Source organism: Metopolophium dirhodum, chromosome 3 (genome assembly GCF_019925205.1).
Source record: "Metopolophium dirhodum isolate CAU chromosome 3, ASM1992520v1, whole genome shotgun sequence".
Classification (NCBI taxonomy): Eukaryota; Metazoa; Arthropoda; class Insecta; order Hemiptera; family Aphididae; genus Metopolophium; species Metopolophium dirhodum.
Genome location: NC_083562.1, coordinates 3,152,793 through 3,213,740, shown reverse-complemented (window position 1 = coordinate 3,213,740; position 60,948 = coordinate 3,152,793). Strand labels below are relative to the sequence as shown.

The window sequence follows — 60,948 nt, the reverse complement described above, 5'->3', positions numbered from 1 at the left end:
TACTCCTTTATAGCTCCTATATTCTCTTCGAACTCTAAACACTTTATAAATAATTTAAAGCCATTGTGCGCGTTTGCTCATCGAAGTTTCGTTGTTACCCGATGAAGAAGAAGTTCAAAATAGTACACGCGCGCAAAAAAAAAAAAGAGTAATCGCGGCGATCATTGCGATTTTCAAGGGTACGTAGTACGGCATAATAATATGTTCCCATATAATATTATATAATAATTATACATCGGTACAGTTAAACTATTATTTTTTACGTGTGTAAAAATGTGTGTGATTAAATAAAAACAAACGCCGTCGGATAGGCCGCGCAATAATCGTTTTTGCAGGCGAGAACCCGAGCGATGACGAACGGGGGAAAAAAATTTCCGTCCGCCCGACGGATGATCGGCACGCTGCAGCGAGCGACGGCGATTGAACCTTTTTGTTTTTTCTGTCGTCTCTCGGCCTACCACCCCTGCACCAACGTATTACCATTGAGTACACTACTGCGCGCTTACAACCGTATACAACAATGACCTTCAGTGGCGTTAATCCTTTATCGCGGCATTGTACTGTTATAACAATCATATTAGAGCGCGTATACCCACACTGGTGGGCCTCCCTCCTCACGCCATTCATGTTGTTGTTTCTTATTATATCATAAAAATTTACTTATTGTATGCATACAAATATTACAGATTGTAATTATATTCTATTTTATCTAATAAAAAAACAATCATATTATTATTATTATTGGCACATATAAGTGGCATGCACGTTGCGGTGCGCCACTGCGTATGGCGGAGTCATATTTTCTCCGACACACGCATATCCCCTGTCCATATAATATAGAACTCGTCCGATTTGCAGAGAAGTGGGCAAAATCACGCGATATTATTGGGTTTTAATTTGCGCGCACATCGCCCGGTCCGAACGACGACACGCCGGTGGTTGTGTGCAGATCATAATTATATTTTAGAGTTTCGACGTGTCACGCGCGCTACACATAATATTATGCGAATTGCACCCAACGCGATTATGTATAGAGTGGCGTTCTATTAATTGGAACGAGTTAAACGCGCGCCGTGGCTCTTGACCCATATATACAATCGGCGCACACAAACATAAGGCGGCGGCGGCCACGGCTCATCTCTCTAGGGCGCGCGCAGACTCCCTAGCGCAGCCGCCGCCGCAGCCGCCGTCAGCGTCCGGCGTAGGCGCACAACGACGACGGCGGCAGCGCTCGGCCGCTTTACGCACAGCTTTAGTGTGTGTGGTGCGCGCGTGTGTGTTTAACGTTGGTGCCGTTGCCGCCGTCTCCGTCGCTCGTTTATATAAATAGAGGCGTCCCGACGTCCGTCGTCGTCGTCGTCGTCGTCGTCGCCGATCGCCGATCGCTTGCTGCTGCTTGGCTATCTGGCGCGCGCGAACGTCTTCCGTAACGCACGGCGGCGGCCCGGTCGTTTTATTATTAACGCGCGGCGTTCGACTCGCGTATAATACTCTATCCGCGTTACCGTCGCGTCGGCATCACAACAATATATATTATAATAATATACAGACGCGTAACGCGTCGTTACCCGTACGTGATTATAATATTTTAGTACATAAAGAATAATAATAATAATATACCTACGTAGTCTCGCGCGCCGCCGCACTACGACTGCGGTACATACGAATAATACCGTTACAGACGTCGTCACGCCGATAACGTTCGCCGGGGACTTACGCCGACCGGTGCAATTGCAGTGTATCATCGTTCGCGCTTTCCCGTCAACGCACCCGACCCGTCGCGTACCCACTCGCCACCCACGCGGCGCCTGTAAACACGCGCGTTGTCCGACGTTCCCGAGCCGCGATAGTGGTCCGTCGCCGGCCGACGGTGGTGTACGATACATCGCGTTATTGGTGCGTGTTGGAGTACCGCCGGCCACGATCTCGAGTCCACGCGGCCGCATCACGCCACTGCGGTAGTTTTCGACGAGGAATATTACTCCAAGCGTTGCCGTCGAGGCGGAATACTTCAAGCATACTGCGGGTGGTGATCGGAACACGCAGCGATCTCGCGTCGTCGTCGTAACGATATATGGAGACGGGTCGACGTCACGCGACGACCGTGCGCCGAGACGGTGATGGTGACGGTGCAGTGATCGCAACCACCACGACCACCACCAACACCATCACCACGTCGGCGGCGGCGACTGCACGGTGCAGCTGGTGACGGCGACGACGACGACGACTGCTGTAAAGGTTCGTCCGGTGCAGTCTCGCGCGGCGGTCATAAAGGCGTTAAATGTCATCGGTTCCGGCGGAGCGGGTTTCGGAATTATGTTGCCGCTGGTGGTCGTCGTGGGACAACGTAGTAGTGGTCCGGCGCTGTGTAAGTAAAACGCAACGGAATTATGTATTATTATTATTATTATTATATCGTAGGTATGCGCTGTGTATAAATAAATCAATGCCAAAAATGTTTGCCAAAAAGAAAAAATAAAGAGAACGAGAGCCGAAACATTGTTCGGCGCCGGGGCCCGGCCAATATGTACCGGCTCGCGCATATTATGTAGTAAAATATATATTATAATAATGCTATATATTGTATATACACGCGTTACATATTATTATTATACAGCGTGGGTCAGAAATAAGTTACCACAATACAAGTCGTATGACTCCTCCTCTCCGTGTGTAACGATGTTCGGTCTTCGACGAGAATATTATAGTATAGTATTATAATTATTGTATGATATTACTGTCGATTTGATGGATAGGTACGATTCGATTACGCGTGTCCGCCGTAATCAGGGGAAACGTCGCGTCGGAAACAATCATTACAACCGACAAATCAATTCAAACGTAATAATATTGTTTGCAACGAAAGCGTCCAGATCGGCTATTATATATTATTATTGTGCCTCGGAATAGTAAAAACGCTGGTTAAACGAATCCACCCAAATTGTCGGTTCGAAGTGGAAAACAAAATAATAACGTCTCTCTGTGCCTCGTACTGTATGTAATATACTTCGAACGCGCGTGTGTGTGCGTGTGTGTGTGTGTGTGTGTGTGTGTGTGTGTGTGTGTGTGTGTGTGTGTGTGTGACGTGTATTGTACGAGACGGGGGGGTCATTCGTCATCGCAACCGAGTGCGCGACACCGAAAAGATTGCTTTCTCGGAAACCGCACGTCTTGTTTCTTCGCCCGAACTTTTCCGCCACCGCAGAAAGTATCGACGTCTAAATTTAGTATAGGTAGTAGTCTGAGTTGGTTAGGTAGCAGTTTGAGCGATTATTTATAAGGACACAAATATTTCAAACGTACACTAGACACACTGCTAATCACTATAATTATTATACTGTCCACCTACTGGCAAAAGCGGTGACTACGAAAATTATTTTGTTTTTTTTTTTCTCGGAAAATTGAACTTTTGTGTTTTCGTAATCAATTTAAGATCTCGAGTACTCCTCTTGACCGGAACAGACGGAAATCTATGCTAGAAATTCAAAAACGCTATTAATTTTGTGATTAATAAACTGATTTTGACAGTTTTCACGTAGTAATGCAGTTACTGCGTTTCACGTTAGCATTACCCACATAACATCATATTATTATAGTGGTAAAGCTTATAAAATGCAGTATTACCAATATCATGATATTATAATAACACTGCTAGTAGACAATGCAGTGACTATACAACAAATTAACACAAATAATAAATATTATATACTTGTTAATAATGAATTTTAAAACTTTTTGTTTAATAAACTGAACTTTTTTTAAAAAAAAAAAAACATAACTTATAATGTGCGCATTATAATGATACGATACTACCTAATATAATATACTAAAATAATGTGTGGGACATTAATAATAATAATGTACAATATTATATCATCATCGCGGTGTAATATAGTATGGTTTTCAAGCGTTCGTTAAAAAACACGTGGTCGAGAAAAATTATTATAAACGATCCGGCTAGTATAAACGTCATTCCGAATTTCCATTTTTAGACGCGGATTAGTCGAGTTCAAGGTCACAATCTCTGCACATCATAGGCCCGACAATAGTTTTCATGTAGTTTCGAGCATACTTTGCCCGCGCCGTCCGTCCGCTTTGTGTTGTATGTAAACCGCGATGTTTGATTCCTTATTTTTGATTTTATAATTTTTCCTCGGCGTTGTCTCGCACCGTTAATTCGAACCGTCTGAAATTTGTCCTGGAATTAGTGAGTCATTCGATATTTAAAATTGCTAAATTGTTTAAATTACCGAATCACTTGTAACGAATTGGTCGTCGGCCAATTTTTAACACGTCGCATTGAGGAAAACGACCGTTCACATGTAGCTGAACTTATAGGAATAATTGTTATTGCAATTTGTAATAACTTTATAAGTTAGGGCCGTTAGGGAACACGTGCTTTTCAACTATTTGTCAAATGTGTTGTCAAGATCAAAATGACTATATAAATTAGCCACGACTATTATTTCTGCTTTTCATTGATATTAATCTTTATATTTTGAAGATTTGTTTAAACAATTTGTCAAAATGTAATGGGACAAATATTTTTTTATTTTTACCCCGGTAAGAAATTGTTTTACTTTTTAATATCATTGCCTATCGTAATGTTATAACTCCTAATTTATTAAATTTAACAAGCTATTAAATTATACAAGGGTATTCGTCGAGCTTATCCATCAACCGTGTTGGAATTACAATAGAATCCATATTATTATTACTACTTAATTTGTTTAATGTTTAAGAGTTAAAAATACTATTATGCAAATGTCCATGGCATAGTCCATGGAGGATATCAGTCTGTAAAGACTACTTGGCTTTAAAAAAAAAAAAATTTCGACAAAATATTAATTTATTGTTTTTGATAAATTGCACATACAAATATAGGTACAATTAAACAAATATACAATTATACGATATACCTACTATTAGATGAACAAAATCAAGACTAGCACTCTCAATCGTTTTTTCAACATAATACACGCCAAGTGTAAATGTGTCCATCTTGTTTATAAAATTTCCGATACTTAGATATAGGTAATCATTATAGCCCATATAGGTGTGGATTACATTATGCGTAAGTTTGAACAGTATCGAACAAAATATATATATAAAAATGGACCTTTTAATTGAAAATAGTATATTGTGTGGCAAGGGCGCGGGAAGTGAGCTTAATGTTTTTTTTTGAAATTGCCTTCCCGCACGAGCCACGCATACAATTTTTTGTCACGCCTCTGCGTTCATCGATCACGGCAAAGGTACTGCAAGGATCTATGCAACAACCCGACTAGAATTCTGATTTCGTATTTCATGAAAGAAACGATTTGGTTTTATTTATTTTAAGCGTCGTGCATATGGAGGTTATAATATGAATGTAACCAAAGGTTTATGTTTTGTAAGGACCGTGATGGCATATATAGATTTCAATATAAACAATAATTGTTATATCAAAATAAAATAAGAGTAAAAAAACGTAATCACTGCAAAGGTAATGCACTCGTGCAGGGATCTATGCATCAATTATATTATTGTTCTACGAACACGAATTCGTGAAATAAAAAATGTTTACACGTCATTATGCGTGGAGACTATAAAATGAATACAAGATGTAACCAAAAGTTTATGTTTCGCCAGGACCGTGGTATAGATTTCGGTGTCTGGTTGTGCTGCAGGGGATACGCGTGTTACGCGCTCTCTGCACTTTTAGGGATTTCCGCTTTACCGCCTTGCACTTTTTGGGATTTCCACTTTACCGCCCACTGGACGGAAAAAGGTCGCTCTCCAACGCTTCAACCGCTATAGAAAACCAAAAAATTTTCGGCGCAGGCGTGACGAAATTTATATTAAATATATTAAATTAAAAATTCTATTTTTTAGTAAATTGTATGCCGACTTTGAATCTAAAACGAAAATCGCGTAAGACCAGTAAAAAAAATCATAACTGTCATAGAACTTCGAAGGTTAAACACATGTGCCGTGATTAGTTAGCTATAATTATAGTTCATCATTTTAAGGAAGCCCATCGTATAATGTTTTCACAAAAAATGACTCAATATTTTTTATTTAAGTTCAGACAATGCGCGAGCGATTGGAGATTGCAGCTGTCAGTATAAGGATTACGGTAATCCGCTATTGTCTATAGCGAAGTCATATTTATTTATTTATTTATTACGGGCAGTGAGCCCAATAAAATTTACAAAAATATATAAATTTAACCTAAGTGGGTGTTACGCTTACCCATCTTTATTATACTATGTTCTACTTTATTTGCAATAAAAAATATATTTTACATGAGATCACACTCGTAATCCATATTACCAAGTGTCGCTTTTCATAAAGTATCAAGAAATAAACGTGATTTGCAGACCGAAGCGATAACACAAAAACATCCGTTTTCAAAAACTATGGTGGCCACTGGTCTGGTAAAGAAGTTTTGTTCTGTATAGACCCTCATAACGTAGTCCTAATTACACCACTGAAAACTTTTGTGTGATTAAATTAAAATGTTTGTAAATTGTAACATTTAAGTAATGGGACACGGAGAGTGAGGTGAGGACTGGTGGCCAGTAAATAACATTTTGTCTTCCAGCCGATTTAATTAAAACTATGTAGCAGCTAGGTACACACTTTTTTGAAGCCATAAAATCAATTATTATATATAATATTGTTTTACAAGATGTTTATTTGGAGCAGTGGGTATAGATTATAGACGTATAGTTGATTTTCTGTAGTTGTTTGTTACTATAAACCTAACCTAACCAAACCAAACCAGTAGTCAGTTTTCAAATTATTTCACATTGTTGTTGAATTTGTATAAGATCACTATAAAAATTTTAGACATGAAATTATAACAATATCCATATCTGAAATGAACACATCATTATTCACTATAGGTACCTATATAACTCACTTTTATATCTGTTCTGGTATTATAATTTATATTTACCTATATCAAAGATGTTTCAGCTGTGTTTACGCAAATTTGCATAGATCTTGTTTATTTTCACAACTTAAATATTTATGAATTTCAATTGAAAACGAAAAAAAAATGTGTATTACTTGTAGAAAATAAAGCGCTAGATATGAATCTAAATAAAGCAGCAAGACTGGCAGTATTGAATTATCATTCGTTGGGCGTTTGTATTATTAACGATTATGAAAAATTCGCTGTAGTCTTGTGATTTAAAAACAATGCTAATGCTATAGGTGTGGATACGATGTAAACAAATTAATATTTTCTATGACACCTAATCATATAGCGTACCTATGTAAATACTAAATACACGTCGTAAGTAATCTCCAATTTATCACGTCTTGTTTATAAATTATAATATTGTATAATCTTGCAACTGTCAGATATAACTGCACATCAAATAGTTATGATATTAAGCGTTGATTAATGAGGTAGATTAATTAATAATTTATTGTTACATTGTTACACTGTATGTGATTTCGTTGTTTTGATAATAAATTATTAAAATTAAAAAAAAAAAAAAAATCGAACAAAATGTCAACACCTAACTTTGTATACCGCGGTGCATCTATATTGTAAAATTATGTATATCAGTTAAAAATATTAAATATAAAAAGATATTATTTACTATTTAGCATTTGTTGACCACAAATTTCTCAAAAATATCTGTTTAAATACAAGTTACAAGTTACTTTGAAAAATGTTTATCTAAACACAAAGTATTTGTTACAAAATGATAAGTACTCAGTTGGTACCCAGTTCTGGGTAGTCTTTGTAGCCAAGCTCTGTCTGTAGTCACGTGGGCGCTGTATTGTCGTGTAAATTGCGTCTGGGGCACAATATAAGTTAATAATATTATAACTTATATAATATATTAATATATATTTGATTAAATCATAGTCTGAGGAAAAATTGCACGGGGACAAAATTTAATGAAAAACATTCAAAGATGCAGCTTATTCGTAAATAACCATCACAATTATATAAACAAAAAATACCTATATAGGCTATAAAGTAGTACCTACCCCTCCCAGTAGCACGCTAATCGATATTTATCCTCGACAAGGAAAATCTATGAATCATAAATATGATTTTGTTAATAAGTAACCATGCAATGTGTCATGACAACGAAAACCTTACATAATTTGGCCTCGCAGAACAGAAAAAAAATTTGTTTCTGTACCAAAAACATATTTTATGTTAATAACAATATTTGTATATGCATCATAATATTTACTGTACCTACATAAATACGTAATATAACTATATTCTATAATATACAATTTTGGTTATTATTATATCTACAAAAATATTCTGATAAGTCAAAAATTACCTCCTCGATTACCACATCACTGTCAAAATGTTCATATGAATTTTTCTATGTATGGTGTTAACTATGCTATAATTTTTATTGAATCAAATTGGAATAAATGCATTTGAGTAATTACTTAGTAATCATACCTTTGTAGTATTTCAGTTTTACATTCCATCAGATTTCAACGTCAATGCAATCACTAAACAGTGGGTTAGTTACAATAATTAGGCACCTATATATACTAGTTATTACTACGACTTGGGTTCGAAATAATTTTTATTTTAATATTACGGATTTCGTTTTAGTTTATGATAATGTAATGTAGTTCATAAATTTAGAAAGTGCATTTTAATTATAATAAATTCTTGTATTTGTATGTTGCTATATGAGTGTCACTTATATAAACACCGCAACGTAAAATATTATCTAATTTTGTGTGATAAAAACACGCAAAAAAGAAATAAAAAGAAATACAAAATATATGTTTTTGTGTTAATATAGAGTTGTAAAGAAATAAAAATGATACATAAACACATAAAAGTTCACTATATGTATATTTAATAATTAACTCATTACAATTATAAAACTACAGATTATAATAATATAATATAATATAGTTTTATATTATCCGCGATAAAACATTATAATGCAAGTGCATTAGATTAACCCGTGTTATTTTTTTAAAATGTCTTTAATTAAATTAAGTATGTAATTAAATTTTAAATGTACCTATTAACAATAGTAAAATGTAAAATAAAGGTAATTCTGGAAATGCTGAATATCTTATAGGAACCTACTTAGCTATTATTTTGGTAATAAGTTTAGGTACTAATAAGTAGATAATAACTAATAAGCAGCTAAGTATTAAGTAATCTGTGGTGTTTGGGGGGTATGCTGCGGATATGCATTTATTATTTGCTGAATTACCGTACATATACCCTGTAAAAATAGTAAAAATAAGCACGTATACGTACATTTTTTTTTAATTTAAGCAATTTTTATTCTGTATTATTATTTATTTTCTTACGACATCAATTATCAATCACCTATAAGTTAGAACCGTGTAACTAACAATATTAATATTGGTCATTACCACGTATAAGTAAAGTACCTACCTACCGACTACCTATATAGCGGTATAACTATTTCGGTTCGTGACCCATGACCGCGATTATTAGTTTATATTTTGATAAAAATATATTCGAGTTAAATATTAAGTTAAATATTACAAAATGTTAAATCTGAGTATCTATCTGACCTGTAAAATAGTTTTTAATACTTAAGTAAATAAATAAAAAAAATTACAAATCAGGATAACAACAATTTATTTTTATAAAGTGTACGAATTTGTGAATGTGTTCCGTAAGAGCTTTTTGAAATAATTGTTCACGAGCGAAGCGAGTTGCTATTTTAAGGATTGAATCGGTTTGGTTGTGCGCATAATATAAAATTACAATATTCATTTCATACTCGCACCTTTGCCTTAAATTCATAAATGAGCGAATACCCTATGGTTTTTTTTTACGAAAACACTAAACACCACTGTAAGTAATTAATGTATGTAAGTACCTATATTATATAATACATTTTTAATTATACAGTAGAACAGTAGGTACTATTAAAGACTTACCTTTAAAGATGGGAGATTAACTTTTTTTTATCAAAAACAAACTTATCACGCATTTGTTTATGTATCTTCAAAACTTTTCAACATTTTGACGTAATTTATTTTTTATTTTAAAGCTAATTTAAGTGTCCTATCAACCAACATACGCAATTAAACTAGAAATATGCAAATTATTTTTATTACATTTAAAAAGCAAACATTTTTTATCAAAAATTAGTATTTTTAAAAGTATTTCTTCAAATAATTTAGTATTTATTACAGATTGATTTTTAAATGTTTACTTTTTTCAATTTAATAAAAGTAACTTGGACATTTCTGGTTTAATTGTGTATGTTGGGTAATAGGACAATTTAATAGCTTTAAAATAAAAAAAAATACGTCAAAATGTTGAGAAGTTTTGAAGATACAAAAACAAAAGCGTGATAGATTTGGTTTTGTTAAAAAAAATTGATTACCCATAACTTAAAAAATAGTAAAAGTTAGACCCACTCTATAAAGGGTATTTTTTCATCATTTTTGGTATACTTTCATATGACGTTGGCCATGTTATTCATATAGACACAATGTATGAGGATATACTACAAGTAATAAATATCCTTATCAAAACATTGCCTGTTTCTACAGCAGAATGTAAACGTGGATTTAGTTTAATGAACATAATATTTTCAAATCTAAGATTCAAATTAACAATAAAAAATATAGGTATCGAACCTTATTTTCATCGATACAAATATAAATAAATATCAATGAGTGGAACCCAACAAAATATGTTAGGAGCAGCACATGTCTGCTGATGATGATCGTTTGAGAAGTGTAGAGCCATAATAAGTGTCAACAGAAAAGATATCATTGTGGAATATTTTATAAATTATGAATGTTTGAATTATTATATTAAAATTGCCATACCTATATACAAATATACAATTATACAATTAAATAGAAACTTATTATAATATAACATATTATATGATTATTTTTAGAATACAACAGATTTTAAATTTTAAATAAATATATGATAATAGATAAATCTAAATTATTTGGTATATGAGGGGTCTGGGGGCAAAGCCCCCTACGTCTCATATTATATTTCCTTCCCAATTTAGATGTATACCCAAAACAATATTTGCAACTACACCACTGGTTAAGAGTAAGTTTCACAGTAAAATGGCAAATGGCTCAAGAAAACTTAGATACCTTACTGACAATATTTATTGGGCAAGAAATTGCAAACTAATTAGATGTGGAGGAAATAATTTGTTGATGAGTTTAATACACTGACACCGATATAGAGAAGATTACCATTATAAATGCATATACGTCTATTGTCTGTTACTCTATTTAATGTCAAATGAGTTGCATGTAAATTAATAATTATTATTTATACTATACCAAGGTACATCTAGTATAGGTACTTTATTTTCATAACTAATGAAACATCGTCTAAAAAATTCAAATTATTAACTAATTTTTAATTATTATAATATAGAGACAATATTTTTTTGGTAACCGGGTAAAACTGAAAAGGAGCTTAAGTCATTTTTTGTCACTTTTTTTCATAATTTTGTCGTATGTGAGTTTTTTTACATTATTTTTTGATTTAAATTCTTCCTCGGGACCAAAGATTTATCTTAATGAATTGCAGTTGGTCAAGTATAGTAACCCCTGCTAAAATAATTCTGCACACCCTGTGAAAAATTCCTGTTATTGCTTATTAACCTTTTTACTTTTTATTGTTCTTTAAAGTTTTATATTACAAATGATAATGAGGTAAAAATGAGTAGGTGTTCCTATTCTATGACCTATATATATTATGTGCAGGTTACGTGCCAAATCCATTTTACTTTTAAACAGTATGGTTACTAATTACTTTAGTGACTAATTATTTCTGAAAAACAACATTTTACACAATAAACTTTAGTAAATTTATATATTATTATATATAATTTTTAAGTACTGCTTACTTTTAAGTAGTTAAAGGGATACACATTTCTAATATTAAACTAATATGTTGTACCGAGGTGAGTGAAGGAATAAAATATCACAATATTAACTATAGGTATACTGCAGAGTCTGTCCGGCTTTTTTTAGATTCCGTAGATTTTACAATGATTGAATGATGTGCGTCAAAAAAGTTGTATTTGACCTCTAAAGACACTATTTACAGCAGTAAAAATATTTAAATTTTCAATGTTAAAGTTAGTTTTGGTTTCAAATAGGATCTAATAAAAAAATCTCGGTATTTTTTAAAATAGTCGGGAAAAACTAATAAAAAATTACGGGAAAATGGAATATATTTTATGTAACACCGATATCGATTTTATTTTATTGTTGTAATTCAAAAATGAATATCTGAAAATGCTTGAAATGTTCATATTAGTATATGAATTTAATTAAAAAAATTATTTTGGTTCTTTTTGCAATTTTTGACTAAATAATTAATACATTTTTCTTTGTCGAAAATCTTCAAAATATAATATATTAAGGTAGTTCACGTGAGTTCCTATTCAGCAATTTAAAAATATCCAAAATACATTTAATGCCATCAAAGGCACAATTTTTTTTACGAACATTAAAAATAGGATGTTTAAATAACAAAATAACAGTTTTAGTTATTTATTTGTAATTAAAAATAATATTTTTACTTTTTAGGGACTTGCAATTCGCAACTAATAACTATTATTGACTAGGTATACACAATGATATTTTCAAAATATTTAGATTAAATTTAAGTTATTTATAGTTTATAGTTTATAGCATGAATCAATATAATATTGTCCAATTCACAATGTTCAACAAACTATGGTACGTCAACTTTGACTTATCAGTTAATAACAGCTAGTAATATTATATATTTATATGAAATAATATTACTATACGATTTATTGCGCAATTTACAACAAGCCATTTGTTTTTGGCAAAAATTTGTTCAACCTATCGTATTACTAATCCAACTAATGTAAATATATAAATACATTTATTATAAATTATCCTTTGAAATATAGGCTGACAGACAGTCTACACTAAGCCACTAAGGTCTACACAGACTCAAAATTGTTTTTCATATACCTACAATGATTACATCGTTATTACAGTAACCAACTCAAAGAGTGACAATGACGATTGCCGAGCGACACTCCGCCGGTCACTGTTTGCGCATCATTGCAGGTTTTACACCTGTTACAAAATATTATACATTTTTTTCGCATTAACATATCTATATTACAGTATTAAAGACATGAAAAATAGAAAAATATTGAACATTATATCACCTACCTATTTAAAGAACTTATGTATTACCATATTCTGGTTGAGCTTGAAAATTCGATAATTGTAAACATTTTTTTTATTATTTACATAAATATAACGAGTATAATAGACCTACTATATAATATTATATAAAAACAATAAATTGACTTATTCATTTAAATTTTAAATCATAGTCATATAGCTTATAGTTATAATGGACATGAATATTATACGAAAAAAAAATCAATGGATTCGTCGTATTTACGACTTAAGAGTTACCCGTACACTTCAGTTTTTTAATCTAGTCGTTTATATTTTACATTTTAAAACAGAAATACATAATAGGTATACCAATACTTATTATTTGAAAATTATAAATTGAACATTACAAGCTCCAAACTGTAAAACGAGAGCAAGTAAATAATCCGCAATTTTGGATACTCCTAATCTTTTCCAGTTCTATTGTTAAATATGTGCATATGGTGTTTATAATAGTTCGACGTAAGGTGATGCTCAAACGTCGCATAACCCAAAAATTCGATCGATGTCTTAAACAAAAAGTCGAAATGAACAATAGTGGTGTACAAACGATAAACGCCCGAACTTCATACCTATCATACACCAGAGGGACTTCCTGGATTATTATTACTTTAGTGATGTCAAAATATCGTGTCTTATAATATTATATATGCTCTTATAATATAGTTACTGTAGTTACAACTTACATTGTACATCATATACAATTTATAACAATAGGTATAACATACTATATAAATAGGTACCTATAATGCATACCTACATAGTTGTACTTTACATTTATTAATATTTACACATCTATAGTAATTATGTTACCTTCGATCGCGTTACATTAACAAATTAGTTTGTATATTATATGAAAACATTATATTTTATACCATTTTGTTAAAACACAAAACGAAAAATGTTCATCAACATTGAAAAAATACCATAGGGGAGAATAAAAAACAACGCCCTTTTATTGCGTGTTGTAATGTTTCGGCAATTTTCTAATATAATGATATAACTATTATATTATTTTATCTAACATATATTATTTTGATAATGAAAGTTTTCTCCCCCAATACATTAGGGAGGTATTAGATCATAAATTTGGCTGGGACAGATTATAAATCATTTAGTCGTTGTTATAATAAAAACAATAAAATAATATCCCAAGCTTTTAAGTGGATTAACAGTATAGGAATATTCATTTAATTTAGTAAAAAGTAATTAAACATTATGACTGTGCGTATTTTACTCTGCAATGCTTCGTCTTGTGAATAATATAAATACTGTAATTATTTATAAATCACGTTGATTTGATACCTATACTCTAATTATGTGCGGTCAGCGGGCAACGGGTAGCCGGTAGGTGACCTGTAAGTTACACCGTTTCGGATCGAGTAAAATTTGCCCAAGAGAAAAGGCTGGATCGAACTGACTATACCTATATCCATGGAGGTGAGCTTGAGTAGTCGGAGTAGTTTGTGCAAAAGTTTTTCATGATAATAATATATCTTGTCAAATACTTTTTCTCGGTTTGTCAATTATTTTTGTCAATTGAAGTGTTGAATCCTTGGAGTGTTGCGGTCTCAATGTAGACGAATTGTTGGGGAAATTATTTTCCTGATATTGATCAATATTATTATCTCATCGGTCTTAGAGCTTATTAATTATATTGGCTACTCAGGTAGACAGGTCCTCATGTAATTCATTTTTTAATTTTAATACGTCTCATATATATGAATTTAAACATTTTTTTTAGGTACTTCCTTACATAATTCTTATCTCATGAAAAACAATTAATATTAGTGAGTTAATTAATAATTAACGATACATATAGGCTACATCATTGCTGTCATCTATCAATATTGATTTAACTGTACACTAAATTATTTGTTAGTACTTATTCAGAGACGATTAAGGATTTCTACCAGAAAAAACTAAAAAGACACTTCTCTATATTGTTTATATTTTTATTTGTAATACTTAATATCGTTGTGAACATTTTAAACACATACCTTACCTATAATACCATATATAATACATACTATATTGAACGTCTATACATCCTCCTAATATTTTGATTATAGTTTTAACAATTTAAATTAGGTATAGTGATGAATGATGATACAACAAGGATTTACAGGGGGGAGGGGTCCCTGGGGTCTCGATCACCCTCCCAGACACCGATATAATGTTGAACAATTTAAATAATACATTGAAATTATTTGCTGAAATACAATTTTTAAATATTATCCTGTCTGTTTTTGAGTACGCTAACGGAAGAAGCCGAAGCACATATGTATATTAATAGTCACATCACATCAGAGGCGGTTCGTGTATAGTTCAAAGGCGGCTGGTATCATACAACCCTATTAATATGTCATGTAAAATGTATCTTCGAGTACTATGAATATAAATCGAGCAACTTATAACTGAAGAGTAAAAAGAAAAATAGCTATAAATGTTAAAATATTTCCTAATGAATAATATAGTCATATAGATATTTAAGTATTCATTTATATTTTATGGTTCGACCTAAAGTATTTTTACATATTAATATTATTAGTATGTATAACACTACTATATAGTACCACAATCGTCAACCTCATTTTTTTCCACTAAAAAATTAATGAACAACTACTACAATCGTACATTATATACATTTTTAAATAACATTTTTTTTATGAAAGAGCAGGTAAAATGTAATATGTTTTTTTAGAATTTTATATCCGGTGACCTATAACCATATTATATTATATGTATATTATTTATCAAGAGATTTAGTCATGGAAATGCATAATATAGAAGGATTTGGCGCACTTGCAATTTTTTTTAAACGCGATATGTTTGATACGATTACAATATTTACATAAACACAAACAATAAGAAACATACCTAATCAGTATTCCTAACCAGTTGTTTTTGGTATAAGGTTCTGGGTTATTCTATTATTATATTTTAATTTCATAATTATACCTTCACCTATTTATATTTAGTTTTAAAATACAGTTATTGTTCCATTAATTATTCAAATATCCCTTTCAATATTAAAAATATTTTTTCTTCTTGACAAAAAAGAACAATAATATATATTCCTTATTTTATAAATTTTCAACCGTACAAAGTTTGCCGTCGGACTTTGGTAAATTTATATTTTCCGAATTATTGTATGAGTTATTATCACTTAATTTTCGAGTCGAGACTAATTATTGTAACACAGAGAAAAAAAATGCCATCAAAATACATTCGGATTCTTTTAGAACAACAAACTTGTAGTAGTTGTTGTCTTTTTTTATCTATGGATTATAGTATTATGCGTGGTTAAATTCCGAATGAAGTGTGGGGGACGACCTGTCATTTCAGCCCATAGGAAATTAAAACATTGCAAAAACTGAAAAACAAATGAATAATTATGCGGATTATAATGGATTTTCTCCATTTTTTGCCATTAATTTAAATAGTAAATCACACAAATATTTACTCTGTAAATTTTTTTTTTTTTTTCGTTAAAGTACCTTTGACATATTATAATTGAATTTCTCTTTTTTTTCTTTTACAAAATATGTTTCACTTCACATGTTTAATTGACAACAAAATTATAACGCCTCACAACTATTCCTTAACATTGACTGCAATTATATTCATAAATAATTTGTAGTATATGTACCCGGGCGTATCAGACTTAACCAAATCTATTTTATACTTGTCTCACCGAAGACACTCACTATAATACCTATGTGTTGTCGACAAGGGCGCCCATTATTTTTCACCCCCCCCCCCCTCCCTAGATAAATGGAAAATGATTGTAATTGTAAATAATAAACTATTTTTATTGATGATATTATAATACATGACATATTACATAGGTACATATCGTTTATCTATGTTATGTATTTATTTTCTGTTATTTTATTAAATCAATTTGGTTGGTTCTTAGTTATTTTTTTATTATACTGTCATCTCCTTACGTTCTGATTGATGGGCGCCCTTGGTTGTCGACGACTTGATATAGGTTGTCTTCTTTATTTAATCTCTCCATTGCTGCAGCGCACTGCATCATTTTCTGTCAGAAACAGTAGGTTCTTACGATTTTTTTTTTTTTTAATATTTGTAAATGACTCTGTATACCTTGCAATTATTGTTATGTAAGGACAATTTGTTTATATTTAGAAAAAAAGAATAAGCATTGATTTATAAAAACATTAAAAACACATTATTAAAACATGAAAAGTTAAAAGCCAGATTTTTAATTACACTGTTTTTCTTTTTTTTTTCAGGTATTGCGGTGTTATTAATAATTTCAAAAAAAGTATTTGGATTAGGTAAATATTATATTATATAAAATATTTTATGCTGCTATTGGATACGATATTATAATTTGCTAAATTTTTTCTTCCTATCAAAACTAAAATTGTAGATTCGGATCCAATCGATGGTAATGTTTCATTAACAACTACTATTAATTATGATATACCGGTTCAAGACATGGCGTCCGAAACTTTGATGGGTAGTTCACCGTGTCAACAGTTTGAAATAGATTTCGAGTTCTACTCTCCGGGTTATCCTCAACCTTATCCCAATAATACAGAATGTATCAGATTGATAGAAGGTGGGTGAACAGGAATTTTATTTAAATAATTTTGAATGAAATAAAATAATAATGGAGATTATTTTCTCCAGCTGGCCCTGGAGAGATTATTGAACTAGACTTTAGGGACTCGTTTACCATTGAACCAAGTATTGGGTGTAAACACGACCACCTGGAAATTCGAGATGGCCCGTACGGATATTCAGTTCCAGCGTATTACTACTGCGGAAATCAGTTCCCGCCGAAGTGAGTATTTTTCATTTTCGAAATTTAAATATCTTGTTTAAACACAAATTACAATACGGATATTATATAGCCTCATTGGACTTGTGCGTAATGTTTTGCACGCGTAAATATACATTATAATATATTATTCGGTATCTATGCTTTTTTTCTAGAATAATTTCGTCGGGCAAATACTTATGGTTGAGATTTCGGTCGGACGAAAATATTGAATATGAAGGATTTCACGCCGTTTACAAATTCATTAAGAAACCCCCACCAGGTAAACAATAATAATTCATACTCCATAAAGTGTTATCAGCATACGTGATAGAAAACTGTAAATGTTTAGATGCCTTTACACTAGGAAATACTCACTGTATAATAATAATCTGTACACAGGAACGGATAACGTTGTACGACATCGCAATATATGACACACTTTTCCGATGTTTGTGATTTTCTCAAGTAGTCGACTATGTTATAATATTATAATATTACGATATAGTAGGACGTACCTTCTATGTATGAAAATCCTTTTTTTTTTGGGACTTAGTGCATAATATTTTTCACAGGGTCTTTAAAAAATTGTTTTCAAATCTTTACGCGCCTTCGACAGATTTGTCAAACCTGTAGTTGATAATATATTAGTCGTATAATGTGTCAAATTAACGAGAAAGATTGTTTGTTCTTAAATATGATATGGTTCATTATTTGACTAGACTCTATATACCAAACAAATGTTATCAATGTTAAAAAAAAATACCACGATTTCTAATTTCTATATTTAAAATTAATGACATAAAATCAAAATCGAAATATTATGTCTTGTGCCTAATTGTTGTTTTGATCATATTTTTCAGACATAGAGAAATCGGAGCTTCCGCCGTGTCGTAAATTTGTGGACGGTTCACAGGGGTACATAAATAGTACGGAGGTTGACGATTTAAAGAATAAAACCCTCATGAACCAAGTGCCTTTGGACTGCATGTGGATAATACAAGTAAAACCGGGCTGGAAGGTAATAATTTTATATTTGAGACACGCGTATATACTAACCCTTAGCAGTTGGCACGAATATTGGGTGTGTTTAGCTGAATAGGTTGAGGAATTGTGCAAAATTTTAATAGAAAAACGCTTCTGTTGTGTCGAAATTATATGAGACGTTGACTAGTCCCGCTTTAACTTTGTAAATACCTCAAGTTTACTCGACATAATGATATCTCTTCTAACCTTAAACTTAAATGTTTTTCTAAGTATAAATTTCCGCCTTAGGTATTATATACAGCCAATAGGAAATATAAAAATTTCGTTTAATCGTATAGGTTTACCAAAGTCGGAAATTCATATTTTGATAAACGCTTTGATCCGCGAGTTTTAGAAAAAAATTCAAACAATCTTAAGGCTTTTTACTGAATTTGAGATTCGACAAGCCAGTCCCGCATTTTTGTCACAGCGGATCGAAGGTCTGAAAACTATATTCTTTGACCGACTATAGAACCACCTTAATTGGATTTTTAAACTTTAACTTTTATTCTGAAATCAGTTGTCAACTGTTGTATGTTTTGGTCCGGAAAATTGTCTTGTTGCGCCTGCAAATATATTACCTAACTAATATAAGTACCTAACTACCATTAGCCGGCAGCAGCTACTTATACCTATTTAATATTATGTTTAGGATCGGCTTGATGACGTGATCGACATAATTATTCACTCGAAACCGTTGTATATTTATTTTAGATTCAGCTTAACTTCAAAGAATTTACTTTAGAAAAACCCAACGATTGCGGATTGAACGTGGTGGAGATTTTCTCAAACCGCACAGACATGGCTTCGCGGCTCAAGGTGTTTTGTGGATCGATAGCCGAAATGGTTCAATCGCAGGGCAACACGTTGCACGTGCGATTCTTGGCAGAGGGGAAGGGAGTGAAATCGAAGTTCTCGGCACTTTACACTGCGTACCGTACCAAGACTAAAGACGAAGGTGAGATGTTATTGTAACATATTCTAACTAGGTATACAGGTAAGTAATAGTAAACTACAGTATAAAGGCAAAAGGTACGCCGATATACCCACCTGCATAGATTCGTATACATCATGCGTTGCATGTTGCAGCATTATGTTGGTGGTAGTTTAAGACCAAAAAGTTTCTGTGAATATTATTATATTATAACAGTAGGTAACTCCTACTTACCTATATGTCTAATTTGTGTATCACTATATGATATAGGTACGTCATACATACACTTAGAAATTCGGGATAGTGGGATGTGATAGTTTTGTAATTTAATACTAGGCTGCACTCGAATAATACTACCCCTTGTACAGTTGTACCAACAATAGGTAGGTAGGTAGGTACCGTTCGAAAATAATTTTTACATAAGGACAATGGGACACAGTTACCTATCAAATGATAATAATATACGCGTAAGTCTGCAAGAGTTTTTAAAAACATTCGGAGAGTTTGGACTTTTTATATCATTGTGACTGTGTTTTTTACCTAGTGATAAGCGGGTTCCTACTATAAAGTACCTTTAGCACTTGGTAAACGCTTCTGCGGATTTTCCGAAAAAAACCCTCTGCCCTCGGTAATTTAGTTATTAGTGATAAAGAAATGCAACTCGTGTTAAGGGGGTCGGACCAGTTGCGTAACTTTAGTACAAAAACATGTCTTACAGGCAAAACTCTCACGCCCTGTAGAAAAGTCGGATTTCGTTAATTTTTTTTTTTTATGTTTATAAGTATAAAACATTTTGTAGGTCGGATCAAAAAGTTCGATTTCGAAAATTAAAATTATAGAATCTGAAATATGCATTTGAATAATGCACGATATTTGTTGTTTTTCATATAAAAAAAAAATGGCCGAAATCCGAGGCGTGAGAGTTTTTCCTGTAAAAGCATTTTTGTTCATCATAATAGTGCTCCGATTATAGTTATCCAAGTCAATCACTGTCTTGTGCATGCGCGTGCGCAAATATCTTTATCTGCGCGTGTAATTATGGCTCACTCACACTAATATCGATTTACATACTCACACACGTGCACGTTCCACCAGCGGTGGATCCAGTGGGAGGGAAAAGGGGAAATTTGCCTCCCCCCGCTGCACGCCCCTCCCAAAATTAAGCCCCGGGTCCGACAGTCCACGCTAGGCCGATACAACTTGTGAATCGAATTGCATGAATTTTACTCCCTATAATAAATATGACCGGCACCGACACCCTTAGAGCGGGTTACTCTAGAGTCCGAACACTGCAGACAAACGCCACCAACGAGCAACGTGGTCTATAGCCGAACACGAATGAATGCAATTATGGCTCACTCACACTAATATCGATTTACATACTCACACACGTGCACGTTCCACCAGCGGTGGATCCGGTGGGAGGGAAAAGGGGAAATTTGCCTCCCCCCCCCCGCTGCACGCCCATGCCAAAATTAAGCCCCGGGTCCGACAGTCCACGCTAGGCCGATACAACTTGTGAATCGAATTGCATGAATTTTACTCCCTATAATAAATATGACCGGCACCGACACCCTTAGAGCGGGTTACTCTAGAGTCCGAACACTGCAGACAAACGCCACCAACGAGCAACGTGGTCTATAGCCGAACACGAATGAATGCATTCGTCAGCGTTCGCCCCAAAGGTGGTATAGCGTCCGTTCGTGTTCGGGTTCTATAATGTAAGCCCACCTAAATAAAATACTTGAATAATTTATTATCATATTATTCTGTGATCACGCCTCTGCGGCTACATCATATTATTAGAACAATATAGGCATAACGGTAGATTGCAATTTAGACATATCTATAAACTGGGCAGACGACATTTCAACAGCTCGAAAATATTGATTATAATGTTTATCGGCAGTCTTTCAATGAGAATCAAAAGAATCCCCCCCCCTCCCACTCCTCCAACATGGGTAAGTCGGACAATTTTGTAAATTTACGGCCCTATGGTCTGATGGATCATACTACACTCTACTTAAAAGGACGCCGCAGACTTGTACAGACGTATTAGTAGTGTACGTTTATGTGTCACGTCATGTCGACCGGGTTTTAACCGATCCGAAATTATATTTTACAGCGTGCGGTAATGATCAGTACGATTGCGAAGACTTGACGTGTATTGCGTCCGAATTACGTTGCAATCAAGTGGAGAATTGTCGTTTTCGATGGGACGAAGACGGGTGCCCGGTTCGTATTGAATCATTAATTGCTCGACTCGTATTTTAAATTTTAATAACATTTGCTTTATAAATGACTGTTGATTTTAAACCGTTTCAGGAAGAAGACAACAGATTGATGCAACTGTTTTCGAGTTTTGATATAATAGTGATTTTGGTAGTGTTTTTTTTAATTCTATGCGGCATGTGTTCAGCATTCATTACCAATATTGTCCGAAAACTTGTGCACGATCACCGAATTATAAAAGTAGGTCGTACAAAATTGTTTAACTAGCAGATAATGTAGATTTCGCCGCAACACAATAATTACCTACCATGCAAATGTGAACGATGAGATACGTGCATAGATCACAGATGGGATATTATGAATATAATATGATGTCCACCATCATAATAATAGTTTCTATTAATAATAATTTTGTGCAACTAGTAGGTATAGTTAACTCGTCGTTGGGTATGTCACTGTAATAAATTGTAAAATTTCAATTCAATGACAAATCATTGTCATCTATAATCTATATTATATTGTACCTAGGTACTACCTATAATAGGAAATAATAATATAATATATGATATACCTTAATGTAATGTCCAAGTTTCCTACAGTAAATATTTTTTTAATTACAACCCCATTACTAAAACAATTAGATGAAAAATTGTTATCTTTGGTTTGAATATACAATTTTGTCAAATGCCAATACTTCAAAATCAAAACTTCAAATGCCTATGTATTTTTGATACTATTTTACGTAAATACCTATACCAAGTTTTTCAATAATTTTAAAAAGTAGTGTGAATTTTAAACTTAAAGTTGATGATTGGTGAATTTATAGTGATCATAAAGTCGAAAACACACAAAAAATAACTCATTGTAAAACAAAATTCATTGCTCTGCTCAGTAGGTACCTTTCTAAAATTTTTGTTTTCATATTTCTTTTGAGAATGGTAATGAATTAGAATACCATGATTGTGTGTAGGCATAGGTGATATACCTTGTACCTACATTATAAACAAACAAGTTTATTATAAGGTATCTAACTATGAGTTTCAATTTAATCTATTTATTGTAATTCAAAACTTTTTTTTATCAGGAACATATGCGCCATTCAAGAGAAGATCATTTAGATCAAATTGGAAGAATAAATGTAACAGACGAACAATCACTTGAAGATTCTGGCCCACAAGGACATGACTATCCACAAAGTGACAACAGTAGTCAAACCACTAACCTAATCCAGAGCAAACATACTAATAACATATCTAGTTCTGATTGTTATGTTCCATCGGGTGACCTTATTCCAGTGTTAATGAAGCATGACCCTCCTCGCCTTTATCCTTCTGTTGAAGACGAAGAAGGTGATGGATTGATGAGTTCCTATCCAATAACGGCTGAAACCAAAGATATTGAGTGTCAAACTAGAGAGAGCCTTTTTGACACTTCCGTTGTACCAAAAACTGCTGGCCACTATAGAGTAAGACCGTCAGAATCACCTTTCAGACAACCATTAGGATTTTCTACTTTTGGATATCGAAAAGATTCAGATAGTTCCGCTGATGCAAAGCCATCAAAATTTAGGGCTGAGGCCGTTATTGAAATGGATAAGTTTTCATCTGAACTAAGTCAAAGGCCTTACAGTATTGAATCAACTAAATCAGCTCCAGACGTCATAGTTATGCACTGACTAATATACAATTGTATACAATATTACTATTATTTTAGTTAATTAAAGTAAGCTTGTTGTTAAGAAAAGCCAAAAATTAAACAAAATGCTCAAATAATGAATTGGACTAAAATAAAATTAATTAATAGTCGTGGGAGATAATGTACATTATATCTGAGTACAATTGATATTTTCAATAAATTAAAAATAAATATTTTTAAAAATTGTTCTGAGATTTAACAATTAAAATATTGTTCAACCTCTAGAAATCTATATTGTCTTATGTTCTGAGTGATAACTGGAAACAATTGTATTAATTTAAACTATTTAAGAATGTCACATAAATTATTCCTATTTAGTAAGTATCAAAATGTTTTTTTTTATCACCAATTTACTTTATTATGTTTATTAAAATTTAAACATTACATAATTACAATCAATGTCCATTTTTTTGTGTTTTTTTTTAGAAATTTAATTGTATAAAATCAATGTATGTATTATTACAGTAGATAGACCTTAGTTAATTTTTTATGGATGTACATATTGCTGTGATAGTGCTCTTAAAAATTTTAGTTTTCTTATATTGGCTGCTTCTCTTTTAATTTCTTCATTATTATTTGCATTTAACTCCAACGCACCAATTGTTTTCAACTATATATGTAAAAAAATAAAAACACTCCATTTTAAATAGACATACGTATAAAATAAAAAATTGTACTTTCAAAATGTATATAGTATTTATAATACAATATATTATAATATGTATATTATATATTATACCAAGGGTCTTTTTTCAAATTTAACACTCACTAACTTGAATACTATAAAAAAATTTTTTAATACTTTTTATATAATTTTAAGTCATGTCATAACATTTTTGAAAAAATATTATATTTTATTGTAATTGTTTTTTTAATTTGAGAATGACAACACATTTTTAATTTAATTTCCTTATAATTTCCAAAGCAGAATATTTAACCAACTATTTGGTATCCAAAAATCAAATTTTTTAACAAATCATTAATAAGCTATAACTTGATAATATTTAAACTTTAGATGAACAGGAGTGGAGTAATACATTAATATTCTATAAAATATTGGTCTATTAATCTGTTTATTTGAACTTTAAATAATTATAAACTAATTAAATTTAAAAATCAAAATTCTATTTTTTAAATTTAAATAATTTAAAAATATTCTGCTTTGGAATATGCAATTAAAAATGTACGTTGTCATTCAGAAAAAGCAAGAAACTTAATCATAATGATAAAAAAATTGCAAAAATATGTTTAGTAGTGACCTAAAATTATGTAAAAAAAATATTTTGTAATGAGTTCTTTGATAAAAGAATCACTCTGCACGAGTACAAAACAAATAACTTGCAATACATAATAATGAATATTCTTTTCTCCTCAACAAATAATAATTCCATTCACATTTTCTGTCCAATTAAAAATAAATATACAGTGGTCCTTCAAATCTCAATGGAACTAAAATAAAATTCAAGATGTAGAAATATTTGAGTTAAAGAAATTTACTTTTAATTTAATTTCAAAGAAAATATGTAAGTATATAAAGAATAGGTTCCTAAACAACTCAAAGTTAAGTGAGACACTATTTACAAGCACATAATTGGAATGTGTTTCTGCCAATAGCTAAATAACACAGTAGATAAAATAAGAAAGACAATAATAATTAATAAGTACATAATATGCATGAAAACTGTATAGCGACAACAGGAGTAGTGTCATTAAACAAGTTAATACTTATCATCCATTAAACGAAGAACTAATATACAAAATATTACTGTCATATTATATTATGATTGCAACCCCGAGAATTACATTATTGCCTGTTTGGATGACGCCAGCCGTACTAAATATATCACTCCGCTCAGAATCCAAAATGATAAATTACTCAACTGTGTGCAGTACAATATGTACTTTGACAGATATATCAAGTTTGAGATCATAGATTTTTGTAGCTAAATTTTGTAGGACGCCTAAAGATTGAATTTGTAATACCATTGATAATTTTTGATTACGTAAAAAACAAAAAATATTATGCAGGTGATTCTATTGAAGTTGTAGAATTTTATATACTTTTGTATACTTTAGGAAGCTAAACTAAATTATTACTATGAAACTTTATGAGTCGTCGGGGAATCATCTATTAAAGTATTCAAATTATAAAACCTTGAATAAGAGTGAGTGGACAGTTAATTGATTAGTATTATTAATATTTACATAAGATCAACTAAATTATTAATGAAAATATAGTAGCTTACAAGCTTTTGTCTATGTTCCTGATGGTTTAATTTAGTATGCCAATATATAAGGAATTCCAACAAACTTATATCCCATATATAATCATAATATTCATCCAAAGCATCACATGAATTTGTCTCAGAAGCGCATTTGAATGCAGTTGCATAATCTATTTCTTCTTGGAACAGACATAATATTGCTGCCTATAAAAAAAAAAATATTACAACTTTGTATTATTTAAAACAAGTTTATACTTAAACGATTATTACCTGCGTAAAATTTTGCATTTGCATGCAACATTTCATCATTCTTTTATAAACATAATCTTCTATCATTGGCTTTAAAACTGGCCGTGCAAAGTAGTCGCTGACTATAACAATGGCTTCCAGATACCATTTCATTGCAGAACTGTAGTGGCCCATCACTACAAGTTAATAATTAGTAATTACACTCTTCAAATTGTTAATAATATATTATGTATTATTAATTGAAAGACAATTAAAAACTACAAGGATTAAAACTTCAGTCATAATAATGTCAATAAAATTGAATCAAATTATTTTTACTTTTATTAATTAGATATCTATTATTATTAATTTGAATCCTAACATTTAGAATCTAGATACGTCTTTGTATGCTTAATGCTTATATTAAAACTTGACTTGATTACATTATATACATTACTAAAACCAAAATACAAGATTGTCAAAAATGAAGGTTTAATAAAAATTGCCCAAGATTAATTTACATCAAAATATAAAATATAATATTAAAATTACCATACTGCAGATCGCCTTTTAGTTTCAATAAAATTATATGATTTGGATGGTACTTGAGTGATTCGGTTAATACAATTCCTAATACTTCCGTTATATTTCTTAGAGGAATACTGATATTGCTAAAAAACAATACATCTTTTAAATAAAGTCAACAAATAACTTGTACAACATATTATAATAGATATTAATATATTAAACAAACTTGGGAACGACTGGCCAAATATTGAGGAAAGGCATTATAAGTTCCATGGCAGATTCATCTCTAAGAACATTTTGAATTTTTGCTAGTAGTGAAAGAACTATTTGAATAGCATTTTGGTCCCTTAAACTCAAAAATACACGCATTATGTCATTTTGGCTTAATACTCGGTTTTGAGTACATTGAGGATCACCATCTAAGGGTCTTTTATTAGTAGCAGAATAACCATAATCAAACACTGGTAGAACTACAATTATTTAACAACATTAATTAGTAATTACACAACTTTATTAAAAACATTTTCAACACTTACTTAAATCCCATACTTCTTTAGCACTTTTTTTAGTACCTTTAAATTTATTAACATCAAGACAAGTATAAGCAATAGCTAATGGTAATTTAAAGCAATTATAATGCCTTTTTGTCAAATATTCCCATTCACCAACATTTAATAGAGTTAATACACATTGTTCAGCTATTTCTTGACGTGGTATTAGATTATCGCTTTGTACAAATTCTAGGCATTGCTTACAGCGTTCTACAAGATCTCCAATGACTATAGAAATAAAAACATTTAAACTTTTAAGTAGCTGAATATAAATAAATTAATATATATTTGTTTTTTTTTAAGGTAACCAAAATATTAATATTAACCAAAATTTTTGAATTCATATTGGAACTGAAGCATTTCAGTATATAATCCTTCCCATGAAATTAATTGTCTAATTTTGGAGTACATAATGTTATTATTAATTTTTGTTTCGGTTTCAGCTTCTCGTAGTAACAGTTTTGCTCTTTCAAAGTCCTAAATAAAAAATTATTTATTACCTATTATTATTATTTTTTTTTATTTGTACATGCCAACACATGCATACACAATACATGAATTAAACATTTATTTAAATTATAATTTGACTTACATTTAACTTTATCATTTCTTTCGATTTAGCAATTAAAATAATGACCAAAAATTTAAATAGTCCATTAGGTAATCCAATTAAAAGACTTTGCAATGGTAATGGAACTTGCCACTGAAAAAAAAAACAATGGTTTGATGATGTTGAAGTTTATTATATTTATTATACAATATATTCAGAACAAATAATAATGAACTAATATATATCACGTTTATTTGCAATCGTTAATGAGCGTTAACTTAAATCGGGAGTTAGGTCCATATGGCATATTAATTCCTTTTTAATTTTATTGGTGAAATCTAATTAACTCTTAATGTACATTAAAAATTGCATAGAAACATGGTTGTAGATGAAAATCATTTTAAAATACTAAAACTAACAACTCACTTCATAATTAATATCTAAAATACTAAACATTGGATCCACATCCATTTTGTGTAATTGTTGTAGTAAGTTACGTAAGTTGCTTGAATCATATTCAATACTTATTTTGTTTTTTAATAAAACTTTTTGTACATTAATATTACCTAAAAACAAAAAATAAAACAAATGGTATGAAAAAAAAAATAGTAAAATTAATGTATAAATAAAAGTACACATACTTATTTGGGTGATTTTTAATCGATCCAAACGTTTAGACATATCAATATTAACAGTTGGTATATCTTCAGGTAACGTTAGTAGTTTATGTATGTCTTCATCGCCAAATAATTCATGTATTTCTTCATGTCCATCTTTTAAAATATCTTTTACCAAGTTCTTAGGGCATTTAAGTAAAACATTACACACAAACATTTTTATGTTTTTTCTAAATTTTTTATCTTTAATTAGCGTACAAAGTTTTATATCCTAGAAATTAAAAATAAAATCTGGTTAATAATGATTATGAATAATATGCTAAAATAGTAAAATATATATTATAATTTATAATTTATATGGTACACATCATATAGTATGTGTTCACTTAAACAAAGAACTCTCGGGTAACTCAGTATTCTGACCAGTGATCAAAGTCTAGTTAAATAATTTTTGAATCAAAGAAGGGTAGTATCTGTACTTCAGAAGAAATTAAGTTTTACCCATCCCTATCCCATCAATTTACACTTGAATAATATAATTAATTTTCCTTATTATTTACATTTTATAAATTCATGTTATTATCGTTATTATTTTTTTAAACAAGCAATATTGAATTCTTTATACTCGGTCCAGGTTAAGAGTGCCAAGTCGCAAGAACGAAAATCGGTCTTTTCCACGCATGTTTCTTAGTACGGAGTGTGCTGAGCGCTGTGACGCTGCTTATACTAATGCTTCTTCTTGTACGGGGAGGGGGGGTGGTGAAACAGTTGTTAACGGCTCAGTATGCATGCACGAATTTGGGCACTCTTAACCTGGACAGAGTAAAGTACAAGATATTTTTTCATGTACGGATGGAACCTGTTACTCCATTTCTCGGCACCTTGGTAATTTCTTTACCGACAAATTAAAAGCATCCCTTAATTTGCAATTCAAACCTCTTTAGTTAGGCCACGGGGTTAAAAAGAGAACCCATTACCTATTTCTCATCTATTGCATCAAAATATAATCGCAAAATTTGCTTTTCAAGCAATACCATAAAAATGACTATAAATTCAAAACTAAGTTCGACCATCAAATTGTGACTGCACAATTGTTTTTAAGCTAAAAAACTACACATTACCAAATTAAAATAATAATATAAAAACTGTGTGGTAACCAAAGTGAATTTCTCTATGCATAAATTTTTCTTTAATTAAGTATAAATACTAATAAGTTATAACAGATACCACGTTTTTAATTAGTAAGTAATAAATTACCTTTAAAAATATTTCAGGACCTCTCAGGTTAAATTTAATTTTTGTAACATAATCTTCAGGAGGTAACAACACAATTTCTCCAGAAGTTATTGATGCTCTTCGAATAGCATTCATTGTATGGATATGAAGTAACATGTCTCTTGATGCAGTGAATTTTCCCAAGGATAACATGGAAGCTAAGTCAAGTTCCAATGAGTCTCTTAAAAACATTGGAATCTCCATAATCTGGTTATCAGTTTCTAAAATTTTGAGGATTCCCTGTTCAGAAATAATATCAAATAATCATACTCAATGATATAAAAACATAAATAAGTAATGAAAATAATACAGTTAACTTACATTATGATTGGTTTGGGTAGAATACAAAAATTGCATTAATAAACTAGATTTTTCCGTTATTTCAGATGAACAGGCTGCACAGAATCCATTTAATTCTTCTAGTTTTATTTTATGAAATAAACTCGGTGTTAAGTTCATATTTAATTTTTTACACTTTTTAAAATAAATACCAGCTTCTTCATATTGTGCTTTAAAAAATTTATACTTTGCGTAATCATACATAATCTAAATATTGGTTAAAAATAAAAATAATTTACGATAGTATTTTATAATATTTAACATGATTTAATATAATTAATATAAATACCTGAGAAATAAATTCAGCTGATGACACAGCTAGGCCTTTAAACCAATTGCAAGATAAAGGTTTTAACTCATTAGGAGGATTAAATGTATTTATTGTTGGTATTGTATAAGATGATCTTGTCAAATCTATAAGTCGTAGCAACATTTTTTCACTAAGTTCACTTTGCATCTCTAATTTTAATAGAACATCTTCATTTCCATCTCTAAATCAACAGTAGTATAAAGGTAAATATGTATAGTATATATTATTTGTATGTATAGGTATGTAAACGGAAAGATCTAAGTAATATTTTAAGAATCTTTGTATCCTTTGTACCTATTCAATTATATATAACTCACTGTACAGGACCTAGAGTAAACGATGATTTTTTAGATAGAGTATAATTTATAATAACAGTTAATGTCCATCGATGAAATAGTGCAATAGCAAATATTTGTTCATCTTTTAACTGTGATAAATCTTCAATTAAGATGTGAGACTCAAAATCAATTAAGTTTAGACCATTTGATACTAAATCTAAAAGGTCTTGGACAAATATTATCTGAAGACTTATTGGAACCCTAAAAAAAATCATATTAATTTTGTTACTAATAAAAATATTAGGTATATATTATTTACTAAAATATAAATTTTAAATTTAATCAAGTATTACCAACCAAAACAAAATTACCTGGTTTGTAAGATGTTTAGGTCCCATTCCCAAAAACTGACAATTTTCATAGCCAATATTTTTAAACATTCATACTTTTTACGTTTTCGATATTCAATTTTTTTGTCAATCCTTGAGTTATCCATTAAATCGTCAATATCAATCAGTGGCAAGTCTTTTGGCCTCTCCATGGACGAATAAAGAAATTTTATTAGTAGTTCTGTGGCACTAGGATCTGTATCAATGAAATATTATAAGTACCTAACCATGTAATAAAAAAAGCTTACAACTTTGCCTGCTTACAAGTTAAGAATTATTGATAAAAAAAAAAATACCTAACCTAAACTAATTAATTATAATAATTAATATCTTTATTTTATTTAAACTCACGAAAAATGTTTCATATACATACCTATTGTTCAAAACAAATATCTAACTTTTCATGAAAGGGATATTAAATAAAATATTTAAATTTTGTACTACAAATTAAATAAAAACAATTAATATTTTTAATTTTTATAAATGTGGGATAAAAGAGTTGAGATCTACGTCCCTCATTTTAAATCACTCTTTAACTAATCATGCTTTTATCCCACATTTATTAAAATTCAAAATATTTATTGTTTTTATTTAAAGTGAGCCAATTCTCCAGAATGTGGGACATATTATACAATACGACATATGGTCATACACTCATACTATAGACTTCCGCTTAACTTAAAGAATAATTTCATAGATTCAATTAAAATGCAGCATTTCTTGCAATTGTTGAATTGGAAGTCATACGATTGAGTCAGGGAATAGTTTTTACTAAGTTTAAACCTTTGTACTTCTAATTTGTTTTCTATGCAAAACACATACCATAAACACATAAATAAAATACATTGAAGTTCAATATGCGTGCAAACTTGTGTTTTACCATAACACATAAATCCAAATCTATAACTACGCTAGTACAAACCAATAAAAACCTGATTATCTAGTGTACTTACTTACTTCAAATAACTTTATGTAATTTCATTGACCAATAGTAAATTACATAGATTAGAAAGAAAAATAAATACTATTTATGTTCATACCTGCATGAGAGTTGTTCAAATGTTCTTCAAGGAGAGATGGTTCGATGAGAAATTCAAACCAAAGTTTTGTGTTAGGTGCGATTGGTATCATACCTGGGCGCAAAAGATCTACGTCCATGTTTAAAAGCGGTCGAGAAAATTGTCTCACAAACCTATATCCGAGTGACAATGTTCTAGGAAATTTTCATCTAAAAGAAAAACTATTAATTATGTTACAATACTTGAGAAGTTAGGAAATTATTAACATTTTCAAATTTTCAATTTTGTTTACAATTTAACATTACCCACACTCTGCCATCGTACAAAGCCGCTTCGATTAAGTTATGTTATGGTCTACGTTATCACTTTCTGGAAAACTACGTTCTTGTGATTGTAGTTTCGGGATTTCGACTTTCAGGGATTATAGACCACTATAGTGTTCATGGAATATGGATTTTCGGGACAAGTACACCTATCCCGTTTACAAAATATTATGATAAAATGATAAACCGTGATAATTTTATGGCGGGAATCACGATTATAATAATACACACACGATGTGAATACACATTATTCATACTTTGATATCGTTCGTTTCTTATATATCGTTTCTTATAGTTCGTGCCTTGCATTGTGACTTCATTGTTCGATGTTCTATGATCATATTATACATTTTTGGATTAATTCTCTAAACTTGTCTATAAACCTCGCATTTAAGATAATATCTTCATTCGTAAATTGATCGTAATTAATACTTATTTACTTACTTAGAAGTTAAAACCATTATTATTTATTATAATCATAAATTATAGTGATATTTATATTATTCTTTTTATTTTATTAATTCTAGTTAATTTTTATTTACCAATATTATCAATATTTGTGCTCATCATTTATTCTACGCTCATAACCTCGGACTCACTCTTCTACGCCTCTATGGTCGACTATGTTTGTACGCATGGTTCTTGTTCATTAATTCTTCTACGTTCATTGTGTCCAACACTTTGTCTTGACGTCTTCCTTGGTTAGCGGTAATGGAGTTTTCACTTAGCGAAAAGCCTGGGCCATCGGCTAATGTACATACCACAGAATGCAGCGTAAGTTGTATCAAGTTGTACCATGTGTGGTCCTACGTGTTGGGGTGATCAATGATACTGTTTTTGTGCCGAAATTGAATTCCCTAAGTATTTAAATTAATGTCTAGTAAATCATGGAGTAAAAAGCTTTTTAAAAATAACTCTATAATTCCTATGTTTACCGAGAATGATTTTTAAACGCTTTAAACACAAATTAGTGAGTATTAGACTACACAATAGTGTACTTTGTCTACTGTTAGTGATCACTTGGTAGTAGGTTAGATCAGACAACAGATTGATACTGGATCCGAATGTGAAACATTAATCTTTCTTAAGGCCCTAAATCAATATAATTTAATATGCGCTTGACTTCTTATATAATATTATTGTCTCCTCCGGTTATGCTGTTTGACACAAATGTTTAGTAAATTTATGTTTAATAATCTTAATTACTTAGATTGCTGAATAAATATTTAAAATTGTAACTTAAATTGCCATTTTTTTTTTTTTAATTTTCTAGATTTGTGCCTTTTTATAACATATTAATTATGTAAAATTATAATAACAACATTTATTCTTTTATAGGCAAAGTTGATTACAACTGAGAGCAATGTTAGTGAATGCATGACAAGAATTAAGACATCGCGAGAGAGTGAAATTTACTTGTACAATTCTGAATATTTAAGGAATAACTATGATAAATATATCAGAGATGATTTCTTATATGCATTTGGAGCATTTTATTGGTAAGTTCTAATCTATTTTATTAATAATACTACAGTGGAACCTCGATAAGTCTAAAACTTTAATAAGTCGAAATAAATGACGTTACCTAATCCTTAACCTAAACCTTTTTTTCTCTATTGTGGTTAATCATGGAGGTACAAGGAGGTACTTCACCTTTTCGGACCATCCTTCCCATTGTAGCCGTATCATTTATCAAACTATACAATTTAATCTTAATGGCCTTCGCCTAATAAGAGTTATGAGTATTTTAAAATTGAAAATTGTTTGTACATCTTAAAATATTCATAACTCACTTTAAAATAAAAATATAATAAAAAGCTTCTAACATTGACTAAGTAAATAATTTTACCTTTAAATTTTATAAGAGGTTAATTCACTCTAATTTTTAAACAAACGGAGCTAAATATGATCTGCTGAGCGTACAATTTTTTATGTTACGTACTTGTCAGTCCTATTCTTTAGCACGTGGCTCAACATTGTCTCAGATTCCAGTTGACTTCTGATGTTGTTATCCAGTTCTCTACGGTGATGCCATCAACAGTCGCATCGAAAGATTGCATGCTCTGTGTCATCAATTATCAGCATCCTGTTTTGGCTGTGTGCCTGTGTCCCACTTCTCATGCCATTTTCTGTACGTTTTGTTTCATTCCTCCCAATCGCTTTATTTCCTTCCTGCTTCTAATCTTTTTGCATAAGTCCTCTTCCTCTCTTTGGCAAGAAGATATGCTGGGATTATTGCTACCATTATTGCATGAATTGAGACCGCCATATATGCTATCGCTAGACCGTAGACCAATCGTCGTTTCTGGTCTTAATACAGGGCTCACCATACCGGAGTGGCGTAGAGTGGTTGACTATTCACAACTGTTGCTAGCAGTTGCCTTTTCCCCTTAATTTTAAAACAGTTTCTCACCATTTTTTGTATCCTTCTATAACTTTTTTGTAACTGATATTTAATTTAATTTATGTAATTTATATTATTATTTTAAAAGTTAAATTGTATATTTCTATTAAGTATTCAAAGAGTTGTATAAGTTTAAAAGTTTAGGCAGGAAACCGGTAGAAGGTTATGCTACAAAAATAGGCAGGCATTGCATTGAACTAGGAAAAAGACAGAAAGATATTCTGTAAAACATATGGTTGTTTGGTTGTAACGGATCTACATTGTTTTTTCATATAATTTTAGTGATAAAGTAATGAAGATTCCTCATTTAGACCACATATTGAAAACTGAATGTTATCATCGTGAAACTGAAATGAAATATAGACATTATGAGTTTGCAACGTACATGGAAAATATAATAACATGGCTTGATCTTAAGTAAGTTATTTTGTTACATCTATTAATATATTTTAGAGAACATTGAATAAAATGAATGTAAAGGTTTATATCCTATTATTAAGTACATAATATAATTGTTACTGTTAACACATTTTTAAAATTAATATTGAAGTTTCATAAAGTTCCTAAATTTAAAAAAAAATTATATTCAGTTTAATGTTTTTAACTATTTTATTAGAATGGGAATAACAATAAATAATGGTAACATTTTAAATTGTTTGTATTATATATTATAACAATTGGTACTAGTGGTTAGTGGTACTACACTTCCCTCAGAGTTAGTAAATGACTTCAGTCTGCTTCTTAGATCAAGATTTTTATGTCTACCAAGTATTTTACAATGGTTGTTAAAAATTACTAAATTATTTGTATGATTTCAAGATTAAAATACTACAATGAAGAATCATCAAAATCTAATAAAAAAATACAAGAACAGTTATTCAACACAAGTTCTCAAGAACTAAATGATAAATTAAGATCTGTAGCAAATTCTCAAAATGATATAATAACATCGCCAGACATAACTACTTCAAAAAATGAAGATTTTCCCGTAAGTTTAATGATCACGAGACTCAAGTCATGGTATTTAATATTATGATAACTGAATAATTGATAACTTATTAGTTATTATCGAACTATATTTTAAATGCTTAGCAAAATACTCAAAATTAATTAATATTGCCAGAAATAACTTCTCCAAACATAAAATAAGCGCTTAAAAGCACTCAATAAACATTTAAAAAACTTAAATTCAAGCAAAATTATTTCATCAAAAAAAAAAAAACTTTCTTTTTACATGATAAAGTAGGTACTATAGATATAATTTGTATAACTGTGCTAAAAATAATGATTAGGAAAAGTTTCTAACTAAAAAATAAAATAAAATAAATAAATCTTTATATTATAAAAAATATCAAACTTCACTTTCGAGACAATTTGTATTATTATTTATAGATTTTCCAAGGTATTTTCTGAAAATTAAAATGTAAACAACATTTATAAATAGTTGAAAAAAAAATTAATTAATTCAATCTTACAGTCATTATTGCATTAAATGATTTAATTTTAATTCTTTCAAATTTCATAATTGAATGTGTCGTAACACGACAGACACTTTCATAGCTCTCTGCTATATTTTAAGTCAATCCATAAAAATAAGCAAATGCTTTTAAGTCCCGAGCCCTGTTCATAATACTAAATTTTTACCTAGCCCTTAATTGGTACCACTTCATTACCTACATTTTACAAAACTAAAAGAAATTGCCTCAGTATGTTGAATAATTTGTTGTTTATTCACCATAATATAAATAAATTTTAAATTTAAATTATTTTTATTGTATAATAAAAATATCATTAATTACTGACAGGGTACCTACCTAATACCTTTTATAATTTTATTTGTTTTATTAATAATTTGTTAATTTTTATTAAACTATAAGGTTTTATTTTTTATGTTTCAACTTTCAAAGAAATTTTAATTTAAAATACTTAACATTTCAATTTTAAATAATGTATTTGTAAAATTGATTATGGTATTTATTATTTAGTATTTAGTAGACTTCTTCAACAATATATCTTTGTATATCAATATCGTTTTGTATTGTGCGATATTGAAAAAAAAAAATCAATAATCCTAATTATCGTTAAATCAAAAATTTTTTTTAAAAAAAATATCATCCAAGCTCTTTGGCATTTAAAATCAGTTGGTTTCCGGTAACTTAATACCCATTAACCATGGGCCATTAATTAAAAATTAATTTTGATAACGAAGTATTCAATATTGTACGATAAATTACAATTATCAATATCTAAATTTCTGAAAACAGTTTGCGATATCATTATCGAATCAAAATATCTATATTGTTGAAAAGGCCTAGTATTTAGTATTGAATATTTAAATTTTACTATTTTAGTTACAATACACAATATTGACAATATTGTTGTAAATACACAAAATGTAACAAAATTGTAGTATTGTACATAGCTACCTATTGCCTATCACCTAAACATCTGATATTAGTGTTAGACTAATACTTAATAGTGTACTTAATTTATATAAGTATTTCTGTGTTCAGATAAGTAGCCTATTTATAAATGCATATTATAATTGCATAACTATTATATTTTATTAATTACTCGGTGCAGCAGTACTGGGTATTTAAAGACTTAATTATTAATTAATAATTTCTCAATCAGTAATCGGTAGTTGATGGAACCTTAAAAGTTGATAGTTTGATACCCATTTTGTATTAACAATTCTACTCGGCCAATACTCGGTACCTGATTAATATTAAACAATTTACTTGATATCCAATTTATAACAAATAATCTAACTGGGACATCTCCAATTGATATGGTATTAAACTATAGTTATAGATTAAGATTAAATAAGCTATTAAACTAATAGGCTTATTAAATATTTACCAAACCGTAAATTATATTAAATATTTTAGGTAAATAATGCTCAAAATAAAATAATAACATCGCCAGATGTAACTTTTCCAAAACATGATACTCTTGGAAATTCAACTAATGATCACAAGAAAGGAATTAATGAGGTATTAATTATGATTACATTATAGATTATTAAATATTTATTAAACCGTAAATTATATTACATTTTTCAGGTAAATAATGCTCAAAATAAAAAAATAACATCACCTTATGTAACTCCTCCAAAACATGATACTCTTGAAAATTCAATTAATGATCACAAGAAAAGAATTGATAAGGTATTAATTATGATTACATTTTAGATTAATAAATATTTACCAAACCGTAAATTATATTACATTTTTCAGGTAAATAATACTAAAAAAAAAATAATAACATCTCCAGATGTAACTTCTCTAAAACAAGTTACTCCTGGAAATTCAACTAATGATCACAAGAAAGGAATTGATATGGTATTAATTATTATTACATTATAGATTACTAAATATTTACCAAACTGTAAATTATAATTAATATTTCAGGAAAATAAAACTCAAAATAAAATAATCACATCGCCAGATGCAACTTTTCTAAAACATGATGTTCCTGGTAGTTCAACCAATGAATTTGAGACAGAAATTTCTATGGTACTTTATGCTTGCTATATTTTTTCATGAATGTTATGCAATTTTTTGTGCATATTCTTCATTTTTTACACTTCAACATTCCGAGATCTACATATTACTAAAATATATATATTTTAAATGTTTAGGAAAATAATTTAAGTAAAATAAAAACTTATTCAAAACGTAATTCTACTAGAAGTACAACTAATGATCACAAGAAAGGAATTGATATGGTATTAATTATTATTACATTATAGATTATTAAATATTTATTAAGCCGTAAATTATATTACATTTTTCAGGTAATAAATGCTCAAAATAAAAAAATAACATCACCTTATGTAACTTCTCCAAAACATGATACTCTTGAAAATTCAATTAATGATCACAAGAAAGGAATTGATAAGGTATTAATTATGATTACATTTTAGATTAATAAATATTTACCAAACCGTAAATTATATTACATTTTACAGGTAAATAATACTAAAAAAAAAATAATAACATCTCCAGATGTAACTTCTCCAAAACAAGTTACTCCTGGAAATTCAACTAATGATCACAAGAAAGGAATTGATATGGTATTAATTATTATTACATTTTAGATTAATAAATATTTACCAAACCGTAAATTATATTACATTTTTCAGGTAAATAATACTAAAAAAAAAATAATAACATCTCCAGATGTAACTTCTCCAAAACAAGTTACTCCCGGAAATTCAACTAATGATCACAAGAAAGGAATTGATATGGTATTAATTATTATTACATTATAGATTACTAAATATTTACCAAACTGTAAATTATAATTAATATTTCAGGAAAATAAAACTCAAAATAAAATAATTACACCGCCAGTTTCAATTTTTCTAAAACATGATGTTCCTGGTAGTTCAACCAATGAATTTGAGACAGAAATTTCTATGGTACCTTATGCTTGCTATATTTTTTCATGAATGTTATGCAATTTTTTGAGCATATTCTTCATTTTTTACACTTCAACATTCCGAGATCTACATATTACTAAAATATATATATTTTAAATGTTTAGGAAAATAATTTAAGTAAAATAAAAACTTATTCAAAACGTAATTCTACTAGAAGTACAACTAATGATCACAAGAAAGGAATTGATATGGTATTAATTATTATTACATTATAGATTACTAAATATTTACCAAACTGTAAATTATAATTAATATTTCAGGAAAATAATGCTCAAAATAAAAAAATTACATCGCCAGATGCAACTTTTCTAAAACATGATGTTCCTGGTAGTTCAACCAATGAATTTGAGACAGAAATTTCTATGGTACCTTATGCTTGCTATATTTTTGCATTCTATTTTTTCCTTTTTTCATGAATGTTATGCAATTTTTTCGTGCATATTCTGCATTTTAGATTCTGAGCGAAGCGATGAATGTATTGATTTTACAATGATGTGTTTTTTATTTTTTAATTTTTAATTTTTTTTTGTGTCTGTCATCACCTTTTAGGACAGTAAAAGTGCTTGGATTTTTTTCAACAGTAACTTTTTTGATAGGAAAGTGAATCTAGTTGGTACTTTGGGGGGTCAAAAGTAAAAATTTCCAAGTAATTTTCAAAAGCGACATGAAAAACAAAAGAAAAATTAAGGAAAACGGGAATTTTTACCCAAAATCTTTTTTTTTCAAGAAATTGGATTTTGGTTTTTGGTGTAACTTTAAAACAGATGACCGTGTAGGTACATGAAATTTTGACTGAATCTTTATACTAGCATTTTCTATATACCATAACATTTTCCAAATATTTTGACTTATTTTGAGCTGTTTACAGACATTTTCAGTTTCCATTTTTTTTTAGTTTTTTTTTCTACAAATATCAATAAAATTTTATTTGTTAAGTAAAAAAGCTTGAAAATTTAATACAAGGCTCCTACTATATTGTTACAATGACATTAGAAAAATGTTAAAAATCCTTGGTCACAGTTTTTATTTATAAGTATTTAAAGTTAAAATATTGACAAAATACGAAAAAATCATGAAAATTAGCAAATTATTTTGAGTTGAGAATTCGTAAAAATTTTCCTTTTTCAATCTAAGATTTAAAAATTTAATACAAGATTATCCATAAGTTTATCAACCTTTATCAAAAAAAAAAAATGTCTACCAGAAGGTCAAATTAAATTTTTATGAGCCTTTGAAATTCATATTTTTACAACATTTGATATTCACTCGATTTCTTGTGTAACGATTTTCTTATTTTGTTGTAATTAAAAAACGTTTGACTGTAGATACTTGAAAATTTCACTGAATGTTTGTATTAGCATTTTCTATACAGGTTAAAATTTTAAAAATAATTTGATTCTTTTTGAGCTGTTTACGGACATTGTCAGTTTTATATTTTTTTGTTTTTTTTTTCTATAAATATCAATGAATTTTTATTTGTTGGATAGAAAAGCGATAAAATTTTATGCAAGGCTCCTGATATATCGTTCTAATAGCACTTGAAAAATACAAATGCACAATTTTTTTTTATAAGCACTTAGAGTTCAAATTTTGACAACATTTATCAAATTTATAATTTATTAATTATTTTGTAGTTAAAAATGTATAAAATGTTTAACTTTTATGGCTAAGGATTGAAAATTTAAAACAAGGCTCCACGTAAATAGGTTATATATAAATTACTTTATTCACAATAATATCATCAAATGTACTTGGTAATATCATAGGCTGACTGACCGTTTTCGCTCAGAATCATTTTTCTTATACAATGATATTATATTATTAAATTCAAATTTAACAGCATCCATTACAGTGACCCAATTGTAACCTACTGTACAGCTGAGTGACATCCACTTACCCACCTTTTTTTTACACTTCAACTTCCGAGATCTGCATATTACTAAAATATATATATTTTAAATGTTTAGGAAAATAATTTAAGTAAAATAAAATCTTATTCAAAACGTAATTCTACTAGAAGTTCAACTAATGATCACAAGAAAGGAATTGATAAGGTATTAATTATGATAACTTTTAGATTAATAAATATTTACCAAACCGTAAATTATATTACATTTTTCAGTTGAAAACTACTAAAAAAAAAATAATAACATCTCCAGATGTAACTTCTCCAAAACAAGTTACTCCTGGAAATTCAACTAATGATCACAAGAAAGGAATTGATATGGTATTAATTATTATTACATTATAGATTACTAAATATTTACCAAACTGTAAATTATAATAAATATTTCAGGAAAATAATGCTCAAAATAAAAAAATTACATCGCCAGATGCAACTTTTCTAAAACATGATGTTCCTGGTAGTTCAACCAATGAATTTGAGACAGAAATTTCTATGGTACTTAATGCTTCCTATATTTTTGCATTCTATTTTTTCCTTTTTTCATACATGCTATGCAATTTTGTATACGTATTCTGCATTTTTACACCTCAACTTCTGAGCTTTTCATATTACTAAACTATTTATATTTTAAATGTTTAGGAAAATAATCTAAGTAAAATAAATACTTATTCAAAACGTAATTCTATTAGAAGTACAACTAATGATCTAAGAACAACTAAGAAAAGAATTAATAAGGTATTAATTATGATTACATTATAGATTATTAAATATTTATTAAACCGTAAATTATATTAAATATATCAGGTAAATATTGCTCAAAATAAAAAAATAACATCACCAGATGTAAATTTTCCAAAATGTGATATTCTTGGAAATTCAACTAATGATCACAAGAAAGAAATTGATGAGGTATTTAAATGAAATAACATTTATAATTTATTTTTTTATTTTAATTTTGTGTATTGTTTAATGTTATAGATCAATTCAAATTTGGTGAATATTTCGTCAGCTGTCAATTCTATATCAACTGAGTCTCAATTGAAAAATCGAGATATTACTGGTGATGTGAAAGAAAGCACATCAGACAATCTTAAAATTAATATAAATGACAAAGTTGTGAGTGATGTATGCTCCATACTTCATTAGCATTAAATGAGAAGGAACTTTGGTGGCTAACTGGTTTTTGTCAGGCAATACCTCCACTGAGTTAACCATTTGTAAGCCTGTACGCCCAATGTTTAGTTAAGCAATTGTGCACAATTTGGCCGCCAAGGTTCATTCTTAAGAGTATGTTGTCGCTGTCTTACATACAAAGCAAATTTTTGTATTCAATTCTACGGTTTATTTTTTATTATTATTTAATATTAGAGCAGAGTTACAACTTACTACTTGAAGAATTTGAATAATTTCAATTTTAATATTTATATAACTCAATATAATAACATATACAGTCTACTCTCGGTAACTCGAACCTTGATAACTCAAAATTCTCAACATCTCGAACGAATAAAATTCCCCTTCAAATAACAATAACATATTAAGATTTTGCGAACTTAAAATGTTTATTAAGTAGACATTTTTTCCCCGCGAAGTTCAACTTACTGATAGTGCATTGTAATACATATTTGAAAAAATAACTCTGCTCAAGCATAGGTTAAATTTTTTTCTACAAATTCGATAATATTTGAATTTTCTTTTAATATCAACTATAAATAAACTGTAGTAAGAATTCAGTATAATATATATTTGTTATGTTAAAATACATATTATGTAAGATAGAGATAATATATGTAGATATGGCTCCTTCTTAACATGAATGGAGTTTAGAAATATAACATTTTTATATATTTAATTTTAAAATATACAAATTTATAGGATAACTTGTATCCAGCTCAGACAAGTTCTAGTGTTATTGATGAAAAAATATCAAATATGTGTTTGGAAATTTCTTCAAAATCTATTAGAAGTACGCGATCCAATAAGCAAGCTAATAACAAATTAGATAAGACATCAACAAAACTATTAAAAAGATCAAATTCAGTAACAGATTCTGAGCACAAATCGAAAAAAAAGAAAATAGAAAAACCTTCTTCTAGTATTGCTGAAAGAAAAACTAATACCAATAATAATGTATGTTTTTATTAATTATTAAGTTAAACAATTATTGAACGAGTATACATTATTATTATCTCTATACACTGTCTAAAAAAAGAGTATTCTAAAGTGGCGACCAATTTAAATAAAAAAATATAATGTTTTCTCATGAATGTTATTTTGCAATGAAAAAATATTTTCAAAAAAGTTCATAACTTTTCAAAATAATGAGTATTGATACTTGAATTGATCTCCTTATATACTTTAATTCATTTAATAATAAATTACTAAATCACAGTTGTTCTTAACATTATATTTTTGCATTTGAAAATTAAAACATTTGAACAACTAATCATTTTAGTAAGGGGCTGGAGCGTAATCCATTATAAGGAGTAAAAACTAGGCATTTTATATTTCAAGTTATATGTGTTATTGTAAATGTGTTGAAAGTAAATGAACATTAGTGTGTGTAATTTGCAGTACCAATCACGTTGTATAGGGGCATCATAAAACGTACATGCCTGCTCATGTCACCACTTATTACTTTATAAAATGACAACAATTTTTTTCCAAAAAATACTGCTAGTGACTTCAATCACTACGTTCAGTAGGATGTTTCGATTTAAATTTTGAATGCAGATTTGAATTCTCCTCTAAATTTACTATGCTTTAACTGTCGTACATTTTTTATATTCCATATCAATGTATTTAAATTTTAATTATGAATATGATCTATTTTTACTCTTTTTGTTAGTAAATTTCTAAGTAAAAAAAAATAAAAATCTGAAAAATATCAAAGCATAAATAATTTAGTGACAAATTCAAATCTGCTTTCTGAATTAATATTAGAACATTATATTGGGCGTAATGATTGAAGTTGTGAGCTATGTTTTCGACCAAAAATAAACCACGCTCCAGCCCCCTTAAGTATCAGTTTTCATTATTTTAGTATATAAATCATTGGTTTTATAATGACAACAATTATATGTTATTACTTATTACTTATTAATGCAAATGTATAAATAATATTTCGTAAATATGATAATAAATTTTCTTTCAGAAAAATTCAGTCAAAGCTTTAAATGAATCTATAAAACAAGCTAGTAAAAATTTGTATAGTCGAAATAGTAAAGGAGAAACAAAATTACATTCAGCATGTGCTAAGGTAAAAATCAAATTCATAGAATTTCCATCAAACTTTTTTTTATTATTTAAAAAATGAATGCTTTTAATTGGAAAATATGCTTAATTATTATTTATTATAAATCTTCACTCAAGTGTCAAAAGTGATCAAGTAAACAAAACTATTATTAAATATTAATTGTTTACTTTTTGAACCCTATGTTTATATAAAATATATGTAAATTAAATTATTTTCTGATATGTATTATCCTTTTTTTTAATGTTAAATCCATAGTTTTACATTCAAAAAAGTATGGTAACATACTGTACATGAATACTGCGTACCATTGAATAATTTTAAATTATGTATTAACTTATTTGTAATATAGTTACTCTTGTTTACTGTTTTAGGGGAAATTAGATTTAGTAATTTCATTGCTTGAAGATGGTTTCAATCCTAATGTTAAAGATAATGCTGGATGGACACCCATGGTAATAATTTTGATAAATATAATGCTCTATTATTATGGTATAAAAACAATGCTCATAAAATTGTATTTTAAGCATGAAGCCGTGAAATCTGGGAACTTAGATATCGTGAAAGAATTAATCAAGTTTGGTGCATATTTAAATGTTCCTGGTTTTGAATATGAAAGCCCATTATATACAGCTATTAAGTATGGTAAATTTGAAATATCAAAAACAATTCTGAATTATGGAGCTGATGCAAATTTTATAAATATGTATGGAGATAATGCAAAGTAAGAACTAATTTTAATAAGGAATAAGTTTTTAAGTAAATATACTATTTATTAGGTAAACAATTTTTTAATAGCCTAAATATTTAATTACTATGATATTTATTTATCAAAAATACAGTGACACATTTAGGGTGAGATGCAAGGAGGGAAATTGTCCCGGGAAGCACTTTTTGGTGGTAGCAAATTTTTGTGAGAGTTTTTTTTCAAAAACATATTTACAATGATTTAGGCATCAAAACATTCTATTAATATCTTAATATAAAGCTTTTTTTAATAGCTATTCTGTGCAATCAATCTCCACATTTGATAATAGGCGTTTGTCATTAAAAACCAAAACCTATTTCTCTGTGCCTAAACTAAAAATCTCTTGTGAACTATGGTGTTAGTATCATTGTACACCATACCTTTATAAAAAATGCCAAATTGTACAGGAGACCATTTTTTATATTAAATAGCTTACTGACTACAGTAATTTATAAGTTATCTTCAGTCACATATAAGTATAACAAATTGAATTCGAAAGTTTTTGTTAGTTAGATTATTTTGAGATAAAGCTTCATTACATTGATCATTTTATTAACTAACTATTTAATATTAATTATATTAAAATACTTTTCTAATAATAAATAATTAGGTACTGATGATAATAATATTATTATTATTGTATTTCGTACATAATAATATTACATTCTGAGCGGAGGTCGGAGGGATGAAGGCAACGATTTTACAATATTGTCTTTCATAAATATGTTTTTTTATGAGTAAGAAAATTGCCACTTTAAAAAAAACCGAGGGGAGGAATAAGGCATTGAAATAATTGTGTACCCAGGGCAGCAAAACTATCACTGCAAAAATATCTGAACCGATTTTTTTTTTCTTACCATAAAAAAGATAAAACCAATGTTATATAGTTCCCAGGTTATCATAGCAACCTCATATTTTTTTAGATTCTGAGCTTAGCGATGAATGTATTAAATTTACAAGACATACACATGTATTGATGTTTATACAAGCAGTTAGGATAGTCCTTGATTTTTTAAAAATATTTATGGCTACTCAATAAAGATTATTTACAATAAATAGAAGGTAAATCAAATTATTATGTGTATCTTAATAATTTTTAATGTTTTAGGTGTCTTAATAAAGAAAAGTTATCCGAGTTATTGGAAAATTTAGTTCTGTGTAAATCAACACAAATTTGCCATACTAACTATAAATTAGATGAAACTGTCATAGCCCTAAATAATGTTTCATTAAAAAGTGAAACTGTGAACACATTTTGTAAACAATTCAATATTAAATTAGTTCAAAATATTTGGTATGTTGACTATTATTTATATTTAAATTTTTTATTATGGTTTCACTATAAATGTTTTTATGTGTTTATGTGACAAAAGGAAAGAAAAGCAATTTTCTCAAGTTACTCACATAATTGTACCAAAAACAAAAAATAATACTTGTGATGTTAATTTGGAATGTTTAACTGGCATAGCAAATGGATTATTTATAATCAACGAAAATTGTAAGTATACTTCAAATTTTAAAAGCTCTTATAAATAACTAAAAAAATATTAGCTCTGAGTGTTATTGCAGGGTAACTTTTCTCTTGACGTCTTCGTGTCTTGTATATATTTATTTTTTTCGCACATATGCTTATTGTAAATACGATTACCAATTGTTTATAATCCAATAAATGTTAAAAAAAAAAAATAATTAGCAACTGAGTTTTGGATTTATTAAAATTCAATATGACTGGTTATTCAAAAAAATAATAGTCATTTTTTTAATTTATTGTATTGGGATTTGTTTATTCACGTTAAAGCTAAATGTTTATAATGTTGATATAATCAATGGTAATTTAAGAAATTGTATGGTTGAATCAATAGATTATCTGTTCTGACTAGTATTATATGTAATTGTTTAACAGTTAAAAATTATATTATTACAATTTATTACTTTTTTATTAGGGATTTCTGATTCATTAGACAAAAATAAACTTATGATGTCAGAAAATTATGAAGTCAGTGGAACAACATTGTTTACTGAATGTAATGGCCCAAAGATATCACGAATAAGCAAACAAAAACTGGTAAATATATAGTAAATATAACTTAAACATCATTACAAATTCTAACTTAAGACGCGCGTAAAACATTAATATGAATTTATCTTTTTTTTAAAATTCACTTATTACAATTTATGAGATATGAAGACCCTTTATTACATATTCAAGTTTTTTGACAGCAAAAAATTATTTATTTACAATAATTGAAAAAGAAATCGAACATTTTCTCTTACCAACCAGTGGCGTAGCTATCAGTTATGCATGGTGACTATTTCTCAATGTTGCTTAAGAGTTAACTGGCTTATGTAAATTTATGTCTTTTTTAAACTTCAGAATTGTTGTGTATTTATAAAAAAATTACCTGATATTTTTGTTATACAGTATCCAAAATTATTTGATGGCATAAACATACATGTATGTGGAAGTAATGGTTGGAATCAGTTTACACTTGAAAATTTAAAAAAGCTGGTTGTTGAATTCGGAGCTAAACTGTTAATACGTATGCCAAATCCAGAAGACTGCCCTACTAATATAATACCATATCATTGCCGTAATAATGATGAAATGTTTCATGTTTCTAACATTATATTATATACAATGGATTCAAATAGGCTTATAAAGTACAACATGAAGCATTTAAAAGCTTTTCATATTTCATGGTTCATGGAAGCTGTACAAAAGTATAATATTATATAAAATGGTTATTTATATCCAATTGTATAATAATTTTGATGTTTCCATTGGTTATTTCTAATTGAATACAAGTTTGTTATGTAAAAACAATTAAATTATATACTTTGAAATAATAAACTGTCAAAGAATGGATTATTAAAGTACATAAATTATTTTTGTCTATAATTTTTTAAGAACATTTTTAAAAATTTGTTTGTTGATACTTCATTTACATTGTTGCTTATTTTTAATTTTAGCCCCAGCTCAATATTATACCAAAGGTAATCCTTGGGGGCTTAGCCCCCCATACCCCCACACCACCCATCTATCTTAAAATTTAAACCCCATAAAAATATCAACATTTACTTTTTATTATATTATACAATAGTTGTTAACATGTTATTCAAGATCCATTTTTATTTTATTCATGGCTGTAAATTGTAAAATTTGCTCAAGTTCAATTTTTACATAATTTTCAATACTTGGTATGGATAAGTTACTGAAACGATCTTGATCCATTGTAGATCTCAAGTAGGTATTTATTGGCCTTGCACGCTCAGATGTTGTAGAGGAAATTGGCAACTTGAACCATTGTGTACAAGATTGGGATAATTGTTTTGGATAAATTTTCCTGTATGAGATCTAAATTTATTTTTTTTTCATTATAACAAAATTAATATTAAAATACAGCTATTTCATTTTTTAAATCACATTTATTGATTTTAAATAATTCCTCAAAAAACAAATTAAAATATTATATTAGGTAGTTTATTGTATCAGTTAGCAAATAATAATAAGTTTATTATTTCCATCAAAAGACAATACATTATAATAATAATATAAGCATAAGCTTAATTTAAAAATTGATGGATATCCTCAAAAGCCGATGGCTGTGCTAGAGTTCCATAGATAATAATGTGGTTAAAAAAAATTTAAACTATAAGAATTCTAACAGATCAACTTAATTTTACAATTTAAATAAAGAAATTACTAAAATAAAGTATGAATATAATTATTATAAATTGAAAATTTTTTGAAATCATGTACATTTAAATCATGATCACAACAAAATTGTAGGCATTGCGGTCCAAAAACTGTTCTAATTTTTAGTATAATGACATTTGACTTAGATTTAAACCTAATAGAATAATTGTCTTGGTACAGCAATGTCATCATTAAAATTATACATTAATAAACTAATATTTTTAAGGTACAAAGATTTTAGGCATAAGGTTATTCAAGTCGGTCAAAAAAAAAAAAATCTTTTTTAGACCCTCTGCTGTGACAAGATTATGAGACTTTAGATAGTTCGATTTTAATGCTGTAAAAATAATAACATTTCTTAACATCTCCTCAAAATAACGATTGGAGTTTTTTTTAGAGTTTGAACTTTTGAAAATATTATAATGTTTACAAATTTCAGTTTTTACAACATTTTTGTTCAACCATATGCATTGAAGAAATTAATATTTCTAAAAAATTCTTCAACCGTTCTTTAGAGGACGTGTTGATAATTGTTAGGATTGTTACAGAATCAAAATCGCACCAACCTAAGTCCCACAATTTTTTCACAGCCGAGGTATGTTTTTACTCGAAAAGTAACAACCGTATACTATTTCCTAATTTAACATACTGATATGTGCCTGAGTTTGCGAGAACGGTGGTTCTTAGAATGTGGATACAAGTCACAACGCGTTGAAATCATACACCTTATACTTTAGTCATTTTATATAAAAAACCGTTTTATGCTCTCGGACAATTTTTTTATATAAAAATTTTTTTCAACCAAAATAGGGCAGAGGAGGTGGCGTGCGCCTCCTGCACTACCCCTCTGGATCCACCACTGGTTAGACTATAAAATAATTAGTTTCATATTAATACTTTCATAAAAATATTTTATTATATAGTTACCTGCCTACTACTTAGTTACTCAGCTTATAGTTGTATATAACAACTAACTATTTTTTCTGATTTCTAGTTTTAGAAAATGTAAGCAAATTGAAATTAATCACTTTAATTAATGATAATATAACAATATTGCTATCATTGCATTTAAACTGACGTCAATTAAGAAAATATGCCATATGGCTTTACAAATCCCCCGTACATACTGTGAAATATTAGAATTTTTTATCGGAATACAAAACGAGTTAATCGTTGCGACTCATTGTCGGAATTAGAGTAGTCTATATTTTAAGTGAAAAATAATTAAATAAACATTTTAAATTCATAATAGTAAATACATGCCTATATTTAAATTTAATTACGTTTCTTGAAGACCCTGTAACTTATTATTTTTAAAAATAGATTATCATCTGTTATTGAAATTTACCATTAACCGACATCCATCCAGTCAAGTACGATTTTATTATTTTAATTCCAACCAAAGTTAAATAGATAGTAGGTACAAGGTACGAGGTACCTACCTATTAATTTAAGTAAATTCAATTACGTTGTGTACTTGTGTGTACTGACACACGCAAGTATTTTTTTCATAGATTCGATACAGTGTGATCTGGTTAAAATGTAGGTACCCATATGCGTCAAACTATCAAAGATAATAATAAGTAAATACATTTAAAAAACAATTTATTTTACAATTTTAAAAATATAATAATTATCAAACATGAGGGCCATCTCGGGGACATATTTCACTGGCGTATTCAGCGCATTTCGAGTTAGATCATCGTTCGAGAAATCTCCAACGTCCCAGACAGTCAAACTATTCACCGTACGCTGCGAAGTTGCACGTTAGCGAGTTCCACAGGCACCCGTTTTCCCGTGCGTACACCAGGCACTCCAGGTGACCGTTCTCCGCGGCGCTGCTGCACGTAACCTCGTCCCAGGGACACCCGTTCTCAAAGGCGTATGCTAGGCACTTCAGATGACCGTTCAACGCGGCGCTGCTGCACGTATCCTCGTCCCAGGGACACCCGTTCTCAAAAGCGTAAGCTAGGCACTGAAGGTGACCGTTCAACGCGGCTCTGCTGCACGTATCCTCGTCCCAGGAACACCCGTTCTCAAAGGCGTAAGCTAGGCACTGAAGGTGACCGTTCAACGCGGCGCTGCTGCACGTAACATCGTCCCAAGCGCAATGGTTTTCCCGTGCGTAAGTCAGGCACTCCAGGTGACCGTTCGTTGCTGCGTTGCTGCACGTATTCTCGTCCCAGGGACATCCGTTTTCCCGTGCGTAAGTGAGGCACTCCAGATGACCGTTCAACGCGGCACTGCTGCACGTATCATCGTCCCAAGGGCAATGGTTTTCCCATGCGTAAGTCAGGCACTCCAGGTGACCGTTCGTTGATGCGTTGCTGCACGTACTCTCGTCCCAGGGACATCCGTTTTCCCGTGCGTAAGTGAGGCACTCCAGATGACCGTTCAACGCGGCGCTGCTGCACGTATCCTCGTCCCAAGGGCAATGGTTTTCTCGTGCATAAGTCAGGCACTCTAGGTGACCGTTCGTCGCTGCGTTGCTGCACGTATTCTCGTCCCAGGGACATCCATTTTCCCGTGCGTAAGTGAGGCACTCCAGATGACCGTTCAACGCGGAACTGCTGCACGTATCCTCGTCCCAAGGGCAATGGTTTTCCCGTGCGTAAGTCAGGCACTCCAGATGACCGTTGAACGCGGCGCTGCTGCACGTATCCTCGTCCCAAGGGCAATTGTTTTCTCGTGCATAAGTCAGGCACTCTAGGTGACCGTTCGTCGCTGCGTTGCTGCACGTATTCTCGTCCCAGGGACATCCATTTTCCCGTGCGTAAGTGAGGCACTCCAGATGACCGTTCAACGCAGCGCTGCTGCATGTATCCTCGTCCCAAGGGCAATGGTTTTCTCGTGCGTAAGTCAGGCACTCCAAGTGACCGTTCATCGCTGCGTTACTGCACGTATCCTCGTCCCAGGGACACCCGTTCTCAAAGGCGTAAGCAAGGCATTGCAGGTGACCGTTCAACGCGGCTCTGCTGCACGTATCCTCGTCCCAGGGACACCCGTTCTCAATGGCATAAGCTAGGCACTGCAGGTGACCGTTCGTCGCTGCGTTGCTGCACGTATTCTCGTCCCAGGGACACCCGTTCTCAAAGGCGTAAGCTAGGCACTGCAGGTGACCTTTCAACGCAGCGCTGCTGCACGTATTCTCGTCCCAGGGACATCCGTTTTCCCGTGCATAAGTGAGGCACTCCAGATGACAGTTCAACGCGGCACTGCTGCACGTATCCTCGTCCCAAGGGCAATGGTTTTCCCATGCGTAAGTCAGGCACTCCAGGTGACCGTTTAACGCGGCGCTGCTGCACGTATCCTCGTCCCAGGGACACCCATTCTCAAAGGCGTAAGCTATGCATTGCAGGTGACCATTTAACGCAGCGACGCTGCACGTATGCTGGTCCCAAGGGCACCTGTTTTCCCGTGCGTATACCAGACAGTCCAGGTGACCGTTCATCGCTGCAGTGCCGCACGTAACCTCGTCCCAGGGACACCCGTTCTCAAAAGCGTAAGCTAGGCACTTCAGATGACCGTTCAACGTGGCGCTGCTGCACGAAACCTCATCCCAGGGACACCCGTTCTCAAAAGCGTAAGCTAGGCACTTCAGATGACCGTTCAACGTGGCGCTGCTGCACGTAACCTCATCCCAGGGACACCTGTTCTCAAAAGCGTAAGCTAGGCACTGCAGGTGACCGTTCAACGCGGCTCTGCTGCACGTATCCTCGTCCCAGGGACACCCGTTCTCAAAGGCGTAAGCTAGGCACTGCAGGTGACCTTTCAACGCGGCGCTGCTGCACGTATCCTCGTCCCAGGGACACCTGTTCTCAAAGGCGTAAGCTAGGCACTGCAGGTGACCGTTCGTTGCTGCGTTGCTGCACGTACTCTCGTCCCAGGGACATCCGTTTTTCCGTGCGTAAGTGAGGCACTCCAGATGACCGTTCAACGCGGCGCTGCTGCACGTATCCTCGTCCCAAGGACAATGGGTTTCCCGTGCGTAAGTCAGGCACTCCAGGTGACCGTTTGTCGCTGCGTTGCAGCACGTATTCTCGTCCCAGGGACATCCGTTTTCCCGTGCGTAAGTGAGGCACTCCAGATGACCGTTCAATGCGGCGCTGCTGCACGTATCCTCGTCCCAAGGGCAATGGTTTTCCCGTGTGAAAGTCAGGCACTCCAGATGACCGTTCAACGCGGCGTTGCTGCATGTATCCTCATCAAATGGACACCCGTTCTCAAAAGCGTACCTTAGACATTCCAGATTGCCTGATTTCGCAGCCAGATCACACGCCTTGCCTCTGAAATTGGCCAATCCAGGCACGGTGTCCCAATGGACGCCAATCTCGTGTGCTAGTTTCAGGCAATCGATGTGCCCGTTGAACGCTGCCTTCTCGCATATGTGTTTAAACATATCGTCATTGATGGCGAACTGAGACCGCCTGAACATTGTCTGCCTATCGTTGCGCCCGTCTTGGTCTTTGTCGACTTTGAATAATTCTAACAGCGACTGGCAACAATTTCGCATATCGATATCCGGCGTGTGCAGCAAGTCAAACCTGTTACGTTCGAAGTCGTTGCACGCGTAGTACGCCGTTTTCACTAGGCTAGGTAGTTTGTACATTTTCTCGTTGTCCGATGACGTCCACTCCAAACGTACAGTAGATTGCTTTCCACGCGTAAGTTAACGAAAACTCGAAATGATCACTCAAGACGTTTAAGAATAAGTACCGATAAAACAATGAACCGCCTGAGTTCACTATAACAATTATAAACTCACGAGGAAAAATAATGTTCAACGATAAAAATATTTTTGATAATAGACGTGATCGCAAACTCGATTTAGGCAAACCAGTAAAGCGTTATGAATCTAAGATGGCGCACGAATAACGACATTAAAATCAAAATCAAAATTGGTACAATGTACAAACAACTCAAGCGGTTCTCATTGGTCGGGCGACCGCACCGCCACTAACTTATAGAAGTTAACTATCGAAAAATTAGCGTTAGGAATACCAATTTTAATAAAAAATATCTAATATCTAAGTGTTGGCGAATGTGGTCACACTGATTTTGATGGAGTTCCAAGTTGCCGCAAAAGCCATACTGGTTAGACGTATTTTGAGGTTAGGAAGTATTATTTATATGGCACTCGGGTTTATTTTTATGGACTTTCTTGGACCATATAAACTAGTTGGTTTATAATAAACTAGTTAGTTTATATGGTCAAAAGTTATTTTAAACTAGTTTAATACGCTATAATGTCATAACCTTAAACAAGCGCAGCCTCATTAAGCGGAATGTTGATAACTGATAATGCTGATAATTTCCCCCACTTTGTGCATCGATACAATAGGCTGTATAATATACGAGTATAAAATATAGCGTTAAGTGTTGCCGAACGTACCGAACATTAACGAACCTTTGTCATTGAGTGGGAGTTAGTTGTTACAAAAAGTCCGCTATAACCAAAATTTAAATAAACCATATTTTTTTTAGGTCATCTTTGTTCTTAGCACTAGGTACTTGATTTTTTTAATCTGAATATACTGAACATTTTGATAATTGTATACAATAAAATCTAACGTATTTACGTATACCGTATACGTACACAAAAATAAAAATAACGGCTGTGACAGTCTGTAATAGTACCCACCTACTTTGCAGTCTGCACAGAGAGTGTCACAGACGCACAGTAAATTGACAAATGAGAATTGGAAATAAAATGATTATATTAAAATAGTATTCAACCACTCTTCGAAAGGGCAATACAATTAATATTGGTGATACGAATACGGGACAGGTAAAGGTAATAAAATAATATATTTATATTATATATTTATATATAATAGGGTCGTTATATAGGTAAGCTTGAAGCTAATATGCAATAAGTAGATAAGCTATTACTCTATAACCTTAAACACATAAACACATTTCTTCCGCGAAAACTATGACCAATTACGATAAATTCATACTTGGTACGCTACACTGTACACAATTTCAATTATATTATATCATATTTTATAATATAACTAGGGCTAGGATTTATATGTATTTGCATATTTTTTTCCTTAAATCCAAATTGATTGGTTGTCAGATTTGTCCACTAATTGGTTTATTCTCGTTTAAATAGAACTATTTATTTTTTGCATATTTTTGCATATTTTGAACATAATGTATATAATTGCATATTTATAGATTTTTGAGATTTTGATTTATTTAACTTAAATTTTTAAATTTTTATAATTTACTGTTAATTTTAAATGGTGTTTATTACATCGTGTGATGTGGAAAGGTGTTTTAGTCAATATAAATCTATTCTACGTTCAAATCGCCGGTCATTTACATTTTAAAATTCGAAACGACATATTATCATAGGTAGTAGCATCTAATAATATAAACTAATATTTAATGTAATTACCTATATAATTTAATATTTAATGTCATAAGCTTAAAGATTTTAGAATTTTTTTTTAATGTTCTTGTATTAAGTGTTCATTTTATCATATTTTGCTGTCGTATTTTAACATATTTATTTAAAGTAATTTGAAAAAAAAAATATAGAAAATGTGTTTATTTAATAATATTTATGTGGTATAATTTAGCATATTTTTGCATATTTTTAATAAAACAAATGTATATTTCATCATTTTTTATTGCATATAAACCCTAGCCCTAATTATGACACATCGATGTGTACGCACAGCGTGTGTGTGTGTGTGTGTGTGTGTGTATTCTGCAGACATTTCGCTACCGGCTCCAAAGAAGTATAGGTGTACACTTTGATTTCAACGCGCATTTGTTGACGACAAACCACTACTACTTTTAAATAATTTGCGGTTAGCGTCAACGACTTGCGATTTGCGAACTGTTGAGGACAGCCAACGGGAGTAGGTTACCACAGTATATATATAGATATAATCAGTACAATTTAAATAAGGTACAAACATGACATAATATAATAATATAGTAATGAGAAATAAATGGTACAGGTGGAATCAAAAAATTAACACACACAAAACAATAATGATATAAAATATGTATGGCTTGAGGCGAGTGGTTGACGTTGGCATAAGACTGTACGACGCCGGACAAATGACGGCGTACGTGCACTAACGGCCGCAAACAAATGAGGACGAACTCGTACATTAACTTGAACAAAAACGGACCAAGTGTCCGACAATCACAACGGGCGTCGCGAGTTCAGGACATTTGGACGGGAGCCTGGTACAAACGTACCTAAGCCAAAAACCGGTTGACCGGTGGTGAACGGTGGTAACTGCAGGTAACATAGGCGGGATCATGGTGGCAGGGGATGAGGTAGAATTTTGTGGAATCAATCCAGGTCAACAAAACTCCGACAGAAGCATATTATGCGTGTAGTGTTGACCAAGGATTTCCACATGAATCTTTTCGACCTCTTCCATAATGACCTGCGACGGTCAGGCCCTGCGGGATTTGGCTGAATTTCAGCTGCCACCGGTAAAACAGACTTCACTGGTCCGTATACGGGCGAGCGAATGCTGAGCTCTGCAGAAGATCGGAAAAAGACTGCATGTTCTCGCAGCGGCCGTAACTGTAGCCCGACCGTTGTGACGATCCTGCGATCCACAGCCAAGTCTAAAGCGTGTATCAAGGAAAGGCCATAACGTTGCTGCGGGTATTTTAGCGTTTCCGTTTGGTCCTGTGTCTCCGCAGTTGTATGAACAGGTGGCTCTGGTGGTGAGTCGATCTTTACTACCGGGTTGGTCACGGGTGAGTCATCAGTTGTCAGTTGTGGCGTCGACCGAAAACCCTCTGCAATACCGCGCCGTAACGGAAACTTGTCAGTAGTGTTCTTGCGGTAACCGGCCAAGTCCAAAGCGTCAATCAAGCAGTGACCCTCATCGGCGTAATTAAGCGACAGTGTGCATCTTGAAGATTCCACGTTGGCTTCCATCTCAGTCGTGTTTATACGAAGTTTAAAAGGCAAACAGAAATCACAAACCGTTTTTCTTACGAAATAATATGTCTACGACTGTCCCGAATGAGTGATAAACATGTAATGACGGATTTCAAATTATTTCTATAACAGTCCTAAAATATATAAATAATAGTCTTGTAGTTTACCTAGTTTATATTGTGGCCAGCTATGGTAAGTAGCAATTAAATACAAACAGCAGTTACAAGTACCTATATTATCATATCTTAACAATAATAATTTTTTATGAATAAAAACCGACGAATGTTCTTAAAATGATACCGGTTTTAGCGTAATCAGAATCATATCACATTGTGACATGATTTAGAAAAAAATCTTAATAAAAGGTTATAACTAAATACTTTAGATTTAAGTTATATCTATTTTAAAAAAAAAATATCTAAGCAGACATCATAGATAAGTGTAAATGTTCGTTGATTAAATTAGTATAAAAATATTACAATGCGAATATTATTTATAAGTACGTTAAATGTACTTTAATTTATTAGGGAATAATATCATTGTTACTTAATTTTTATGTAATATTAGGTAAATAACTTAATGGCTAATGGATAGGGTTGCTATTCGTCCCGGTTTTAACGGCGTGTCCTGGTGTCCCGGCAGGTCATTAAGTTTGTCCCGATTAATAGAAGCTGAGGGAAAATAACTTTAATACTATATTAATTAATAATAACACATAACATAATGTCGTATACTGGATCATGATATGATTATCTTATTGAGTTAGGGAAAGGATGAATGAACATACTGAACGAGGTATAACAGTGTGTAAAATTAATTTTGATTTAACTAGTAAGGAATTTTATGAAAATATTAAGAATATTATAATTCTATTGAAAGAAATTCATTCAAACGAAAATCATAAATATTAGTAATAACTAATAAGTGTTAGTAAGGAACAGTGTTGGGAATAGATAACTAAAAAATTATCTAGATAAGATAAGATCATTTTAACAAAATATAATCTAGATAAAAATAAAGATAACATAAATGATAAATTACCGAATACTACTTATGACTTTAAAAGTGATTTAAAATCAGGAAGAACTCGAGCATTTAGACATCAATGGTTCCACGAAAACGGTTCATGGTTGACATATTCAGCTCTTGAGTGTGTGAAAGGAGCTTTTTGTAGAATATGTGTGTTGTTCAAGCCATCAATTCATAGAGGCGTACAAGGTGGATTTATAATAAAACCGTTTACTAAGTATAAGGATTTTCATGCATCTTCTAAAATATATTTGTCTTCAAATTGGAACACTGAATCAATGTCAAGAGCAAAAGATTTTATGGATATTATGAATGGTAAAAAAATTAGTGTTATTGAAGAAGTAAATTCTGGATTGCATAAAAAAATAGAAACTAATAGGCTAAAATTAAAATCTATTATATCAACTATCTTGTTTTGTGGAACTCACGACCTTCCCTTACGAGGGAAAAATCAGATTCTGGTGTCTTTCACGACCTTTTGAATTTTTGTATTAAATCTGGCAATGAGATATTGAAAGATCATTTTTTAACTAATGTGGGAAATGCTAAATATTTGTCCCATAGAACTCAAAATGAATTAATTACATTGTGTCGAAAAATATTAAAAGAAGAAATAGTATGTGAAGCTAATGCCGCAAATGCGTTTTCCATTATTGCTGACGAATCAGCAGATATTTCTGGTGTTGAGCAGCTAACAATTGTAATTAGATTTTTAGACAAACAGTCAAAGATTCGAGAAGAATTCCTTGGCTTTTTACCATTAGATAAATTAGACGCAGAATCAGTTGCTACTAAAATTTTATCATTTATGGAACATAGTGGCCTTAATTTAATTACATTTTGTGGATAAGGGTATGATGGCTGTGCTACAATGGCTGGCAATTTAGGCGACGTTGCTAATCCAGCATTATTTATAAAAATGAAAAAACAATAGTACACTGACAGCATAACTAGTATTTATAATTTTTATAAAATTGAAAATCTGTTAGCTGAAAGTGAAAGTTGGTATAGTTTATGACAAAAAAATACTGCCAAGGTATGGGCATAATAGATTTACTAGAACATAGCAAAATATTTTTCCCTGGCATTACAATTTTGCATTAGAAATTTTTCTGTCTTTGCCAGCTACAAATTGTGCAGCTGAAAGGTCATTTAGCACTTTACGAAGGGTTAAAACTTGGCTTCGGTCTACGACGGGTGAAGACCGATTAAATGGCCTATGTATGTTAAGTGTCCATCGTGAATGACTTGATATAAGAAAAGAGAAATTAATTGAACAGTTAATAACAAGGTTTGCAATAGAACAACCATGAAGACTTCAGTTTTTTTTAATAACGAATAAATAGCATATAATTCTAACACATTTTGTAGCTTACAAGGAATAAACTTTTTTTAATATATTTTTTTGTGTTAACCTCTCCCTGATCAATTTCCTGCGGATGCCCATGGTCTGGTTTATATAAAGATGTATTAACTCAAACACAATTAATATATTATGACGGCAGCATGTTACTTGCGTCCCAAAAAAGGTATATTTTTCAGGTAGTAAATTTGACCGGTTAGCGGGACGCAAGTCAGCTATATATGTTATCGATATTATCTACTAAAATCACTAAAATCGATAATTCATAAACTGTACTGTATTTATTAATTTTTTTTAATGTATGGAAAAATTGTGTAGTTGTAAATTGGTCGCGATTAATGGTTTTTATATAATCAATAGTTATAAGTTTGGATATCATAAAACTTTAAGGAATAATAATTTTCGATGGAAGTGTACGAATAAAAGTTGTATGAAACTAGATGTTCATGACAATTTAATAAGTGATCCTACTTCACATACTCCATATCAATAATTGACAATTTATTATTACTACATATTATTATCATTATCGTGACAAAATGTAAAACATGAATTTGTATATTGTTAATATTATTATTACCATAAATATCATGACAAAAGTTATTATCATACCATATGAGTTTTTTTTATTTAATATACTTCTATATTATAAATACAAATAAAAATCAATGTATTTTTTTTAATTTAAATTTTTATATCGATTATATCGATATTTTTGGGACGCAATTAGGTTATAAAAAAAGGTATACAGGGACGCAAATAGACTATGACTTTTTTGAACCTTTTTTTGAGGGACGCAACTCACTAACTGATAATAATTTCGGACGCAAGTAGTATGCTCCTATTATGACGATCCAAATTATGTAGTTACCAAATTAAATCTTTTAACATCATCACAAAGTGTTGATATTACTGGTGTTAATAATGAAATCATACCTATTTTAGAAGAATTAAGTGAGACTGATGAGAGGAATATTATAATATAATGACGACATTAGTAAATATAGCTAATGAGCTACATAGACCAGTGAGAAAAATATTTTCTAGACGTAGTATGATAGGCAACTAAAATATATTTAAAACCAATAAAAAGTTTATTGATGACCTAGGATATGCAATTCTAAAAATAATTTGGTTTTAAATATAGGTATTTTAGTTATAGTGACATCCTCAAAATATGTGTGGGTCAATTCGCTGAAAAATAAAACGTGGAAAGAATGTACAAAAGGTATGTTTTATATATAAAAGCTAATCCAAAATTGTTACAGACAGATAATGATACAGAATTTAATAATACTAAATTTAAAGATTTAATGAAAAAAATATAAAACTAGACATTATAGTTCATAATATAGTGTTATCAACGTGTTAAATTGGTGAACTTATATATCTATATATATAAACATTTCACTGCAACAGGTGTCAGGTACATGGAAATAGAATTGGTGCAATATAATATCAAAAATTATACACAACTATAATAATACAAAACATGGAAATAAGGTCCGTTATCCCAGCACTGCCAAGTTTGAAACTGAAGACCAAAATTATCTAGTATTATGTACTCTATTTTGTACAGTTTTGTACACCACCCCTAGTCCCCCGACAACGAGAAAACCCGCTTTCCCCATGTCCGTGTTGCGGTAACGTTGCCCATGACCGG

At 30.8% G+C, this 60,948-nt stretch overlaps 5 protein-coding genes across 8 annotated transcripts; 2 read left to right on the top strand and 3 right to left on the bottom strand.

Annotated features, from left to right (window-relative positions):
• The first annotated feature begins 1,249 nt into the window (after positions 1–1,249).
• LOC132940504 (uncharacterized) lies at positions 1,250–24,084 on the top strand. The gene is made up of 10 exons (XM_061008156.1): positions 1,250–2,368; positions 17,460–17,504; positions 17,600–17,791; positions 17,863–18,016; positions 18,169–18,275; positions 18,856–19,013; positions 19,733–19,976; positions 22,078–22,187; positions 22,278–22,424; positions 23,269–24,084. The coding sequence occupies exons 1-10, from the start codon at positions 2,317–2,319 to the stop codon at positions 23,857–23,859; spliced, it is 1,800 nt and encodes a 599-aa protein (XP_060864139.1). The 5' UTR covers positions 1,250–2,316; the 3' UTR covers positions 23,860–24,084.
• A 144-nt stretch (positions 24,085–24,228) lies between these two features.
• Positions 24,229–32,615, bottom strand: LOC132940503 (integrator complex subunit 8). Of its 4 annotated transcripts, none has more exons than XM_061008153.1 (17): positions 32,494–32,615; positions 32,210–32,397; positions 31,152–31,365; positions 30,820–31,041; positions 30,482–30,683; positions 30,175–30,399; positions 29,836–30,093; positions 28,603–28,849; positions 28,388–28,527; positions 28,004–28,114; positions 27,738–27,888; positions 27,397–27,639; positions 27,087–27,330; positions 26,885–27,003; positions 26,375–26,529; positions 26,126–26,308; positions 24,229–24,489 (listed from the first exon to the last, which is right to left on the bottom strand). In XM_061008153.1, exons 2-17 carry the CDS (start codon positions 32,325–32,327, stop codon positions 24,367–24,369), a joined length of 2,955 nt encoding a protein of 984 aa, XP_060864136.1. In that variant the 5' UTR covers positions 32,328–32,397; positions 32,494–32,615; the 3' UTR covers positions 24,229–24,366. The 4 variants fall into 4 exon arrangements, with proteins under 4 accessions (XP_060864136.1, XP_060864135.1, XP_060864138.1 ...); XM_061008152.1 differs by having other exon boundaries at positions 32,455–32,559; XM_061008155.1 differs by having other exon boundaries at positions 32,481–32,553.
• Positions 32,616–32,791: 176 nt separating this feature from the next.
• LOC132941546 (BRCA1-associated RING domain protein 1-like) lies at positions 32,792–48,155 on the top strand. Its single transcript, XM_061009646.1, has 29 exons — positions 32,792–33,285; positions 33,850–34,010; positions 35,198–35,332; positions 35,735–35,903; positions 37,807–37,911; positions 37,981–38,085; positions 38,155–38,259; positions 38,329–38,433; positions 38,559–38,645; positions 38,715–38,819; positions 38,889–38,993; positions 39,063–39,167; positions 39,237–39,341; positions 39,467–39,553; positions 39,623–39,727; positions 41,330–41,416; positions 41,485–41,589; positions 41,659–41,763; positions 41,908–42,003; positions 42,073–42,177; positions 42,247–42,393; positions 43,144–43,398; positions 44,423–44,527; positions 44,896–44,976; positions 45,049–45,245; positions 46,378–46,563; positions 46,643–46,767; positions 47,213–47,334; positions 47,692–48,155. Exons 1-29 carry the CDS (start codon positions 33,223–33,225, stop codon positions 48,004–48,006), a joined length of 3,678 nt encoding a protein of 1,225 aa, XP_060865629.1. The 5' UTR covers positions 32,792–33,222; the 3' UTR covers positions 48,007–48,155.
• Positions 48,156–50,620: 2,465 nt separating this feature from the next.
• LOC132940932 (proprotein convertase subtilisin/kexin type 5-like) lies at positions 50,621–53,811 on the bottom strand. The gene has a single exon (XM_061008735.1). It carries the CDS (start codon positions 53,573–53,575, stop codon positions 50,705–50,707), a length of 2,871 nt encoding a protein of 956 aa, XP_060864718.1. The 5' UTR covers positions 53,576–53,811; the 3' UTR covers positions 50,621–50,704.
• A 2,476-nt stretch (positions 53,812–56,287) lies between these two features.
• On the bottom strand, positions 56,288–57,024 carry LOC132940507 (uncharacterized). Its single transcript, XM_061008160.1, has one exon. The coding sequence runs from the start codon at positions 56,888–56,890 to the stop codon at positions 56,288–56,290; it is 603 nt and encodes a 200-aa protein (XP_060864143.1). The 5' UTR covers positions 56,891–57,024.
• Between the last annotated feature and the right edge of the window lie 3,924 nt (positions 57,025–60,948).

What these genes read in the sequence shown, in the direction of transcription:
- LOC132941546 (XM_061009646.1), top strand. Translation starts at nt 33,223, where the DNA reads ATGGAGTTTTCACTTAGCGAAAAGCCTGGGCCATCGGCTAATGTACAT. An exon ending in ACAAGAAAAGAATTGATAAG is followed by an intron (nt 38,086 to 38,154) that starts GTATTAATTATG and finishes TACATTTTTCAG; the next exon opens with GTAAATAATACTAAAAAAAA. An exon ending in ACAAGAAAGGAATTGATATG is followed by an intron (nt 38,260 to 38,328) that starts GTATTAATTATT and finishes TTAATATTTCAG; the next exon opens with GAAAATAAAACTCAAAATAA.
- LOC132940503 (XM_061008153.1), bottom strand. Translation starts at nt 32,327, where the DNA reads ATGGACGTAGATCTTTTGCGCCCAGGTATGATACCAATCGCACCTAAC. An exon ending in TTTACTCTAGGTCCTGTACA is followed by an intron (nt 30,684 to 30,819) that starts GTGAGTTATATA and finishes CTGTTGATTTAG; the next exon opens with AGATGGAAATGAAGATGTTC. An exon ending in AGGAACATAGACAAAAGCTT is followed by an intron (nt 24,490 to 26,125) that starts GTAAGCTACTAT and finishes TTACATATATAG; the next exon opens with TTGAAAACAATTGGTGCGTT.
- LOC132940507 (XM_061008160.1), bottom strand. Translation starts at nt 56,890, where the DNA reads ATGGAAGCCAACGTGGAATCTTCAAGATGCACACTGTCGCTTAATTAC.
- LOC132940932 (XM_061008735.1), bottom strand. Translation starts at nt 53,575, where the DNA reads ATGTACAAACTACCTAGCCTAGTGAAAACGGCGTACTACGCGTGCAAC.
- LOC132940504 (XM_061008156.1), top strand. Translation starts at nt 2,317, where the DNA reads ATGTTGCCGCTGGTGGTCGTCGTGGGACAACGTAGTAGTGGTCCGGCG. An exon ending in TAGTAGTGGTCCGGCGCTGT is followed by an intron (nt 2,369 to 17,459) that starts GTAAGTAAAACG and finishes TTTTTTTTTCAG; the next exon opens with GTATTGCGGTGTTATTAATA. An exon ending in GGGACGAAGACGGGTGCCCG is followed by an intron (nt 22,188 to 22,277) that starts GTTCGTATTGAA and finishes AAACCGTTTCAG; the next exon opens with GAAGAAGACAACAGATTGAT.